General features: G+C 35.2%; 8 protein-coding genes, 1 non-coding gene and 1 pseudogene across 10 annotated transcripts; 5 read left to right on the forward strand and 5 right to left on the reverse strand.

The window, feature by feature from the left end:
- Positions 1-860: 860 nt before the first annotated feature.
- Positions 861-10,463, reverse strand: LOC147942529 (uncharacterized). Of its 2 annotated transcripts, XM_087452887.1 has the most exons (3): positions 10,408-10,463; positions 10,077-10,303; positions 861-3,889 (listed from the first exon to the last, which is right to left on the reverse strand). In XM_087452887.1, the coding sequence occupies exon 3, from the start codon at positions 2,856-2,858 to the stop codon at positions 1,320-1,322; it is 1,539 nt and encodes a 512-aa protein (XP_087309013.1). In that variant the 5' UTR covers positions 2,859-3,889; positions 10,077-10,303; positions 10,408-10,463; the 3' UTR covers positions 861-1,319. The 2 variants fall into 2 exon arrangements, with proteins under 2 accessions (XP_087309013.1, XP_087309012.1); XM_087452886.1 differs by having other exon boundaries at positions 10,068-10,425.
- LOC147942530 (small nucleolar RNA R71) lies at positions 3,178-3,284 on the forward strand. Its single transcript, XR_015560553.1, has one exon. It is a non-coding gene; the product is annotated as a small nucleolar RNA R71 (small nucleolar RNA).
- Positions 10,464-17,406: 6,943 nt separating the features above from the next.
- On the forward strand, positions 17,407-22,143 carry LOC104790766 (lipoxygenase 2, chloroplastic). Its single transcript, XM_087452974.1, has 7 exons — positions 17,407-18,391; positions 18,714-19,532; positions 19,623-19,708; positions 20,302-20,412; positions 20,493-20,794; positions 20,914-21,180; positions 21,286-22,143. Exons 1-7 carry the CDS (start codon positions 18,040-18,042, stop codon positions 22,043-22,045), a joined length of 2,697 nt encoding a protein of 898 aa, XP_087309100.1. The 5' UTR covers positions 17,407-18,039; the 3' UTR covers positions 22,046-22,143.
- Positions 22,144-26,254: 4,111 nt separating this feature from the next.
- LOC104790767 (lipoxygenase 2, chloroplastic) lies at positions 26,255-30,477 on the forward strand. Its single transcript, XM_010516555.3, has 7 exons — positions 26,255-26,838; positions 26,952-27,779; positions 27,883-27,968; positions 28,399-28,509; positions 28,615-28,916; positions 29,007-29,273; positions 29,373-30,477. The coding sequence occupies exons 1-7, from the start codon at positions 26,445-26,447 to the stop codon at positions 30,130-30,132; spliced, it is 2,748 nt and encodes a 915-aa protein (XP_010514857.2). The 5' UTR covers positions 26,255-26,444; the 3' UTR covers positions 30,133-30,477.
- Positions 30,478-30,593: 116 nt separating this feature from the next.
- LOC147942531 (uncharacterized) lies at positions 30,594-32,091 on the reverse strand. The gene is made up of 2 exons (XM_087456102.1): positions 31,628-32,091; positions 30,594-30,654 (listed from the first exon to the last, which is right to left on the reverse strand). The coding sequence occupies exons 1-2, from the start codon at positions 32,089-32,091 to the stop codon at positions 30,594-30,596; spliced, it is 525 nt and encodes a 174-aa protein (XP_087312228.1).
- A 7,257-nt stretch (positions 32,092-39,348) lies between these two features.
- Positions 39,349-40,083, forward strand: LOC147942532 (uncharacterized; annotated as a pseudogene).
- Positions 40,084-44,880: 4,797 nt separating this feature from the next.
- On the reverse strand, positions 44,881-45,580 carry LOC104790769 (uncharacterized). Its single transcript, XM_019246498.2, has 2 exons — positions 45,474-45,580; positions 44,881-45,398 (listed from the first exon to the last, which is right to left on the reverse strand). Exon 2 carries the CDS (start codon positions 45,377-45,379, stop codon positions 45,116-45,118), a length of 264 nt encoding a protein of 87 aa, XP_019102043.1. The 5' UTR covers positions 45,380-45,398; positions 45,474-45,580; the 3' UTR covers positions 44,881-45,115.
- Positions 45,581-51,748: 6,168 nt separating this feature from the next.
- LOC104790770 (GATA transcription factor 14-like) lies at positions 51,749-52,686 on the forward strand. The gene is made up of 2 exons (XM_010516557.3): positions 51,749-51,966; positions 52,054-52,686. Exons 1-2 carry the CDS (start codon positions 51,802-51,804, stop codon positions 52,501-52,503), a joined length of 615 nt encoding a protein of 204 aa, XP_010514859.1. The 5' UTR covers positions 51,749-51,801; the 3' UTR covers positions 52,504-52,686.
- A 455-nt stretch (positions 52,687-53,141) lies between these two features.
- On the reverse strand, positions 53,142-60,043 carry LOC104790771 (uncharacterized). Its single transcript, XM_087452975.1, has 19 exons — positions 59,664-60,043; positions 59,106-59,209; positions 58,711-58,797; positions 58,514-58,589; positions 58,325-58,399; positions 58,169-58,222; positions 57,791-57,850; positions 57,595-57,711; positions 57,076-57,170; positions 56,788-56,996; positions 56,251-56,348; positions 55,986-56,089; positions 55,709-55,871; positions 55,299-55,421; positions 54,826-54,908; positions 54,493-54,631; positions 54,390-54,419; positions 54,241-54,311; positions 53,142-54,152 (listed from the first exon to the last, which is right to left on the reverse strand). Exons 1-19 carry the CDS (start codon positions 59,700-59,702, stop codon positions 53,501-53,503), a joined length of 2,379 nt encoding a protein of 792 aa, XP_087309101.1. The 5' UTR covers positions 59,703-60,043; the 3' UTR covers positions 53,142-53,500.
- A 2,328-nt stretch (positions 60,044-62,371) lies between these two features.
- On the reverse strand, positions 62,372-63,292 carry LOC104698867 (uncharacterized). Its single transcript, XM_010414254.2, has one exon. The coding sequence runs from the start codon at positions 63,251-63,253 to the stop codon at positions 62,372-62,374; it is 882 nt and encodes a 293-aa protein (XP_010412556.1). The 5' UTR covers positions 63,254-63,292.
- Between the last annotated feature and the right edge of the window lie 8,278 nt (positions 63,293-71,570).

A 71,570-nucleotide genomic window follows, 5' to 3' on the forward strand; every position in this document is an offset into this window, starting at 1 on the left:
TTGATTTTAACTCTCTTTTTTTTACTCCCTAAGGTTTAGACTTTTAAACTTTAAACTTTTAGCTCTCTCTCTCTCTCTCTTTTTTTTTTTCTTTGCTAAACTCCTAATGTAGATATATTATTCTCTTTCTTTCTAGGACACTATAGCAAGAATTCTTTTTTTTTTTTTTTACTTAGAGACTTAGAGCTAATTGATTCTAACCTTAGGGACTTTTTCTTCTTCCTTTTTTTTTTATTCCACAACCCAATCCCAAATAAACATTCTAACCACCTAACCTTCAAAACCGAATCTATTAGTTAGTTCAAATTCTAACTTAGCTAAATCAAGAGGCAGTTCTTTGTCGTTCTCAATACTCTCAAGGTTTCACAACCTATAGCACAATGAAAGAGGCCTCACTCAACAATTCACAACAAGGTTTGAAAGAAAGGTTTGGGTTCATGGGTAGGACAAACGAATCGGGTTAAACGAAAAGATTGGTAAAAAGTGGAGTGCTAACCCGAGTTTGGAGTTACCATGACCAAGTATTCAAATTCCATAAGCAAGACAATTAAAGTTCAAATTAAATCCAATAATATAGAGATGTTCTAATGTTCAAGCAAGTGGATGAAGCATTCAATCGACAGAAAGGGTCTAAGCAAAGATTTTTCATTTTTTTTCAAAGACTGATCTAGCAACAATGAACTGTGACTAAGGGCTATAGCTTCAATCCTAAGGTTTGATTTTAAACAAGGTGGTTTTAATCATTGTCCCCTAAGATGCATATGCGACAATCCTATATGAAACAAACTAGAATCAATCCTAATATGCAAATGCAACTACATGAACACTCTTTTCTTTTCCTTTTCTTAAAATTTTTCAAATTTTTTTTATTTTTTTTTGGGTTTTTTAATGCACATAGATGCAATGCAGACTCAAATGAATAAAACTAGCATGCAAAAATTTGAAATAATAATAATAAGAAAATAAAACACAATGTTAAATACATTCTAGGACCCTCCCCCAAACTTAAATTACACAGTCCCTGTGTAAATAAAAGTTTGAAAAAGAATCCAAGAATCACACAAAATGAATTAAACTAAATGCAATGTTATATACAAAGATCGGATGAAAGTGGTACCTCATGGGTTGGTGAAGAAGGAGGTTGCAACAGCCTCCATACTCGCCAACGTGTAGCCTAGGTCGTCTCCGGCTTCAGCAGGTGCCGGTGTTTGCTCATCAGAGAGCTCAAAAATGCGCACTGACGACTTACTCGGACCAGCATCCGAGGTGTTGATCGAGGGTGGGATCGCGTAGGGCATCGGGTAGGGCATTGGGTAGTACTACGGAAATGGCGGAAAATGTCCAGAATGATCACCCGTGTATCCACTCGCAGGGTGCATCGTGTATGGCGTCGTGAATGGCATCTGGTAAGGTGGAGGGAAGATCCTTGTGTACTCACCCGATTGGGTGCTCGATGGGTGCATCGAATAGTTCATCGTGTATCCCATCGGGTTGGGCGTCGGGTAAGCATCAGAATGGCTTCTCCGTGATGCCTCAGGTCGGGTGATGTTCTCCTCGGCTTGGGGCTCGTATGATGATGCTCTGTAAGGTTCTGGAGGTGGCAGTCCTCGAGTTCCTCCTAGCGGTCCGCTTCTCCCCATCCAAGTTGGTGCTTGTGCCGAGGTAGGAGCTGAGGCACAGCTTGCCTTATCTTGCAACTCATTGATTTGACCTCCCATTGTCTTCACCGAACCAGTAAAATCTTTTACTTTCTTCGCCAAGAACTTGTTCATCCTCTTCAGCCAGCCGATCCTCTTGTGAGCTTCCCTCACTCCAACTGGTTGCTTTTGAGAGCATACATACTCCTCAAAATCGAACTCCTCCGAGCTGTCTCCCTGTCTCTGCCCAGTCTCCTCTCTCTTCTCAGCTTCGGACTCCTCCTCCGGGTTGTACAGCTCCTCCAACGGTGGTACGAAGTCAATGTTATCACCCAGCCAAACCTTGGTGCATATGACATTAGGTAGAACCATTTGAGCAGCTCCGACGGTTGGATGGACAAACTTGAACAGCGTCATGTCGTTAGGCCTCTCATGGGCCAACATCATCCGATCAACACCATCGTGTAGGTCATCGGGTTCCACTTTGGGTTGTTCTTCGGTTTGCAATTCTCGAACCAGTGCTCGATCATCAACTCGATCAGTCTCTTCGGGTGAAGACTCGCGTTCATACTCGGATTTGTAGTACTTGGCCTCATTTCGCATTGGGTGTTCCACCTCCTCCCCATCTTGATCATCACTGTCCCCAGTGAGGTAGTGCTCATAGTCATCATCAAGGAAGATGGCTTGAGCAGTTGCATAATCCTTGGGGTTTTGAACAGCTTTACTTGGGAGTTGGTTGATCTTTAGGGCTGGTTGGTTGTTGTGATGGCCTTCCAGGTATCGAACCTTTGTGTTAAGTGATTTGTACTTGTCATTGAGATCATTGTACCCTGAGTCGATCTTGTTGCTCATCTCTGCGAACCGTTTCGCGATGTCCATAGAAGCGATAGCCTGATTCTGAATCATTTGCTGAATGAGACCGCGTAACTCATCTTCTTGTGATTGGTTTGGTGGACCTTGGTGTTGTTGGAATCCATGTGGTTGGTTGTAGGTTCCTGAATACTGCTGCTTAGATGCATAACCTTGGTTGTATTGGATAAAAGGTTTCAGTTGGATCTGGTTCCCTTGAACTGCAGATGGGTAAGTTTGGTCCTGAGGATTCGCAACATTCAGGTTCCGATAAGACAGATTCGGATTCGGCTTGAAGTTGTTGTACCCTCTGTTGTACCCTCTGTTGTACCCTCCTTGGTTGTTGATGTAGTTAACATCCTCTAGTTGCATAGTCTCCCCATCTTGTTGTTCAAACTGCTCTTCCTCTGATATAACATGAACATGCTTCTACTGGTTGAGGAGCTGATCGAGCTTGTCATTGAGGGCTTTCATGTCCCTCTTGTACTTGGCATCTTCCTCTCATGTAGATCGCACAGAGCGATCATATTCCTCATTGTAGTTGCCATCAGATTGAGCCAAGTTCTCAACTAGGTCCCAACCTTCATCAACATCTGTGTTGAGGAAGTTACCATAGCTTGCGGTGTCCAGCAACATCCGTATCTTGGGGACCACGCCTCGGTAAAGTGTGCTCAGCAATGAAGCATTACTGAAGCCGTGATGTGGACATCGAGTAGTGTATCCCTTGAAACGTTCCCAAGCTTCACTGAACGTTTCGTTGTTCCTCTGAACAAAGCCGGAAATGTCATTTCGCAGCCTTGCGGTTCTGGAGTTGGAGAAGAATTTGTCCAAGAATGCCTTCTTGCACGCTTCCCAAGTGGTGATGGACTCCTTAGGGAGCGATTTCTCCCAGATTCGTGCTTTGTCTCCCAAAGAGAATGGGAAAAGCCGGAGCTTGAATCCATCTTCACTGACTCCATTGATCTTAGTGAGGCTACAAAGCCTATCAAATTCATCCAGATGATCCAATGGGTCCTCCATTGGGAATCCATGAAACTTATTGCTCTGTATCATCTGGATGAGACTACTCTTGATCTCAAAATTATTGTTCTGCACAGCTGGTGGCACAATGCCATTCATTTGAGTGTGAGTAGATGGAGCATATCCTGCTCCTATATTGGTCCTTGCTTGAGGAGCTGGTGGACCGTTCTGATTATTCATCGTCTCCTCAATGATTGAGGGTTCTTGTTGAACTTGTTGTTGTCTGAGTAGCCGAGGTCTGTCGATGTTGTCAATGAAAGGACTCAGGTTCTGGCTACCTCTGGATCGTGTTTGCATGCACAGATATGTGTCCGAGTGTGTACAGGAGGATCAACTCGATCCAGGTGATCGGGTGAAGGGTCGGGTGGGTGCTCGAGTTGTACCTGAGATTCAAAACAAACAATGAGAAAGCAAACAAGTCAGTATCCAAACCAAATATAAACAAACGAACTTGATCTAGCAAGCGCTGAAATCCGAAACGTAGCAAAAGTAAAACAACCAAATGGCAACGGCGCCAAATTGATAGACAGGTTTTCACCCAGGGTATCAATTCCCTATGCAGTTGTAGTACAAAGGGTTATCAATCCAAATGGTTGTGTATTGCTAGTGGGAAGGATATTATCAGAACAATGCAAGTCAAGCCAAGCAATTAGGGTTTTGGTTCTAACGATTCCTAAAATAAACAAAGTAAAAGAATATAAACAAGTAAACCACACGACCTAAGCACTCGATGCAAGCAATCGAGTACAGGATCGAGTGGGGTGATCGAGTATGCAAGTGAGATATGAACAGCTCGAGGTATTACTCGATACAGGTTATCGTGTACCTGATCGGATAAGTAGTCGAGTAAGTGAAAGAAATGCAAATAAATAGAATACGAAAGTTCCTAAGGATGGGGGTAATCGAATTCTAAGTGTTCTAGACCAGTACGGATGCCTTACATGCCTCAAGCAATTATTTCCTAGACAATAAACCTCTAAGACCTTGTCACCACACTTTCGCACTAGCAACAATCAACCTTGAACACATTACCACACTGTCGCACTAGCAATATGAACAAGCAGGCATTAAGAACGATTCATTATTGTCAGTAGACTTAAACTCATCTAATTTTGTTACTCAGATTTAAGTAAACTTCTAGCATTGGCTAAATCAAGCATTTTATATACTCCTTTCGGCCTGTAGCATTTGTAAACGCCCTAGATCTAATCTCAACCTTTCGGTCTGTTGACAGCATTAAGAGCACCAATCTAGAAGGAAATCTATCAATCATTTACAATCAACTAAAGCATCCTAACCAATCAAGAACACAAAATCATCTATCCCATCCCTAGAAACTTTACTACACTACTCGGACATAGAAGCGAATAACAAAGCAATCAAAATGAATGAAAATGACATTGTATTAAAAGATAGAGTAGAGTAGAGAAAGTAAATGATAGAAATCTAAGAAAACTACAAAATAAAAATGCAAAACAAGAAGAAAAATGTTGAGTCGCCCAGTTCTCTCACAGAAGCTCTCGCTTTCTGGTTTAAGGGTCTGCGGCGTGCTACTTTGCAAGCTAGGGTAATAGGGGGTTTATATATGGAAACTCATTTGACCTAGCTTCCCAGACCTGCCCGATGATCTACTCGATGGGGTACACGAGGGTGAAGTCGGGTTACTCCTCGGATGGATCTTCGGGTTTCTCTTCATGCTCTTGGATCCTCCTCGATCGTGTTGGGGTTCAGACTTGTTCTTGCAGCTCGATGGCTCCTTTGGGTACATGCCCGAGTTGTCTTTGTTTTTCCCCATTTTTGGCTCTTTAGCACCTGTTTTCATCCAAAATATGCAAATGCAGAAATGCAACACCCTAAATGCTCTAAAAGTGAATTCCTAGAGTAAATAACCTAAAAATGCTAAGTTGGAGGTATGAACAATGCAAAATATGGACAAAAAAGGATGCTAAAAACATGTAAATTAGAGAGTTATCAGTTATCTTGAGGTACACTTTATCTCCAACCTGAAACTCAAGATCTCTCCTCCTCCTATCGACATAACTCCTCTGCCGATCCTGAGCTTCCTTCATGTTCAACTTGAGAACCCGAATCTTCTCTGAGGTCTCCTGAACAAAATCTGCCCCGTACATGCTCCTCTACCCCACCTGAGTCCAGCATAACGGTGTACGACACGACCTCCCATACAAAGCCTCATAAGGAACCATCCCAATACTCGCTTGGTAACTGTTGTTGTAAGCAAACTCTACCAAGCTCAAGTGATCTGCCCAATGGCCACCCCAGTCCTGCACACACATCCTCTGCAAATCCTCTGACGTCTGGATCGTCCTCTCTGACTGTCCATCTGTCTGGGGATGATAAGTTGTACTCATGTGCACCTTAGTGCCCACCTCTGCCTTAAATTCCCTCCAGAACACCGAAGTGAACTTGGAATCCCTATCAGACACAATGCTCGCTGGCACCCCATGCAACCTGACTATCTCCTTCACATATTTCTTAGCCAAGACCGCTGCTCCATCAGTCTTCTTAATGGCCAGAAGATGTGTCGACTTCGTCAACTGGTTCACAATGACCCAAATCGCATCAAACGTCCTGGACACTAGCAAATCCACCACGAAGTCTATAGTAATCATATTACACTTCCACTCTAGAATGGGAAGACTCTTCAACAATCCACCTAGTACCTGATGCTCAGCCTTCACCACCTCACACACATTGCACCTCGTAACCCAACTAGCCACGTCCTTCTTCATTCTGACCCAGTGATAGTACCTCTTGAGATCACGGTACATCTTAGTCGCTCCTGGATGAATAGAGAACATGCTCGCATGAGCCTCTCTCAGGATCTCCTGCCTCAACTCCTCATCCTTAGGCACACAAATACGCCCATGCACCAATAATTGTCCTCATGCTTCCGCAACTGCCGCGAAGCATAGGCAATCACCTTCCCATGCTGCATCAACACACACCCCAAAACAACTCTGGATGCATCTGTGTATACCACATAGGGTTCTCCCTGCTCAGGCAAAGCCAAAACTGGATCAATAGTTAACATCTCCTTCAGGCTTGCAAAGCCCTCCTCGCACTCCTGTTACCAAACGAAAGGAACATCCTTCCTTGTCAACTTAGTCATAGGACGTGCTCTGCTCGCAAAACCCTGCACAAACCTCTTGTAGTAACATGCCAACCCAGGAAAACTCCTGATCTCAGTGGCACTTTGCAGTCTAGGCCAATCCTTGATAGCCAGAATCTTCTCCGGATCTGCAGAAACCCGATCTGCAGACACAATATGACCCAGAAAACCCATCTCACGCTGCAAGAAACTACACTTGCTCAGCTTAGAAAACAACTTCTGCTCACGCAGCTTCTCCAGAACTGCCCTCAAATGCACTGCATGCTCCTTAGGACTCTTAGAATAAACCAGGATGTCGTCGATGAAAATGATGACAGACACGTCCAAAAAATCCTGAAACACGCTGTTCATCAATCTCATAAACGCTGCTGGTGCGTTAGTCAACCCAAACGGCATCACCACAAACTCATAATGCCCATACCTCGTCCTGAAAGCAGTCTTCCTCACATCTGCCTCATCTATCGGAATCTGACGATAACCCGACGCCAGATCTATCTTGGAGAACCAAGCAGCACCTCTCAACTGATCCAACAACTCATCGATCCTCGGAAGAGGGTACTTGTTCTTCATAGTGACCCGGTTGAGACCTCCGTAATCGATACACAAGCGGAAACTCCCATCCTTCTTCTTAACGAATAACACCGGCGCTCCCCACAGTAAAACACTAGGACAGGTGAATCCCTTGCTCAACAAATCCTCTAACTGCTTCTTCACCCCTGCCATCTCTACTGGAGCCATCCTGTAAGGAGCCTTGGATAACGGTGTCGTCCCTGGTTCTAGTTCAATCGTAAAAGGATCAGACCGAGATGGTTGTAATCCCTGCAATGACTGGAACACATCCTCAAACTCCTCCACGACCTGAATACCGCTAACCATAGACTTCCCCACTGATTTTGGCATAGATATGGTAACCAGATAAGCCTCACAACCCTTCTTGATCATCTTCCCAGCCTGAATGGCCGAGATCATGAGACTCCCCGAAGTCGGTCTAATCCTTTGAAAAAGCAACTTCCCTCCTGAACGCTCAAACTCCACTCTACCTCGATGTCAATCCAGATGAACCATATGCCGATTCAACCAGTCCATCCCCAAGATAACGTCATACAGCTCCACTGGGCTGATAAGCAAATCTGCAGGCCAAGACTCTCCCACGATCTGAATATTGATATCCCTCGCTCGATCAATGACTCTCAGAAACTTGCCTCCAGCAACTCTGACAACTCTCGCACGCTCTCTGGGATCTCCCATGATACCCGCACTCTCTGCACACTCCAGGGTAATGAAGCTATGAGTAGCTCCAGAATCAAACATAACATGAGACTTAAACCCGCCCACCAACAAGGACCCTACACAAACCTCATGTGTTGAGAACCTAACACTTTATCACAGGATAACATAAAATCTGATCTTCCTAAAAATTCACAAAGACAAAGTACCAGAAATTATACATATGATCGCCCCGGCACTGGTTCCACCAGTCTCTGTAGTTGTGTAAACCCGTGCCGCCTGCTCAATCCGTGCCACCTGCTGCCCTCCCGGCTGCACATGCTGCAACGCTGGCACTGCTACCGGCTGCAACTTGGGGCACAAGGGCCTGATGTGCCCTGGCTCCCTGCAATGATAGCATACACGAGTCACTGCCGTTAGAGCACTCCTCTTGAGACAGCTAGCAACCTTGTGATCCTTGCTCCCACAACCGAAGCAACTCGCGCCACTCCATAGCCTCCCATTTCCTCTTGGTTCCCTGCGCAGGCTTGCCACCCTTGCTAGAACCTCCCTGATGCTGAGCCTTACTAGGCTGAACTGCTAGGCTAGCCGCCACTGACTGTGCCTGGATATCCTCCTTGATTCCTGTTGTAGTCTTAACCAGCTCTGCACGTGTAGCATAACTCCGCCCTCTACAGTGAACCCTCAAATCATCACGTAAGGCCCTCAGAAACCTCCTGATCTGAGCCTTCTCTCCTGATCTGAGCCTCCTCTCACGTAGGGCCCTCAGAAACCATATTGGTGTCGACCGACACCACTGCCGAGTAGAGATCTCCTTCAAACAGAACCTCCGAATCTCGCCTCCAAACTTCTCCTTTTCGTCCCACACGATCCCAGGAGCGAATCCAAGCCTCAGGAGCTACGAAAAACTCACAAACAACCAACAGAAACAACCAAACAACACACAATATCACAGAAAAAGAGATCTTAGCTTAGATAAGCCATGTTCATGCACTCACCTCTTTGCAGGAAGTTTCTGAATCACAGAAACGAATCCAACCCTCCTAGCAAGCCTCTAACTCCTTCCTAGCCTTGGATCTCTCAAGAAACAACAAAGAATCTCACAAATCTCTCTCAAAAGCTCAAGAACAAGGTTTCTCCCTTTTCTCTCAAAACAACAAACAGCGACACAAAAACACTTCCAAAACCCTTATGTCGTCGAAATTCCACTTATGTAATCCGGTTCAATGGTTTCCTGAAACCAAACCGAACCAAATCGACGATTGAAACAATCTGGCCGAACCAGAATAACTGGTGTCGACCGACACCACCTGGGTGTCGATCGACACCCAACCCCAAAACGTAGAGTTTTGTTCGCGGGTGTTACATTTACTTACATCCCTTATTATCAATTCGGAAGTATATTTGGTAAAGTAATATTTATTTACAAAATTTACGTAATTAAACTTTTACCATTAAATGATATCAATATTTAAAGTTGTTATTTATAATATCCAAAAAACATATTTATAATAATTTTGTTAAAATAAATACTCATGATTTAAATATTCTAAATATTCTTAACTCTCTAAAAAATGTTACTTCTTGTAGAACATATTATAAAGCGAGTTATAGTTTACATAAATATAATTATATAATTTTTTACAGATGATCTACTAAAATACATAAAATATTGTATTCTGATATTAAATGAGTTAACGAGAAAGGTGTTATGCCAATCTTAATCGAGACCAAACACAAAAATAAAATCCATCCAAAATTATAGAATCTAAATATTAATTAAATAATATTATAGAACTAAATACAACATATATATATTTTTCTTAATAATTATTAAAAAGACTGTCCTGCCGTATAATGCAGCTATGTAAACTCTAGTCTAATTTATTGTTTTTGTCTCTTTGTAGTAACTTACTATTATGAAAATCTTCTTTAATGGAGCTATGTATTTTACCATAACTATCTATTTTGTAATATTGTCTTTTCTTAATCGCTTTATTTTCCACACTTTTTCAAGATATCATTTTACCACGCGTAAATTGTGTATGTGTGTTTTTTAGTTACACCTTTCGATTATTGTAATAGTGTTAAAAAGTTTTAGAGAACTAAATCTTTAATATTTCTCCTTATCATAATATTTCGGGTTGCTTATTTTCACATAACTTTCCATATCAAACTAGAGTTGCGTTTTTTAGTTGTAGTACTTGGAGCACCTTGAATCCAGTTGTTGGTTCCGTTCCTTGGTCCAAGACAGTGTGGTTTGCTCAAAAACCTTTAACATGCCTTTCTTTTGCGGGTGGTGCTTCGGGACAGATTTATTACTCGCGACAAGTTGAGTGGTTGGGAACTCCTGGTTCTGACTGCTTGTCTTCTCTGCGACTCGGGTATTAAGAACAAATATCTGAGGATCCTCTTGTTGTTGTAGATACTAGATACTCTCCTGGACGCCAAACATGAGACTGAAGATTTTCAAAACCAGAAAGTTCCAAATAAGGCAAATGTAGAATCCGCCAGTTTAGAAAATCAATAATGTGGAACACATACTTTTTATGAAACCGGTCTGGGGATGATTCCACTCTGATTCGTGCTTTTGATGAGTCAAGAATGTGGAAAAGTCATGGCTGAACTCCTTATGGGTTCTCAATCATCACTACAGAAAAGGTTGTTTTACATCAATTAAATAACATCAAAAATATAAATGATACTAGTTTAAATTACTTATTAGCAAAAATAATACAAAATAAATAATTTAACATCAGTTGTAATATATGATGTGTTATTTTATTTTATTTTAGCGTCAGTTCAATAGTTTGCATCACTTATAAGAACTGCTATAAAATTTGCATTTACATCAATTAAAGTAACCGATGTATTCATTTAATTTTATTGACATCACTTTTGAAAATAATACAAAATTTACATCAATTAAATGTGGTGCTAATTTTAAATATTTTAATTATCAAAAACACTAATTGAAATTTATTACTCCCACTGTTTCATAAAAAGTGTCATTTCAGATAAATTATTTTGTTTCACAAAAAGTGTCATTTTACATTTTTAATCATTATTTTAATGCTAATATTTCTTTTTTACCTCTAAACTTAAAGCTATTTTCATTAAATTTAGATCATTAACCACTTATTAAATAGGGACAAACATGTATAATTCTAACTTTTCTTAATTTGTGTGAAATGTATCAAAATGATATTCTTTATGAACAAGAACGAGTATTATAGTTGAAGCTAAATTGATATTGTTATCATAAATAAATAATCATTTATTATTAATTCCGATTTTCGTCAAAATTCTGATTACAAATGGTTATTTTGATTCTGATCAAAACATTCTATAAAGATTTCAAAATAATTAATCTCTTTTTTATTTTAAACCAAAATTTTATAGAGCAAAACTTCAAGTGTGATGATGATTGCATGTCTGGTCCGTGAACTAGGCCATTAATATGGTGGCATTACATATTGATAATTAGCATATATGCAGACAAAAACAAGAATGGTCAACTAATCAGATCAATCATGCATCAGCTGGACCACTACATTTAATAAATGAGTTAACACACTGCCCCAACCCCCAAGGGTACATTATTAGTTTGAATTGGGCAGCAACAACAACAAAAACGTGTCCTTTCCATACACTCCCTAGAAGGCAACAAATATAATAACAATAATTTTTTTGTCCTTTTCAAACTAGATTTTTGTATTCGTCAAAATACATCATCATCTTGCAAGTCTCATATCAACCGTTTAAATTTACTACAGAAACAACCGGATTTTTTTAATAATAATATAACTAAATACTCTATAATAATATAACTAAACCAACCAATTCACAAATCATCATTAAACCAACAATAATCAATATGCACAATAGATATTAAGAAAAGAATATTATCATACCATATATGATTACTCAAATCCCATATATTAACTCTAATTAGATTAGGATCCACAATACACCGCAGAGCTAGTCTTTTTTTTTATTTTTTTATTAATATATTATTTTAATACTAATTTTGCTAATTTAGTATATAATTTGTGGTATACCACATAACAATTTTTGTTTAATACAATCTTAACTAAATCAGTTTGATTCAAGATATTTTGTATTGGTGTTGTTAAAATAGTAAAATAAAAATTTAACCCCTATTGAAGTATCATATTAATGATATTTTATTTTTAGTATTATCAATTCAGTCATGTAATGTAATATAACTTGTTTGTGTTATTTTGAAAATTTAATATGTTTAAAAATTCATAATTTTAAACTTTTTATTAAGTTTAGATATATCTGTTATAAATTAGAAACTTTTTAAAATTCTGTAATTTACTATATACAGTTAATTTACTATTTATGTATGTTGAACACATACTTTTTAGATTAATTGAATAATATATGTTCGCTTTAAAAATTCAAATATGCAGGAAAAAAATATACATTTTATTAACTTTATGCATTATATGACGATTCACAATATTTAAAGTTTAAAATAAAATAAAAAGATGATAGGAGAATAATTTTTTTAATATGGAATAAATCTTCTAAATATATATATATATATATATATATTAATTATAGAATATTAAATATATATATATATATATTTAAAATATATTAATTCTGTTTGGTTATAAGGATAGTAGAGAGAATTAACTAACATTGTTTGAATATGAATATAAACATTAAATGACATTAAATGTAAAAACTTTCCAAAAAGTATTTTTGAGCAAAAAATGCTGCAAAAATACTAGTATAGATATATATATTAATTATATTATTCCATGTTAATTATATTATTCTATGTAATCTTTTTAATTATGTCATTTGATTATGGTTTATGCTTATATATAAGTTGTATCATTCTATTTTATAATAAAACCAACAATAATAATACAATCCTATTATCTCTATTCAAATGGTATCAGAGCTATCACGGGACCTTAAAGTCTTGCTAGGTGATGGAGATGGATAGTCTTCACTCACATTTCTCAAAGTCTTCAATGGTTTATCATCTTTTTTAGCACTATTAGATGGAATTGAAGAAACTCCACGAAGTTGAGCTAACTTAGCTTTTGAATTCTGCAAACTCTTCTCTGCTTCAATAAGCTTGGTTGGGTAATTAGATATGTGATGGTCGATACGCTCGATTTCATTTGAACAATGCTCTACTCAAGCGACAAGGACTTCTTCTAGCTCTTCTCTGCAAGAGACAACAACTTCTTCTTCTCATATCACATATGATTACTCAAGTCCCATATATTTACTCTGATATACGTTAATTATATTATTCTATGTAATTCTTTTAATTATGTCAGTCGATTATGGTTTGTGCTTATATATAAGTTGTATTATTCCATTTAATAATATAACAACAATAATAATACAATCCTATTATCTCTATTTACATAGTATTAGAGCACAATGATCTAACGATCGGCTCCGTTCATATTTCTAAGCTATGTGTTTCTTCTGTTTATTTTTGTTTTAAGCCAAGTGTTTCAACATTCAAGTTCATCATGAACCTCTGAATCTAAGCCATCAAGCTTCTTTTTATTCAAGTCTACCATCTTAGACTTTTGAATCTAAGATAAGTGCTTCTTCTTTTATAATTTTTTTTTAAGCCAAAAGTGCTTCTATCATTCAAGCTTATATATATCATAAGCCTTTGAATCTAAGTCGAATTTCGTTTGAATATTTTTTTAAAAATAAAAGAAAAAAAAATCAGATCTCCTTTTCAACACTTGGACATGTCAATCTCAAGCCGTTATTTCTGCTTCGCTACATCACCCCTTGCGATTGAGGGGCGTATTAAGGAAAGAGTATCATCATATCACATATGATCACTCAAATCCCATATATTACTCTATAATACATTAATTATATTGTTCTATGTAATTCTTTAAATTATGTCATTTGATTATGGTTTTTGCTTATATATAAGTTGTAACATTCCATTTGATAATATAACAACAATAATAATAATACAATCCTATTATCTCTATTCACAGTGGAAAGATACCAACAACATAACCATCTCCAGCATATTATCAATAACAAAAATATTCCTAACCATTTTATCCAACAACTTAGCATATTTCTATTTAAGATTCCAACAACATACAAGACATAACCATCAACACACCATCAAGACCCTAAATAATCCTTCTTCCCATTGACATGATTCCACGTTACATACCTGCACCACAAAACAATTGAGATACGTAAGTATTATCACAAATACTTAGTGAGGTGATCCTCCCATCTACTTCACTATACACCCAAATGAAAAGACAAACACAAACAATACACAAAAGCAAGCAAACCAGACAACTCAGCACACGTATCGAACGACACTCCTTGTCTTCACGATCGACATTGCGTCGACCGACACACTTCTTGCGTAAATCGATGCATCACCTTCGAGTCGACCAAAACACTCCTTGCGTCGATCAACGCAACCACGCGTCTCCACCAAATCCCTTACCGCGTCGACCAACACACTCCGTGCGTCGAACACGATCTCTCTTGCCATCTCTCGGCTCTAATCATCCTCACAGCGTCGATGACTCCAAATCCAAACTCAACAGGCCACAACCACCACGACAACCAAGCACAAACAAGCACACAAGCAATCAATCACCCAAAATCACACAAAACACACATCTAATCGCTTTTGGTAAGTCATGATCCCGCACTCACCTTGATTTAGAAAGAAAAAGATGAAGAACACCAAGATCCAAGCCTTCTAGAAACCTCCACGCGTCACTCCACGTTCAGATCTCCCTTCCAACGCTCAGAACACACAAAAAAAAAGCTCCTTCGCTCATAGAACGATCTCTCAAGGGATTCTCTTTCTCTCTTCTCTCTAGGACAAAAACGGCTAACTAAAACTTCTAGGTGTCGAGTTCTCCCTTTTATACACGAATGCTAGGGTTTTTTTCTTAAAACGTACTAAACTGGAGAAATCAGAACTAACATGAACACTAACCAATCAGTGGTGTCGATCGATGCCCTTCCTTGGCACTGATCGATGCTCGAACCAAAAATCCAGTTCACGGGTGTTACAACTACTCTTCTAACTTCTAAGTCAAGCTTTTTCTTTTGTGAAAACAATAGTTCAACTACCTATTAACCTATCAACAGTTAAAAGATTCTAAATTTATAAAATTAACTATATGAACAAATAAAAAATGCATTGATCAGATTATATGTACCTATATCACATTGCGCAAGAAAATCATTGAGAAGCGATCTCTACCCTCTGTGAATGCTCAAAACTTTTCATCTCTTCTTGCATACTATTATGGTTGAAACTTAAACCATTGTTTAATTTGAGCTATATATATATATCTTGTCTATGGTTTCATTACATAGGAATTGGTTTCATTAATGTCTTTTTTTTGTTATTAAAAAGAAACTCATGACAACATTTTATCACATTATCGGCATATCCAAATTGAAGTTAGGCCAAAGCCAGTTAAACGAAATGATTTTTTTTTTTTTTTTGGTTTTTTTTTTGGGTGAATTTGTGTGATAACCAAAACAAAAAAAATACGAAGAAAATAACCAACTATTAAAGAAAATTAGATAAATTACTATTGGTCAATGAAAAATTATCAAAAGACAGTTTTGGTGGTAATGGAGTAGCGACTGGAGGAAGTGGCCGGAGGCCGGCGACCGGAGGAGGTGACCGGTGTAGGTGCTCGGAGGAGGCAGCGGTGGTTGGAGGCTGGAAGTAGTTCGGCGGTGGTCTGGCAGCGGTAATCCGACATTGATGGTCGGAGATGGCGGTGGTTGGAAGTGACGGTGGTCGCATGTGGCGGTGGTCCGGCGGCGGTGGTGGGAGGCGGTGGTGGTATGACAGCTGGAGGTTGTGGTGGTGGTTGATATATAAGAGATTAAGAGGCTGAAGGGGTGTTACTGGTATTAAATAAAAGGTAAAATGGTATACATTGTACATTATATACTGTATATAATATTTATATGGTTAAAATTGTTAGATAGTGAATTATTGTTTTTTTCTTATTTAATTTTGTCAATTTCCCTTTTTTTTATAAGCAGAACCAAAATCTAAATTAAATGGTTCCTCCAAAGATAGTAAGGTTTCTTATAATTTTCACGTGGTCGCCCTCCTTTATGTGTATAGTGTAATGTCGGAAAACATTAAAGTATAGGAAATAATTGAACACATCAGAAGTTGAGATGTAAACATTAACGTACTACAGTACCGTGCTCTTGGAAAATCATCCGAAATCGTATACATTATTAGTTTGAATTGAGCAACGACAACAAAAATGTGCTTCATTTAATATATTTTATCATATCGACACAAGAAGTATAAATAACGTAACGGTTTTTGATTAGTTTTTCAGTAATTGATCAAGATAATGGATTTTGATAGATTGATAAAAAGTAAAAACACAAATGTGTTAGTACACTCTCATAAAATATAGATCGATTTATATAGAGATATGATTAAACGTAATTATCTAAATTAAGATAAATAATATTATTCACATGAAGATAAATTATGATAATCAAAAACTCTGTTATTCCAATTTTCAAATCTGGAGTTTGGCTTGAATCAATCTCATTGATCTACCGACACTTCCCTACAAGCTTATACCCAATTGTCAGATATCTTTATGGCTTTTATACCCAGCTATTTGGTCATCAACATCATTTATATCCGGTCGTAGAGTCATCAACGACATATCTATCAAAATTGGAACCTTTCGGTAAGTTGATAACCACAACACCGTTTTTTTTTTAATTGTCGAATCACACTTAAAAGAAGCTTAAATCTTCGAGTCGATTTGAACCTGTTGTTCCAGAAAAAAACATATCTTAAGTTTTGTGGTCCTCATCAGCTCCAATATATATATCCATTGGAGTTGATCCAGACATGATCTTCATGGCCTTTGCCTTATTTGTTGTTAAACTAAAGCCACCTGAAGATTTTATCTATGGTAAGCGAGAGAAGGATCTCAAAATATAATAAAAACAAACTTTTTTGTAAGTTAATGCTTTGACAAGAAGAAATTAATCGTAGCACCTTCAAGATTCTTCTTGTCCAACGAACAAAGATGTTTGCTGATCATTAATCAAATCTACAATTAACCAACTCTCCTATTTTTTTCATTTTTTTTTCGTGTTCAGTTTTTTTTCTATCTCGATTTGGTTTGGGTTGATTATCCCCAAATGACTGTTAAAGAAAATTGTATTTGTGAAAGAAGATCATTGTAATCTCATAAACTTATAAATGTGCATAAGTGTAATAAACTTTATTTTGCGCACCCATACATGTTATCTTGCGCCCATACATGAATTAATATGCATAATTTTGCACTCCCATACATGAATTATTTTCCGTACCCATACATGAATTAATATGCACAAGTGTAACCATTTATTAGTTATCTTGGATTCTCTATAAACATTATGCAGATTGGAGATAATTTTCAACATTTATATATAAACATATATACGGTGTTAATATATACTTAATCTTCTCTAAGTAAATCTGCCACTTTGCTTAAGTTAGAAGATTATTGATAATCATTGGCTCTATCCTCTGCGACTCTACCTACACTTTTTTTTTTTTTGGTTTTATTTATAGCAGACCCGAAACCTAAATGGTTTCTCAAAAAAAAAAAGATAGGTTTCTTCTTATGATTGCAAATTCATAAAGATGGTAAAGAGCTGCATTCTTGGCAATGAGTACTGGTTTTTTTTTTTTTTTGGTCTGTATATGAATGTAAAATTATATTCACAAAAAAAAAAAAAAAAAACTGTTTTACAACAAGCTTAACAGCATAAGTTTTAGAGATATTTGCTGATCTTGTTTTAGATACTGTTTAAGATTGCAATAGAAGTCCATAATTTTCACCCGGTGGACCTCTGTGTCACATGCGTGTATAGTCATGAACATTAATGTAGTACAGTACCATTCTCTTTGGAGATTTTGAAACGTTTGTCTATTCATTTATCAAAATATTTACTCGTGTATGTTCTATCAAATACAGCTGTATTCATTTATCAAAACATTTATCAAAACATTATAAGTTTATATTTTTTTAGAAAATATAATATTCAAACTTGTATAAATAGATGCAGTGTAGAGACAATGGTATGTAAGCAATATAGAAGAGATAAAAAAAGATGTTTTGTAGAGAGTCGTCCTCGAGTCTTCTGCCCTTGAACATAGCAAAGAGTCTCAGTCCTCTGTTCCCTAAACCACCAGCACTCATCAACCCCATCTCCCCAGGACGTCGGGACAAGCTGCCTCGTCCGAACCTCAGAGGACCATGTAAGGTCACTGCCTCACGGTTTAATATTGAAAAGATAGGTGATATAATGAAAAAGTCCGTTAAGAAAATCAAAGTAAAGGGATTTATAACGGCCAAAGAATCGTTGCTGGATGGCGTAACTTTGCCGAGACTTGACGATCATTTAGCTGATCTCGGTGGCAGATCACTTCTTGTCGAGCTTATTAGCACCGAGATGGACCCGCGTGAGTACATAGTTTTTTTTCTTCCGTTAACTGGTTTTATTTTAAGTTTAAATTTAAAGTAAATGGATATAAGCATTTGTGACAGAACTAGAGGCCTAACAAAAAAACTTGGACTATGCATGTGCTTCTCAACCAGTACTAGAGACATGAATTTTTTTTGTTAGTAAAATTACAATATGCGTTACTACATGATTTATCATACATAAATTTTTGAAAATAAGTAGCTAGCTAGCACATCTAGAGAATATACATGAAGTGAACTAAGAGTAGGTTAATTAATATATATATAATTAATAATGTTATCCATGTATACATATGTCAGTGACAGGGATGGAGAAGGATCCGGTAAAAGACTACGCACAACGTGTATGGTCCGAAGTCCCTCATGAGAAGTACGAGTGCGTGTTTGAGGTGCCTGAAGACTTTGGAACCGTGGGGGCTATCAGAGTTCAAAACCGATACCATAAAGAGATATTCCTCAAGGAGATGGAGCTTGAGTTACCGAACGGGTCCGTTACGTTTACATGTGACTCATGGATCGCCCCGAAGTCCGTTGACCCAGCCATGCGGATATTCTTCTCCAACAAGTCCTACTTGCCTTCCCAAACCCCGGAGCCTCTTAAACAGTTTCGGAAGGAGGAGCTAGAGACCTTACAAGGCAAGAATCGCGAGCAAGATGGTGAATTTGCCATGCATGAGCGTGTTTATGACTATGACATGTACAACGATTTGGGAAACCCTGAAACTGATCCTCGTCCGGTAATTGGAGGCCCCTCACATCCGTATCCAAGGCGTTGCAAAACTGGTCGCGAACCTTGTGATTCTGACCCTTCCTCAGAGCAACGCTACGGGCTTAATTTCTATGTCCCGAGAGACGAGGAGTTCTCTTCAGCTAAGGGCACTTCATTCACAGCCAAGGCCATCTTGGCTGCGCTTCCCTCCGTGATCCCACAAATAGAGTCTATTCTGATGGATCCCCATTTGCCTTTTCCACACTTCAAGGCCATTGAAAATCTCTTTGAAGAAGGCATCGATCTTCCTAAGGATGCTGGCCTTTTACCTTTGCTCCCGAGACTCGTCAGAGCTGGTGTTGAAGCTAGCGATGATATTCTCCAGTTTGAAGCCCCAGTTCTCATTAACAGTACATACCCTTTTTAGTCATCTATTTTATTATTCCAACTATATATACTCTCTAGCCTACAACGTAACTCAGTTTCTAGTATTGATTCAGATGATAGGTTTTCATGGTTACGAGACGATGAGTTTGCTCGCCAGACACTTGCAGGCCTTAATCCCTATAGCATTCAGCTAGTTCAAGTAAGCTACATACGCCCTTTAAATGATTAGTTTTGTTCCGCTTGTTCCAATAAAGCAATATTCATATCTAAAATAATGTGAAATAGCACTATTAATTCATTTTTCTATTTTTATTGTATAACATTTAATATTTTTTTTTCTTTTTTCCACTTTTATAAAATGATATGATTAAATTTTATACAGAAATAAAGGACAAAATTGATCATTTAATCATTTGTGGAATAATAGTTACCAAAAAAAATCATTTGTGGGATAACATATTAATGATGATGAAGTACTAGTTATTCACTTTTCTATTCATATGTGTTCTAATGAAGTTTATTTCTATTCCATCAATTTACCAATATATATAGTAATTTTATTGAATAATTTTAAATTGAGAACAAAAAAACATAAAAAGAAATGAACAATTTTTTCAATTTTAAAATTTTTAAAGTACACAGTTATTTAAAAATTAATGCTATATATATTATATGACTAAATAAATTTGGAATGAAAAAATAGAGAAATTCATTAGCACAACTGCAATCTATTTAGAGTAATACTATAATAGAATAGATCTAACCATTAGAGATGATCTTTGTTAATTCCAGGAGTGGCCGTTGAAAAGCAAACTAGACCCAGCTATTTATGGTGATCCCACCTCACTCATTACTTGGGAAATTGTGGAAAGAGAAGTTAAAGGAAACATGTCAGTTGATGAGGTAAGATTACTGACATGTTACTGTGTCTATGGAAAATTTCCTGAATGAATGATCAGATTTATCATGTTATATGCATACAGGCTCTAAAGAATAAGAGATTGTTTGTGCTTGATTATCACGATTTGCTTCTACCATATGTGAACAAAGTGAGAGAGTTGGATAATACCACCTTATATGCTTCTCGAACACTATTCTTCCTCAGTGATGACAGCACATTGAGGCCTGTTGCCATTGAGTTGACATGTCCCCCAAATATCAACAAGCCTCAATGGAAGGAAGTCTTCACTCCAGGCTATGATGCTACCTCATGCTGGCTATGGAGTCTTGCCAAGACTCATGTTATTTCTCATGACGCTGGTTATCATCAGCTTATTTCCCATTGGTATTGAAAACACTGTTTATTTCAAAATAAATGATCCTCTCATATACTTTTTATCTAATTCTATTACATTACATGCATTTGATATTTAGTAACTAGTAAAGATATGGTTAAACATACAGGTTGAGGACTCACTGTTGTATGGAGCCGTACATAATAGCTGCAAACAGACAGCTAAGTGCCATGCATCCCATCTACAGGCTTTTGCATCCTCACTTCCGCTACACCATGGAGATCAACGCTCGTGCACGCCAAAGTCTTATCAATGCAGGTGGAATCATTGAGACTTGTTTTTGGCCTGGGAAGTATTCAATAGAGCTAAGTTCAGACGTCTATGATAAACTATGGAGGTTTGACATGGAAGGCTTACCTGCCGATCTCATCAGAAGGTTTTTTCAAAAATATGTTTTAGTTTTTTAAATATCACCACGCCAAAAAATAATAATTTACAAAGCTAGTTAAAATCTTTTTACATAAAAAATTTGCAATACAAGGGGGCTGGCTGAGGAAGATGAGACCGCAAAACATGGACTACGCCTGACGATACCAGACTACCCATTTGCGAATGACGGTCTAATATTGTGGGATGCAATTAAGGAATGGGTGACAGACTATGTGAAACACTATTATCCCGATGCAGAACTGATCAAGTTGGACGAGGAACTCCAAGGATGGTGGAGTGAAGTGCGGAACGTAGGGCACGGTGACAAGAAAGACGAACCTTGGTGGCCTGTCCTCGAAACACAAGATGACTTGATTGGTGTGTTAACAACGATTGCGTGGGTCGCCTCAGGTCACCATGCAGCTGTGAACTTTGGACAGTATGGATATGGAGGATACTTTCCCAACCGACCAACCACAACAAGGATAAGAATGCCAGTGGAAGAACCGACAGATGAAGAGCTAAAAGAGTTCTATGAGACTCCAGAAAAAGTGATGCTTAATACATACCCATCTCAGAAACAAGCGACGTTAGTGATGGTCACATTGGATCTTTTATCAACTCATTCACCTGATGAAGAGTACATCGGAGAATACCCAGAAGCATCTTGGGCCAACGAACCTATCATCTATGCTGCTTATGAACGTCTCAAAGGCAGACTCCAATATCTAGAAGGAGCGATAGATGAGAGAAACGTGACTCTTTCTCTAAAGAATAGAGCGGGAGCTGGTGTAGTTAAGTATGAGCTTTTGAAGCCCACCTCTAAGCATGGTGTTACCGGAATGGGGGTTCCCTACAGTATTTCTATTTAATCTATGCATTTTCTTTCTCTCAATTGCCTTCCTTTTCTACCAATGTGGTCAAGAATAAATTGTCTTTCTAGATAAATAAATTGTCTTTCTAGAATAAACCAATGCGTTTTCACTTGGGTTTTATTAAAATAAAAAGAAATACAAGCATACAATAGTACAAGATTTAATCTTAGTTTTAGTTTTTAGTTTATTTTTGATATATCTAATTTTATATTTGAAAAATCTAAATATCAAAATTTTAGTTCAAAGAGTTTTCCTATCTTATCGGAGAACTAACAAGTTAATTTAAAATAATTAATCAACATGTAATTAAACAAAAATATTTCTAAAATCCTGGAAAAAAAAAATTATTTTCTTAAACTAATGCGAGAACTAATGCGAGAGGAGATAAGTTTCCCAGGAACATAATTAAACATGGTCAGTTGTACATTTGTCATATAATAAGTTTTTGTTTGTTCAAATAAAATAAACTAATAAGTGAGTTACTGAGAGTGCAAATGGGTATGCACAATCAAGTATAACAAGACGAATTGCTCCGGCGGCAAACCACAATCCAGTTCTTCCTACTATTGTTTCTGGAAAGAGTTGGGACCTAAATCTTAAAACCCGAACCGTACGTAATAAATTTGATCTGGAATCGACCCGAATACTCGAACATACAATATTCTTTGTACAATTTGGTGGTTCTCTTGTGTCGTGGAATCAAAGAAGCAATATATTATGTTTGATGCGTTGAGGGAGTTGAAGTGGATTAAGAGCGTGTTGGGAAGTGGGAACAATAGGCATATATCACATCCACAAACGATGGATATTTATTATGATAGCAAATCCACGTTTCATACGACGGCTAAATCTGGTGTTTCATAAACGTAAAACTAGTTTTTCATTTTATCTGAGATGATATTCGTCGTAAGATTGTTTAAACTAAGCATGTTTCAACAGTCAAACTGGCATATATATATGTCTTCACTAAAGCACTTGATGGTCATTCATTTAATTTTAGTTGTACATTCTAGATCTATATGCTCTAACCAAAACGAGGGCGGGAAAGTACTGGGCAAGATTATGTGTATATATATATATATATATATATATATTGGACGCCCTACTAAAATTTCAGTAATTTCTAGTATTAGATTATATAGAGCTGTTATTGCAGAAATTTCAAGAGCATCTCCATCAATAAATTTAAAGAAAGCTATTTAAAAATTATTTTATTATAAAGTTTGAATAAAAGTTAGACTAAAAACTTCTTAATAAACTGTAAAATTTTAAAAGTCCATTGATAGTTCTAAACATCAAAATCAACAAGATGTGGAAGAGGAAGAGAAAAAGGAAGAGGAAGAAGAAGAAAAACTGAAAAAGAGAAACAAATCATAAACTGACACATATGGTTGCTTAACAATTTCTAAAAAAACTAAGATTAGGATCGAATCTTAAATTTATTATGTATTTTGATTTAATTATAATTGTGTTTATGTTAAGACATTCTTAAGCACCATCAATAGAGATGGTCTAATACTAGAAATTACAGGAACTTCTAAGGTTTAGAAAAAAGGTCAAAATCTTTTTTAGTTCAAGAAAATAAAATGTATTAACCTAACTACAAGTCTACAAATATATGTCATTTTGGTTACCTTTATATATTTATTTAAGCAATGCTGTTAGAACTTTTAACCAACAGCTATATGGCATATTATGAAAAATGTCATTGCATTTAAATTAATTTAAAAAATAACAAAAAAAACTTATATAATATATTTGAAATTATTTAATAAAACTATAACATATTTCATTTATTTTTTTCAGAAATCTTAGGAAACAATAACAAACTATTTAGAACAATTATAAAACTTAATTTTATTTATAAAACTAAAATTAAATATTTGCATCCCTAAATCGTTTATAATGATAGATATATTTTAAAACTAAGATACAACATTGTTTATATTTTTAAATTTATTAGTTTTTTTGTACTGCATATCGACGCACTGACATCTTACTAACTAAGAAATCACAAATATTATATTTTATTAAATATAGTATATACACTTAAAAAAATAAAATAAAAAAATAAATCGAGATTTATAAACACAACTGCTTCAATAAAGCTTTTGTTTTCTTTTCTGGATTTTACTATATTTATATAATTCACAGATTTCAACATTGTACTATGTACCGAAAACGGGTTAAAATCAGAATATAAAACTATGTAAATTATATATAAAAGATTATAAAATACATAGAGTAAATCAAATAAATTTTTATCTACTATTTTATAACTAACAAATTACAGTTTACTTAAATATTTTTTCATGGTGTAGAGCAAGGATAACTATCTAGTTAGCAATTACAAGACATGAATAGTCAATTATGATCAAATCAATCAGGCGTATTCAACTGATCATATCAATTAGGGGGCATATGTAATTCAGCTGGACCCACTACCAAAACCGAGTGAGATTGACATATGGTGTGAATTGCTGGATGCGTCCATTATTAGTTTGAATTTGGCAACAACAAAAAAAAATCGTGCGTCCTTTCATACACTCACTGGATTTTTGCATCCGTCAAAATACATCGTCATCAACCTCTTTTTAGTGTTTTTTTTCGTCCATTAACCCTTTAAAATTTGATTCTCTTGTAAATCAGTTTTGGATTTATATGTTATTGCAAGAAATAAAATATGAAATTTTTCATACTTTTAAGCTTAAATCTGTTTTATAATATAGTATGTTGTTTAACTTATTTAGTCTACAAGTGTATTATATATAAAAATTATGTGAAGTTTCTTATTATTTGGCCGATGTGGGATTAAGAAAGAAAAAAAAATTGATTACAAGCCAAACCACGAAAATTCGTTACAAACTGAGTTTCTTATTTGAAGATAAAAAACTGAGTTTCTTATTATTCGTTACAAAATCTATGATATTTCCATTTATAATTTCTATTCGGTTCAGAAATATCAATAGATCTCAACCCGGTTCGAGTGAATCTCAACTCATTCATACGGGATAAAAACGTATGTAAAATTAGACATATTTTCAAAATAGCGATATAATATCAGGCCTTTGGATCATCTTTGTGGCGATTATACCAAATTGTGGGGTTACAATAACGTTTATACCCGGTCATAGGTTCACTCTCATATCAAAATCAGAATCTTTTGGTAAGTTGATATCCACAAGACCACAACTTTGTATTTCGTTTAGATTTTCGAACCGCCCTTTAGTGAAGTTAAAATTATCAAGTCGTGTTGAACGTATGTTACAATTCTTCGTAGCTTCGTTGTTCATGGAAAAAAAAATTGTATCTTAAGCTTGGTGGTCGCCATTGCCTTCAGATCACTATATATTCAAATTATCCATCGGAATCATCACTAAGACAGTATCTTTATGTCCCTCATCTTTTTCCTAGTTAAACGAAAACCACATGAAGATTGGACCTCTGATAAACGAGAAGCGAATCTCAGTTAAAAAAAAAAATTATAGGTTATTGCTCTCCCGAGAAGAAATCAACAGCACCTTTAACATTCTTCTTCTCCAAAGAAATAGCAAGTTTACTAATCATTATGATTTATGAAACCATGCATATTCGTGGTTTGGCTTGTAATCAATTTTAATTTGCGCACCCATACATTAGTTATCTTAGATTCTCATATTGTTATGAACAAGTAGCAAACTTGGAATAATTACTATATATATAAAACATGCAAAACAAGTGCTAGCATCTATGTTATTTTGGCGTGAAAGGAATGCACGAATCTTCTCCAAGTATCTTCACGTACTTCTCAAAGTAATTCTCCCACAGTCCCACTTTGCTCAAGAATATAATTAATATATCTACCTATGCGATGTCTTGAATACTATTTTAGTTGCATAAAAAGGAAGAGTATTTTTTGTATCACTTTTAGTATTATTTCTGTGATTAATTATAATCAAAACAGTTTTATTTTCTGGTTTTATTATAAGCAGAACCAACAATTAAATGGTTCCCTACAATTGCAAATTCATAAAGATGGAAAAGAACTACATTTTAAGACGCGTCTGCTATCCACCTTGTTAGCGATATAATTTTAGATACTATTTTCGCTTCCTATACATGTCCATAATTTTCACATGGTGGTCCTCTTATCCGTCACATGGTAGCAATTGTTGAATTGTCCACACATACACACTAAAAGTTAAGATGTCACTCGTGAACATATTTGTGGAGGTTATGGACTGATAGATAAAACAAGTTAATATTTGTCATTCTTTCAGACTTTAAAACGTTGTATATTCCTTTCTTACAATATACACTAGTCCTTAACCAATCAACACATCTGTATGCAACAATAAAATTTATATTTTTCGAAAGTAAATAAAATGTGAATAAAAATTTAAACTTGTATAAATAGATGAAGGTTGGAGAAGCAGAGGAATGTGTAAGTCAGAGAAAAATAAATAAAAATATGTTTTGTAGAGAGTCATCGTCGAGTCTCCAGACTGTGAACATAGCAAAGAGTCTCAGCTCTTTGTTCCCTAAGCCATCAGCGCTCATAAACCCCATCTTTGTAGGACGTAGAGACAAGCTGCCTCGTGGAGGACGATGTAAGGTCACCGCCTCACGGGCTAATACTGAACATGGAGGTAATGTAGTGAGAAAAAACGCTCCGAAAATTAAAGTAAAGGGATTTATAACAGCCCAAGAAGAGTCTCGGGGCATACCCTTTTCTAGACCTCTCGATCAAATAGCTGATATCCGCGGCAAATCACTGCTTGTGGAGCTTATCAGCGCCGAGACTGACCCACGTGAGTTTATATATATATATATATATATATATATATATTTTTGGTTACATTGTTGTTTTTTGTTTGATAAATATAAAATAATGTTAAATGTTAACCAAGTACACATATGTCAGGGACGGGGACAGAGAAGGATCCCGTAGAAGACTACGCACAACGTATATGGTGTGAAGCCCCTGATGAGAAATATGAGTGCGAGTTTGAGATGCCTGAAGATTTTGGAACCATTGGGGCCATCAGGGTTCAAAACCAGTACCATAGAGAGTTGTTCCTCAAGAAGATGGAGATTAAGTTACCTGACGGGTCCGTTACATTTACATGTGACTCATGGATCGCCCCTAAGTCCGAGGACCCAGCCATGCGGATATTCTTCTCTAGCAACTCGTACTTGCCTTCCCAAACACCGGAGCCTCTTAAACAGTTTCGAAAGAAGGAGCTAGACACCTTAAAAGGCAATAACCGCGAAAAACTTGGTGAATTTACCAAGTACGAGCGTGTTTACGACTATGATGTGTACAACGATCTTGGTGACCCTGACAATGATCCTGAACTTGCTCGTCCAGTAATTGGAGGCCTTTCACATCCTTATCCAAGGCGTTGCAAGACTGGTCGCAAACCTTGTGAGTCTGACCCCTCCTCAGAGCAACGCTACGGTGGAGAATTTTATGTCCCTAGAGACGAGGAGTTCTCTACAGCCAAGGGAACTTCATTCACAGGCAAGACTATCTTGGCAGCTATTCCTGCGGTGTTCCCTCAGATTGAGTCTGTTCTGTTGGATCCCCATTTGCCTTTTCCACACTTCAAGGCCATACAAAATCTCTTTGAAGAAGGCATTGAGCTTCCTAAGGATGCTGGCCTTTTACCTTTGCTCCCAAGACTCATCAAAGCTGCTACTGAAGCTCGCGATGATATTCTCCAGTTTGAAGCCCCAGTCCTCATTAACAGTACTTACCTCTCTCCTTTTGAATCTTCCATTGCATTATTCCAATTCTGTACTGTCTAGGTTGTAACTAAACTCACTTTCTAATATCATTCACGTTGATTCAGGGGATGGGTTTTCATGGTTACGAGACCACGAGTTTGCTCGCCAGACACTTGCGGGCCTTAATCCTTATTGCATTGAACTAGTTAAAGTAAGCTACACATAACACATGCCTTTGACTCTAAACATGGTGCTAGAAAAATTAATCAGTAAATCATTCGTACTCAAACTCTATATTTAGATTCATCTCCAATGATAAATTATTTGTTTAACCCTTTTAGAGGAGGACTTCCATTTTATTTGCATAGTAAACACTAAATTTTAATAATTTTTTTTATTTTCTACCTTGAAAAAATTATTTTCTTCCATTTACCAAATATATGTAAGGTTTTTTTGGTCCATATATAATATTTCTTTGGAATAACTTTAATAATAACAGAGGATATTTTAGTTTGACAAAAAAAAAAAAAAAAAAAAAAGACAGAGGACATTTCCATTCAAAAGAAGAAAAAAAAACAGAACTATAAAATAACATATACATATAGGATGTTAATATAAATTTCTCGTGTTGGTGATTCCAGGAGTGGCCGTTGAAAAGCAAACTAGACCCGGCCATTTATGGTGATCCCACCTCACTCATTACTTGGGATATTGTGGAAAAAGAAGTTAAAGGAAACATGTCAGTTGATGAGGTAAGACTATTGACATGTTTTAGATAGAAAATGCATGTTTGTGTATAAAGAGGATTATTTTCATAATGAATGATCAATCATCAATGTATCATGTAATGCATACAGGCTCTAAAGAGTAAGAGATTGTTCGTGCTGGACTATCACGATTTGCTTCTACCGTATGTGAACAAAGTGAGAGAGTTGGATAATACCACCTTATATGCTTCTCGAACACTATTCTTCCTCAGTGATGACAGCACATTGAGGCCTGTTGCCATTGAGTTGACATGTCCCCCAAATATCAACAAGCCTCAATGGAAGCAAGTCTTCACCCCAGGCTATGATGCTACCTCATGCTGGCTGTGGAGCCTTGCTAAGACTCATGCTATATGTCATGACGCCGGTTATCACCAGCTTATTTCTCATTGGTATTGAAAACACTCTTTAATTCAAAACAGATATGATCCTCTCATGCATGTGATATATCATTAACTAGTAAGAGATGGATAAATTTACAGGTTGAGGACTCATTGTTGTATGGAGCCATACATAATAGCGGCGAACAGACAACTAAGTGCCATGCATCCCATCTACAGGCTTTTGCATCCTCACTTCCGCTACACCATGGAGATCAACGCTCGTGCACGCCAAAGTCTTATCAATGGAGGTGGAATCATTGAGACTTGTTTTTGGCCCGGGAAGTATTCAGTAGAGCTAAGTTCAGACGTCTATGATAAATTATGGAGGTTTGACATGGAAGGCTTACCTGCCGATCTCATCAGAAGGTGTGTTTTGCTTATTTTAAGAAAATATATTACCACCATGATTTAGTTATACAAAGCGAAAGAAATATTTTAATTACATATAAAAATTTGCAATACAAGGGGGCTGGCTGAGGAAGATGAGACCGCAAAACATGGACTACGCCTGACGATACCAGACTACCCATTTGCGAATGACGGTCTAATATTGTGGGATGCAATTAAGGAATGGGTGACAGACTATGTGAAACACTATTATCCCGATGCAGAACTGATCAAGTTGGACGAGGAACTCCAAGGATGGTGGAGTGAAGTGCGGAACGTAGGGCACGGTGACAAGAAAGACGAACCTTGGTGGCCTGTCCTCGAAACACAAGATGACTTGATTGGTGTGTTAACAACGATTGCGTGGGTCGCCTCAGGTCACCATGCAGCTGTGAACTTTGGACAGTATGGATATGGAGGATACTTTCCCAACCGACCAACCACAACAAGGATAAGAATGCCAGTGGAAGAACCGACAGATGAAGAGCTAAAGGAGTTTTTTGAGACGCCAGAGAAAGTGATGCTTAAGACATACCCATCTCAAAAGCAAGCGACCCTAGTGATGGTCACTTTGGATCTTTTATCAACTCATTCACCTGACGAAGAGTACATCGGAGAATACCCAGAAGCATCTTGGGCGAACGACCCTATTATATTTGCTGCTTATGAACGTTTTAAAGGCAGGCTCCAATATCTAGAAGGAGTGATAGATGAGAGAAACGTGACCCTTTCTCTAAAGAATAGAGCGGGAGCTGGTGTAGTTAAGTATGAGCTTTTGAAGCCCATATCTGAGGCTGGCGTTACCGGAATGGGTGTTCCCTACAGTATTTCTATTTGATCTATACATTTTCTTTCTCAAAATTTCTTTCTTCTTCTTTATGTCTTCAAAAAAAAAAAAAACTAAATGATTCATTGTCTTTTCAATATAAATATCTCAAGTCTACATTGCTAGAGAATAATAATACCAAATGTTTTTAGAGTTGATTGGCTTTTTTCTTAGGTATCCGAACATCTTGTATAATAAGATTTTCTCAACATGAGATTGAAGAAACCAACATGCCATTTCTTTTTTTTGACATGTGACATAAACTTGTATCAATGAACCAAGACAGAAAAAAAAGAAAAAAAGAAAAAGAAAAGCGAACTAGCTAAATGACTTCAGTAATCATATAGCCTTTGATTATGTATCTTGTGCCAATCGTGCTCTTGTGGGAAAAAATGTGATTTTGGTGAGCCTAAGATTGCATATCTTTTTGTTTGTTATTGCAAACCTTTAACGCAATACACGCATGACGCATTTCATTTTGACGTCATTTCTCTACCAGTTGGCTCTCGTATTATACACACAGGAACAATAAAACTGCAAAAGAAACAAGAAAAAGCATGATTAAACCCTAAAGTAAATCTCTAGAATTTGAAGAAATGAGAGCTTAATATTTTATTTGTATATGAAATTCTTGTTTTATCTTCCATAGGAGATGAAAGAATTTGTAAGTAATAATGTATCACATGAATTCACATCAAAATAGTATTTTCATTGATATATGAGGCCGTCCTTTCAATATCTCGTCTGTTACTACATCAAGATGATTTTCAAGAAGCTGCAGTAAACCATTTAAGATCCGCATAACCACACTCATATTCGGTTGGGAAGCCAATATATATACATCATCTCCAAAACAATATTGTGAGAGATATCGCGGTTTACTGACAAAAGCGGTTTCAGGGGAGGAACAAAGAAATCAGCATGACATAAGGTAACATAGCGACACGTTTGTCGGGATATAACTATAACAATCGAAAGACGTATCAACTTTTACTGATTAAAGGAGGGACTTGAATAATTTAGTGTAGACTTCAAATTACTTATAAAAAGAGTTAATTAAAATTTAGGCATCAAACCATCCTTACCCCTCCAAATTAAGCATCCAGATGGTCCTCACTTTCATGTATTAACAATTATCGAAATTACTCTTCAGTCCTTCGTTTATGACGTCACTCTTAAAATATCAACACCACCACAAGCTTCAAAATTAACTCCTGAAAGGGTTTGCTGTGCGAGAGAACTAACGTCTTAACTCTCCTCTTTCGATCTCCATTCTCACAGCCTCCACACTTTCTCACATACCCTTTCTTCATCTACTTACTTCCAAAGCATGGTAAAAACCAAGAATATGCGTCGACAGACTACGCCTGTACTGATCCTGCTACCGACAGAGGAACCGATTCTATCAATTTCGCCCACATTTAAACAAAATTTTCCCTCTTCATACCGGCGCCATTCGTTTAGGAAAAAATAAATCTGAATTGAACCATCCACTTGTGAGTCAGACCTCCCGCCTACGTCTTGGGGGAAAACGTTTGGCAAAGCCTGGTAAGGAATAGTTATATGAAAACGATGATCTAAAGTTTCAAGACGTGCTTTATCCAGATTGTCAGCAAGGATGTTTGATTCTCGTGAGGTCCATTTGAATTCAACCGAATCAAATCGTGTTGCCCATCCTTTGATCTCTTGTATCCAGTTGTAGATGTCAAATCTTGGACTATTATCACTGAGTATGTTAACCAGAACTTGACTATCACCTTCACAAATCACTATTTTAAACCCACTAAGCCACGTTTGTTTCTTAGCAAAACAGAGGCTTTGGCATTCTTCTTCAAGCGCTGTTAATACAACTATCCCTGTTACATATCCTGCTTCTCTAAATTGACTGTGATCATAGCGGATTAGCCAGGCTGCACTGGCTCTTCTGTCTCTATTTATAAAACATCTGTCATAAACATTTAATCCAGCCATTGGCAGTTGTCGCCAAGAGTGGTTTGGTGATCTGGGGAACCTGCTACTGTTATGATCATTGGAATGAGCTTGAGCATGTCTGGCTCATTGGAATGAGCCTGATCTTATTGTTAACCATTCATCCGTTTCTTGTTTGGCTTCTCTGAGATCATGTTGCCAGCTGTTGTTCTGGTTCTAAGAAATAAGCTTGTTACAGCTTTTCCGTATCTTCTATAAGATCCAGAATGTTAGGAGAGAGAGTCATAAATTCCCCGATGTTTATGATAATCAAAGATCGCTTTAATCTTGGATTCGACTGTAACTACAATATCAAGCAGGCATCTGATGGGGGTATTTGAGCCACGCCAGACTTGTTGGGCGTGAAGGCAAGTGAATAAAAGGTGTTCTATCTTCTCAATCTCTGTACTACAACGTTTGCAGTAGGCATTTGCGTAGATATGTCTTCTATATAGTTCAACTCCTGTTTCTAAAGCATTTGGTAGTAAGCGCCATAAAAAGTGTTCAAATTTTGAAGGGGTTCTTGCTTTCCATATCTCAATCTTGAGGAGTGGATCTCCATCTGGGGGTCTAGCATGGAAGATCTGGTCCGGATGATGAGTTGCAAGCCAATATCCTGATTTCACAGTGTATAAACCATTCTTGGTATAATGCCACCAAAGGTAATTATGGTGCTGCCATATGCTGATATTGATGGAGAGGACAAAAGCTACATCATCTGTATGGACTCTCTCACGTACTGAAAGTTCATTCCAAGCGCTTTTGTCCGGGAGTAGTAGGTTGTCTACAGTAGGAATATCATCTGACTGGTAAGTAGGGGCTTTTCGTGGTGGTCGAGGAGGGTGTGTGATTAACCAAGGGTCTGTCCAAGTATGGACTTGATGCCCATCCCCAATGTATAATGAAGACCTTTTCGTTATAAATCTCTACCAATGAGGATCGATTGCCATCCAAATGATGGTTGTGTGCCACTGGCATCAAGAATACACAAACCTGAGAAATACCTCCCCCGTACAGTACGCAACATTAGGCAGTTGGGGTTTTGAAGGATTTGCCAAGCCTGTTTTGCGAACAACGTTTCATTGAATTTTTCAATATCTCTGAATCCAAGATCTCCTTCCTTCTTCATGTATTTCATACGATCCCATGCTACCCAGTGAGTCGCTGCTCCTTGTTGTTGAGATTTCCACCAATAATGTGCAATTATCCTTTTTATATCCTCATAAATTCTTTTTGGCAGTTTAAAATAGTTCATGGTATAGACTAGCATAGCCATAGCTATTGCTTTTAATAAAATCTATTTTCATCCTTTCTTGAGAGAGGAATTTGTTAAAATTGTTAATTACAAAAGAAATATATTATGAAATTAAATAAATTGATCCATATCAAAAAATATAATTTTTTAGTTATCAGTAAACTTCATTAAGGTAAATTAAAGTTATAAATATTATGAAAATCTATACTAAATAAAAGTAGGAGCTATAAGCTCCTTAAGACGTCCACATATGATTTTAAACAACCTATCGGGATTTGCCATGTCACTCATTAACATTTTCTAAATTTTCAGAATTTTCTATATTAAGAATTATTTTAAAATTGACATGTCATTCATTAACATTTTCTAAATTTCCAGAATTTTAAATTTATGTAAATAAAAGAACTATGTACAACGACGTCCCACATCGACTAGAAATTTTTTGGACAATGGTTCAGAACCAGTATAAATAATATTAATATGCTTCCAACAACGAATGAGGGGGAAAGCTTGGTTTATCAGACATCCAAGTTTAAAAGTTTATTCGGTTTGATCAAGTTTGTTATTTGATCAAATTAAGACTTTAAAAAGTTTCAAAAAAATATTATAATATTTAAAATTTTTAGAATTTTAAACATTATAAATATTAAAAGTTCTTAACTTTTATAAAGGTTTTAAAATATTATAAATACCTCCATAAAAAATTTTAAAATATTTTAACTATTTAAAATCTAAAAAGAAATGTTACAAATATTTAAACTACATCTAAAATTTAAAATATTTTAAATATTTAATCTCTATTAAAAAATTAAGTTTAAGAATTATTAAATAATCTATATCAAATTTTTTCTATCTTGAAAATATCTTACTTATCTCGGTTTGTGCTTTATATCTCTTATGAGCTGTAAAACATGTTTTTTGGGCATAACTTTATAGATGATTTAATATTCTTGCAGTAAAATTTTTATTTTTTAGTTTCTAAGAAAGAAAGATTGACGTCGGAGGACCTTGATTTGATGTTAATTATGTTTAAAGAAGAAGGATCGACGAAAAGCACAAATATTTTTTTTAACTATACATGTGTTTATATTACTTTTTCTGCAAGTAAAGATTTTAGTTTGAGAAGTTTCAATATGTGTCGATCTAAAACCAAATAATATGGATGAAATTATCAATAATTGGGTGCATGTGTTGACTATGCTGGTTTTCATGAATTGCACAAATTTTATGAAAAAAAATGATTTTGATGTTGGAGTTTGATGGGTTAACAAGTTGTGTGATAGTCTAAAAAAAGATTTTTCAGTGGAAAAATGTGAAGAAGTTGACAAGAAAGAAGAAAAAAAAAGAGTATAACGAAGAACCACACGGTAAAAGTAACAATGATAATTACCATAAAATTTGGCAATGAATATGACAAGAAAGAATATGAAGAATAAGAAAATATTAAATAAAAAACATGAAAACATTGGTGGTAGCGATCAATTAAATATGAAAACGAGATAAATTCATGATTATAAAATTGTTTCGTTATTCTGGTGGTCAAATAAATTGTTTAGGATATGTGAGGTCACCAGTTTGTTCCGCCTCACCTGGACGTCGAATTAAAGTCATGATTTTTTTGATCAAATTTGATTTTATAACACAACCGATTTTTATATTTTTAAAAATTGTGTATTTGAATTTTTTTTTTCCTTAATACTAATTGAAATTTTTATAAGATAATATTTCATCAAAGGTCATCAATCACATATAATTTTCATCAAAATATATCAAATAAACCCACGTGTAGCGTGAATTCAAAACCTAGTAGTTTTCTAATGGATAAGAATATAATATTTCTCAAAACTGTAAACATAAGACCGAGTATTTTCGTAGATATTATGAAAATCAATACAATAAAACTTGGATGTTTTTCACCAGGTGATGACACATCAGCTTTAACATTCAAGCTGGTGTTGACACATTAATTAAAATCAATAGCCAATAAAAACATTTGAATTAATACAACTAAGATTTCTAAACCAATAAAAAAACTATGTGACACTAGACATATCAATTAGGCCCAGAGTTCGAAGGTTGGTCCGGCCCGACCCAGCTTTGAAAAACACTGAGTTCGGACTTAAATATATGTCCAAAAAATTAGGCTTTTTGGACTCAGCCCGTTCGGGCTTAAGAATTTTAGGATTTAGCCCAATGGGACTCGGACCGGCCCAAAAAGCCCCATAGCCTGAAGGATGGTCCGGCCCGACCCGGCTTTGAAAAACACTGAGCTTGGACTTAAATATATGTCCAGAAAATTGGGCTTTTTGGACTCAGCCCGTTCGGGCTTAAGAGTTTTAGGACTTAGTCCAATGGGCTTGGACCGGCACGAAAAGCCATTATACAAATATAATTATACTTTTTTTAACATGATTGTTTGATTGCAATATTTGATTGTAAATAAAGTTTAAAACTGTAACATCCGCGAACCAGAATTTGCATTTTTGGTCTGAGTGTCGATCGACACCATCATTTCCAATTTCGATTGGTTTGTTTTAATTGTTGTTTGGTTCAATTGGAAATCCCTAAACCAAGTATATAAGAGGAGAAGCGACGAATTAAGGGTTTGAGGTTGTCTTGTTTTGTCGCCGTTGAGAGAGAAAAAGAGAGAAAAGGAGAGAAAGTGTTGGAGAGCCTTTGAGAGTGTTCTTGAGAGATTTTTGTCTTGTTCTTGGTGTATTTGGAGAGATCTGTGGCTGTGGAAGGGAGAGCTGTTATTGGGAACGAAGGAGAAGCTTCCTAAGGTGTTGGTTCCACCGTTTCTCATTCAAATCTTGCTGTAAAAGAGGTCAGTGCTTGACCATGGCTGATCTAAGCCTGAGATCTATTTTGTTTGGTTTTTCTTTGTCTATTTGTGGTGTTTGCTTGCTTGGGTTTGTTGTTGTAGTGATTCCCATAGGTTCCTGAGGCGATTGGAAGATTTTGAGACGGTTTCGTAGTGTCGGTCGACACCAGGTTGTGTTAGCTTCGATCGACACCAATCTGGTGTCGGTCGACACCAATCTGGTGTCGGTCGACACCACTTTTAACCGTTTGTGAGTTGCTTGTTTGATGTGTTGATTGTGTTTGTTGGTTAAACTTAACAATAGGGTCTCAGTTGCTTGTGTGTATAGCCCAGTAGATGGGAGGATGGCCTCACTGTGTATTTTTAATAATACTCATGCATCTCAATATGTGTTTGTGGTGCAAGTAAAGGCAAGTGTGATCGTGGAATCAGGGCGATGAGGAGGAGGATGTTCTAGAGGTTTGAATGATTGTGGTCTAGCTATCGTGAGGTTGCTAGTGTTGAGTTGATAGAACATTGTAGGATGTTGGAACTTGGTTATTGCATTATTGGTTTAATGAAATTGTTTTGTTATCCGCTGTTGTGATTGTTGCTAGGTTGTTAGTGGGTATGGGACCACTAGTAAATTAATATTTAAAAAAAAAAAAAAGGGAATGGTTGTTTCAAAATCTCTAATTTTAGTTTTCATATTTACTTAATACCCTTACTTAATATTTTTAAAATCTTTATCTATAATATTTTATATGAATTATATATATTTTTATTTGGTTAACGTATAAAATTTTTTATTTGGTCTTAAGTTATTTATTTGTTTTAGATTAAGTTGGTTTTAGTGAATATAGATGAGTTATTTAAGTTTTGATTGATTTGTTTTATATTGCACCTTTAAACATTGCTTTTTAAGACATGTTATAAACTAACTTATAAGTTTGAATTTTTGATATGTAAGATAACGCCGAAAAACCCGAAAAGTCTTGTAGCTCTGTTAGAGCCGGACCGGACTTTGAAACATACGCTCGGAAATATTTTGGACCAGGCCGAGAAGGGCTCAAATATATGCAGGTTTTGCGGATTTCAAGCCGGACCGGGTTGAGCCAGCCCGATTGACATCCCTATGTGCCACATCACGTTGTCTTTCACTTCATAAACTCTTGCAGACATAATAAAAGAAAAACACCAAGACTCTAATTGTTTGTTCGTCTCCTTCACACTAATTTCTCTTGAATTCAGTTAGAGAGAAGGAACAAAAGAATCGTCACAAAGATTTGCCTTCAATGAAACAATCAAAAAGAGAAGAAAACGCATGACTCATGCGGCAAGAGACATGGAAAAAACTTAGGTCATTGTTAAAGAGGCAAAGCAATCTCACCAAATTCACCTTTGATTAATTCTAACAATAATTTTATCAAAATCTACAGATTATGAAATCAAATTATCTGGTTATCGGGAACTCTTTGGAAGAAGAAGCGAAGTTAAAGATTAGGATAGGGAAGAAATTTGAAGAGAGAGAGAGAGAGAGAGAGAGAGAGAGATCAATTTCTCAGGTAAGCCCCTCCCTAACCACACAATTGTCGTCTGATATACAAAAGACTAATAAAATTCACGAAAGAGCAAGTTAGGCATGAAAAAGTTCATTAATTTCTTTTAGAATCGTAGGTCTAATTGAGATAAAGATGTTGTCTGTGTAAATTGATTCACCTTTTTTTTTTACTCAAGTCTTGAATGAAGATGATATTGAGCAAATTGATGCTTTGGACTAAACGTTTTTTTCTTTCAAGGTTTAGTACAATAAATGTTACTTACTACTACTGCAGAACTCTCTATGTGAAAATTATCATTATTTATTTCCCTTTCGATCTTAGTAAATCTTAGTAAATTTCAAAAGCTTCATCTTTGATTTGTAGCAAATAACAGATGATAGATTGGAATCATGATCGGTTATATAGTTGCAATATCTAAAATCGTTGGAGGCGTGCTTCAATATATGAGTTATGGACAAAACGAAACAACTAACACATGCCATATAGAGAACACCATTAAAAACAGAATCGCCACCTTCATATGAGAAAGTGATTCAAGATGTTTGGTTCAAACCGTTGGTTCTCCTAAGCATTGTCAAGACTTCAAAGCTTTATAAAAGATATCTTGTGGAGAAGTTGACAATGATTTAAACCAAACACTTTATTCTAAAGTCGTCAAGCTAACTAATCAACGTCCACGCTAATAATACTTACAAAGGAAAATCTTATCCCGGTTTATCATGTTGTATTGGAAAATTGAACTAAATTGGATGGCTTCAATTATTGAGCTTGATTGACAAAAATATTGTACTTGGTAGTGATATATATATATATATGTAATGAGTAAGTTTGAATTATAATAAAAAGTCACATTTATATACAATATCATCCAATTTATATATCATTAAAGTAAATTTGAATGTTTATCTATCTAAGTATTTAATTTTTCTAAGAACCATTTATGCGGACTCACGTACCAATGTGTAATAAAAATTACAATAACCACAATTTGTTTAACTCTAATTTTTTCTTTAATTTTTACTTTGAAAACTACAACAAAATATAAAAATACGAATACAAAAAAAATTATTATTAATCACTACAAAAAAACTTTATTAATTATGATATATGTGATTCCAAACAACATAAAAAACAAATAGTATTCCAAAAAATACAAATAAAATTAATAAATAAAAACTAATCTAAAACAACCTGCGGTATAGCGCATATATCAACCTAGTAGCTTTCTAAAATATAAGAAGAGTATTTTTCTCGAAACCTTGAGATAAGACCGTTATCTTCCAAATTTCCTCTTAAAAAAATATCCGAATCTAGGAACACGTACCCAATGGGCCACGCGTATCAGCCCACATATACCACGGCCGAGTGTACTGTATCCGTTATATCGGTTTATATTCTGACCTAGAAGATTAGAGTTTAGAACGAGTCGATTACAGCAGCATCATTGTTCCTCTCTCTCTCTCTCTCTCTCTCACTCCGTGGCTCCATCTATTTCTCTGAATCGTTTCAGATTCGATAATAAGCGAGGTAGGTTCGTGATTTAAATGTCCTCTGAATGATTATCTGTTTTTTGATTGGTGTAGAATTATGTTCTATGATTATCTGATGTTTCCCCAATTGTTGAATCTGTAGGTTGAAAGATGTTGGCGAAGAAGGAAGCTCCAACACGGGTCTATTGGGACATGAGCACCTGTCCCGTTCCCGATGGCTACCCTGCTGGTCGGGTTGGCCCGTGTATTAAACTGGGGTTGAAAAAACTAGGCTTCATTGGTCGTGTCTCCATCACTGGCCTTGGCATACTGAAAAACTTCTCTACCGACGTCCTGAAAGAGCTCTAATCCTCCGGGGTCTCTCTTACTAACCTCGAAACCAGTAAGTTAATAATCCTTAGTGTCTTTCTACATTACTGGATTGGTTTTAAACATTCAATTGGCTGCATGTATTTTCCTTTTGCATGGAGATCAGTCCTTTATTTTTTTTGTGAAACAAAGCAAGTTTTGGTCTTCAAGTTCAAATTTCCTGTTGGATAAATGGTGTTCCACCTTTGGAAAATTTAATGCTCATATCCGGAGAGAGGAACTTCATTCCATATCTTGGCATCTTAGAGTTGATACGAGTCAAAGTTATTCGTAAATTACCATTTGTTGATGAGCCAAATACTCCTGCCTCCAATCCTATTGACTACCCCGTCTGGGAAATTTTTTTATTGGCAGGTATATTTGTCTTCCTTCTCTCATATATATAGTCCAGCAAATTAATTAAGCTGTTGTTGTTTCTCAAACTATGTCGTTTTTTCCACAGATAGCGTGGGTTCAGGGGACCTTGAGGAGGACCTTGACGATAATTGTTGTATTTTGTGTTTAAAAAAAAGATAATTGTTGTATAGTTTGTTTTTTTTGAAATTTTTTTCAACATTGTTACAAATAATATATTCTTTCTATTTTTTAGTTATAACATCTAATATATTTCTTAACGAAATCATACACCATAGAACTTAAAAAAAAATACTGATCAACCCAACTAAAAAATATAAACAAATTAAAACCAAATAAAAATAGAAAATGGTATAATATTTTTAAAGTAAAAACTGAAACTAAATTAATTTATGATAGACTAATTTAAAAATATATATACATATATCACATTATATTCAATAATCATATATAATGTATTAAAGACACAACTCAAATTTGTATTTAATAGTATTCTATAAGTTACAGTTTGACTGTTTTAAAACATATGTACTAAAAAATGGTATCATAACATAATTGTTTTATCTCCCCCATGAAATAACAGAAAACAATAGTTTCAAAATTAATTTATTGTTAATTATACTATTTATTTTAAAATAATTAGAAATAGAGACAATTTATAGAAGAAAAACATATTTATATTAAATTTGACACACTTTTATTTTCATGAATTTTATAAAAAATTAGTTAGACTTAGCTTGGAGTATAAGATATTTGTTTTGTGATATCGTATCAATAAATTATTTTAAAATTGACTTATCATATTATAAAATTATTTGTTCTTAACTATTACTTTTATATATGAAAATAAAATCAATGTATAAGACAACATAATTTATCTATCAAAGTAAGGTCTTACACCTTTTTTTCTTAGAATACTTATCAGTTTTTTTTTTCCAAAAAAAAACAAATTATAAATAAATTAATTTATTTTAATTATTTAACGAACATACAAAATTTAATTAACTTTGCTGTAACTAATTGTCCTATTACTATAAATTGGTTTCATACATTTCAAAGTAAAAACTGAAACCAAATTAATATATGATAGACTAATTTAAAAATATAAAAGATTTTCTAATATATAAAAAAACTCACATTATATTCAATAATCATATATACTGTATTAAAGACACAACTAAAATTTGTATTTAACAATAATTTATAAGTTACAGTTTGATTGTCTTTAAAACACATGGACTAAAAAAACATAATGGCATCATAACATAATTGCTTTATCACCCTATGATATAACAGAAAGTAATAATTTCAAAAATTAATTTATTGTTAATTATACTATTTATATTAAAAAGATTAGAAATAGAGACAAAATATAGAAAATAAAAAAATATATTAAATTTCACACAGTTTTCTTTTCAATGATTTTTTACAAAACTGGTTAAACTTATATTATAAGATATTTGTTTTGTGATATCATTTTAATAAATTATTTTAAAATTGACTTATCATATATAAAAATATTTTTTGTCAACTATTACTTTTAGACGATGGCAATAAAATTAATATATAGGACAACATAAAATTATCTATCAAAATAATTAAGTAAGATCTTTTTTTTTTCTAAACTACTTAGCAGTTTTTTATTTTCCAAAAAAGAAAAAAATATAATTTATCTTAACTATTTAACGAAAATACCATATATAGTTGACTTTGCTATAAGTAATGGTCTTATTACTATAGTAACATACTGTTTAAATAATTTCAACAATATATTGTAATCAAAAATATTTAGTAATATGTACTTTAATTTTCCTTTTTTCGTGACCTTCTATGAAACAATATATAACATATATATATTATAAATTGTAGTTGAACCGAATTATTATGAATATTGTTTTTCAAGACATATATTAACAATTGCATCTGTAAATTTCATATATAATTGAATAGAAACTTTATTTTTTAATTTCAAGTTAATAATGCATACATAAACCACGCGTGGGCTACTTTCTAGTGTTATATACAACCAGGTTAAACCGGAGAATGCTTTATACAACAAGGATTAAACCGGAGTCTACATAACCATAATTTTAAAGTAAATAAAAATAGAACAATATTACACTTGTACAACTGTATTATTAGTTTCTCCAAACTGACAGAATAAAATCTTATTTTCCCTTTTTTAAGTGGACCCATCATTTAAGTTTTCCTATATAACATTTAGATATATTTCTATATACAGCTTTAATATAATTATAAGTTTGTTGCACCATTATTGTTTCCCATACATACATATCAGAAATATTTGACTACATTGTATTTTATTCTGTAAATCTTCTTTATAAACCAATAGAACGAAACATATTTTTTCACTTACACATTCACAAAAGAGAAAATATAGAAAAAAAATGGATTCGAGAAAGGAAATGAACAACATGGAGAAGGCAACTAGGACTCCAAAAGACCGCCATCTGAAAGTTGGAGGTCGTGATCGTCGCATCCGTCTTCCGCCGAGTGTTGCTCCCAAACTATTCAGTTTGACAGATGAACTCGGCTTCCAAAGCGATGGCGAAACCGTCGGTTGGTTCCTTCGAAATGCCGAGCCAGCTATTTTTGCCGCCACGGGCCACGGCGTCAGCACCACCCCAAATGATTTTATCCACTCATCTGATAAGAATTTTCATAATTACTATTTTAACTGTGGTAACTTCAGCAACACCATTAATGGTAACTGCAGCTACACCATCAATGGTAACAACACCATTAATGGTACCATTGATGGTGATAATTGGACGGTTCATCATGAGATGGTCTTTCCGGTCGGTATGTTTGGAGTGAGTAATGATTGGAGACTTCGTTCGGTTATGGTTGATCTTCGTTTGGTTGCTGTTTGCATTATTTTTTCTTTTTCCTTCATGTTTTTCAGTTTGGAGTGATGAACTAAGGTTTGGCTTAGTCCGGTTTTAGTTTGCCTTTTTCCGTTGGTTGTATTCTCATATTTTTCGGTTAAGATGAATCAGAATAATAAGTATTGAACTGTTTCATATATAACATTTCAATTCTACTCAATGAAACTGGGAAAAGCGAACCATCTCGCAAGTGCTATACGGACAGACGACCTCTAGATTTTGAATGACAAGTCTTTACCAATTGAGCTATGAAAACTTTGATACCAACTGATTGTACATTTAACTTCATATTATGTAATTTATTAAATCAAAACTTAAAAAAAATAGCATCTAGTGTCAGATTAAAAAAACTTAAATCTTTCAAATTAACATTTACTAACAAAAGTTTTAATTTGTCAAAATTTTGTGGTCTTTCGAATATCATCTTTCCTAGGGTTGTGAAAACTTGAATAAGGAAAATATCTAAAACTCTTAAACAAAATTCTAGCTCATATTTAGGTGGACAGTAAATCTCCTAAATATACTTTTTTTTTTAAGTTTCATACATCTATTCTAATATCTTTTTACCTATTATATTAAATAAATAATGCAATTATTAAGTGATTTGTGTAAAATTTCTTAATAAAGTTTTAGAAAAGGGACATTCTTAATAAACTTCAAATGCCACTTTTCAAAAATGTCCCTTTTCTAAAACTTTACTAAGAATGTCACTAAAAATCTGATATTTATATAAATATGTGTGTAAATTTATAAAAATTCAGAAATTACTTTTCAATGTGCATTCATATTTTTTTATATAAAAACCTTTTAAAACATTGTTAAAATTTTTAAATCTTTTAAATTTTTTTATACAATAGGCATTGTGGCTGTTGTGTCTAATATTTCATAAGTGTAACATAGGTTGGAAAGAACATAGACACAGTTCATCTTTGGAAGTAAAAAAAAAAAAAAGAGTTATTTCGTGGAAGTTAGAGGGGAAAACACATTCTCGTTTAGAAATAATTTAAAACGATAACATTTATACTCATTTTAAGCTTGTTTTGGGACAAAATGGGTATAAGTTATTTCTAAACACTAGCATTTAGAAAATAATTATACTCATTTTGTTCCAAAAAAAATTAATATTTTAATATAGAACTAATAAAAAGTTGACATATGTAGAATAAGAGTGAGAAACGTTTCTACACACTATGTACTTGGAGCAATGTTTCTTCTCTTTCTCTCTTCTTTTTATATTTTTTATTAACTTTTAATAAAATAATTTTAGAGAAACAACGACGAGTGAAGATGGTGTTAAGCTCCTTAGTTTATGAATAGTCAGAATGTCAGATCATGAGAAAATTAAGGTAATTATAACCCTTATCCAAAATTAATCATGGAAGACTACCAACGATTTGAACTATCAACAACACCCACACAAAAACAGCGGTTGTTACCACTAGGCTACCAAAGATTTAATAAAACTATTATATAACAATTTGAAGGCCAGTCATTGCCGGTCTTGGCCAGCTCTGGTTAGCAGATGTCTATTCTCCGATAACGTTTATATCATGGCTGGCATTATTAACTTTTGGTTCGCGGTGGGATGGTCTGCTAGGAATATTGGTAAGTTATTTCAAGACATCATATATATGCATTTGATATAAATATATCTACAACTACCGTATATGCAGCGTCGCATAAGATGTATACATATTTGTATATATCTGTATACGTAACCCTAATAATTATTTTTATGAAAGAAATACACAATTCTTCCAACCTCGATCTCTCATCAATCTCTACAAAACACACGACCAATTTCATTCACGTCTCATTCTGGTCTTCATTGTCTCCGGTCCTTGAGAAGATGCTGTATGGTTTCGAGTTCTCTTGGTTATACAAAGCCAATTTTATTTCTTATTTCAGAAATTACCAGAAAAACTGAAGCCAATTTTTTTTCTTATTTCGTTGTTTACTTTCCGGTCCTTAAGAAGATGCTGTATGGTGTCGGTTTCAAATTATAAAGCAAGTGATTCTGATAGTCCGATCATCGTAGATAGAAATAAAATGCTAAAAGATTTCTTTTTTTTTTTCATTAGGATTACTTATTTTTCTTCTATACATAGGAAAAAAAAACACAATACAATAATCGAACATCACTTTTAGAGGATGATAATGTGACATGATGATGCTTAATAAAACAGAAACGGATTCATATTAATATAAGTGATTGCATCATATACCATAAGTTTTATTTTATAATATAGATTTATCTGTAACATAACGATATCGTTTTCTTTGAGTTATCCACCACCTCCGTTGTTATCACCTCCAGGTCCATAGTTGTTGAAATCTTGTCTTGGGATATAATGGTGATTCTCCACGCTGCTTCTTGGGTGCTCTATCTTCTCAGCTGACTCTTCTTCTTTTCCTAATATCTCTCGGTATATTATTTCGTTTCCTTGATTATTTTCCAGGGGAAGTATATTCCTTGCAGCCAAACATAAGCTAACCATGAGCATGATCGCTATGATAAAAACCACTTTATGCTTAGGTTTTATCCCCATCACGGTTTTATATTATGAGCTGCAAAAGAAAGAAAGACTAAACTTTACATGTGCAAGAGATTTTAGTATTGACATCAAATGTGAAAAAACTTACCTTTGCAACTAATCAAGACAAGAGTTGATGGGTTTAGTTTAATACCCTTAAGAGAAAGAAGATGGAGAGTTTAAGACATTGATATATATACATGCATGAGAGAATAGGGTTTTTGTTGTGGTGGGTTGACTATTTGAGATATATTTTAAAATCATACTATTTGGGTGTGATGTGATGGCGTTGGTGGTGACAAAAATGATGGAGAATTAATTTTTCTTAAGGAAAGAATTGTGATGACAAAAATGATGAAGTTGGTTGGAAAATGGTTGTCTAGTATTAGCACTACGAATAGGGAAAACCCACGTTACTATTATAGATTAGCAAATATACCAAGTGGTGCATTTTAAAAAGTAATTAACTTTTTTCTTCTAAATCACCTGAGTAATTAAATTTTGTGCATAGGATACTCTTCGGATTTAACTTTTGAGATCCGTCTCATGGTTGGATAGTGGTGGTGGTCGTCTTCCAAAATGTCTAACTTTTTTAGGATCTTAGAGTGAACCAAATAGAGTAGAAAAGAAACGGGGAAATGTTATCGTCTGATGATTGGAAACATATCTCTTAAGGCAATCTGTTCTTGGGAGGTGGCATATGGGAAGTGCCGACTAGAAACGAGGTGAGCAAAGGTCCTTAAACAATAACAGTGTCAAGATGCTTTCTAAGCCAACAATTGTGGGTTATTCTCCAAAGATCTCTTATGCTGAAGACAAAATTAATAAACCATATGACTCGTAAAAAATTCAGAAGGTTGGAGATGAATCTAAGTTTTTTTATTACTTTTGTTTTTCATGAGAGTTTTAAGAATGAAAAATAGTCTTTCCATAGACAGATTACGCGTTTTTAGGCACAAGCGAGCATCTTTGATAAGTAACGTTTGAACATCTTTGTTTGGGTATATTTTTGCTGGTAGAATTTGTATTACCCTTATAGTTACAAGAAAGTAAATTGATAAAGTCGTTATTGTTTCATTGATATAATAACATCGGACTTAGAAATTCTTATTGATTTTAAACTCAGAAATATGGATTTAAATAACATGATTTACCAACAAATTTGAAATAACATGTAAATTCTGAAATCCAACACTGAACCTTTAGACTAATAACGCATAATTTTAATTAGTTGAAGGAAATCAAATTAATGAGTAATATATGATTTCAACAAATATTTTAGAATCAGTGACCCTTATAGTAAGATAAAATTTGACTAAATATTCGTTTGTGGAAGTTTACTTTGTTTTGATGCAAAGGGAAAAATGAAAAGTTGGCACTGTGAACTTTCTTCCACTACTAAAAGTTGGAATCCAATTAATTCATTCATTAGTAACCCGTAAGGACTAAACTATAAAATCCTTCCTTTTCAAAATATAGGATGTTTTAAGTAAAACACGCGGATTAAGAAGTTTTTACTTTTAACAAGTTCAACCAATCAGAAACAATACTGCATAATATAAAATATTAAACTAATCTAAAAATTGCATAGAAACTTGAAAACATCCTATATTATGAAACAATAATCTTCTCTAAAACATCTTATATTTTAAAATAGAGGGAGTATAACAACTTACTGAATTAGTTACAGTTTTCTGGCTTTTAGCTATTATCAATGGGTGGCAACTGGCAACTTACAATAAATTAGCTTATATCCCTAGGACAGTAACTAATCCGACCATGCTGTAAAGATGTCACCCTTTTCCATCATTTCAGGGTTCTATTTAACATTGGCAATAACAAAGTGGATTCGTTTTTGTAGAATGAATCATCCAACTTCATAATGCTTTTGCCACCATCGGCTAAAATTATTAAATACGAAAAAAAATCCAAATCACCTGAATTCAAGATATGCATCTAAAAAGAAAAAATTATTCACCCTCCATTTCGCCAAGTGTGACGTTTATTGACTTCTAATTGGTTACAGAAATTCATTCAAAATTATTATTATTATGTTTTTTTTTTTTCATTTTTGATCAACGAAGAAGTTTTGGGCCAATGTCCCTAGGGTCCCTGGACCGAAGACTAATACAGAATATAAACATTTCTCAATAATTCAGGCAACTTTGCCTACTAGTAGACAAATAACCATCTTGTTAACTTTAGCAGTTCATGCGTGCAGTCTATCAGTAAGTACTGAACTTGAATTAGTATATAATACAGTGGCTACACATGAGAAAAATTTATGAATTTATGAATGAAAATTTATGGTCTGAATGCAATCTATAGATGTTCTCGGTTTTTTTTTTTTTTGTTGGGGAAACAACACACAGTAGGGCAGTTTCACCCTAACTTATGTGAACCTACTAGGAAAATATAATAAATTTGGTAGAGTGTAAAATAAACGAGACACAGAATTATATGTGGAAAACCTCCCCAATGTGAGGAGTAAAAACCACGGGACTGTAGTCCACTCAAAATTCTACTATCACCAATGTATTTGAGTACAACCACGTCCTCTCCAGAAACTAAGGCTACAAGTAGCAATCTCAATAAGAAAACAACACAAGAGAGAGAACACAAAAGGCTAAAAATATGCAGTTCCAAACAACCCTAGATTTACTAAGATTCCGGCAACCTATTCAGATCTCCACCGTACAAATCATAGATAAACAGGTCAGGAACAACTCTGCAAAATTTCAGCTCAAACCGATAAGATCTCCCGTTAGATCTTACAAACACTCACGACAGATGCTGCAGAAAAATCTAAAAATTCTAGACACGATCAGCCACACTAAAACTCAGATTTCTCACAAACCAACCGTTGAAACAAGATCTCCACCGTCAAATATGTAGAACACTGAGTCACAAAGCTACCCTCCAAATATCAGCCAGATCGGAGCTCGTTTGAATGTCCAAACGTGCAAAATATCAAACCCTAAAGGTTCTGTTTTTCTCTTCTCCTCTAGATCCGAAAATCAACTCTCTTCTCTCTATTTTTTTCTTATGCCAAAAATTAGGTTAAGAGTGTTTATATAGTGTCTCATAACTTAAAACCCAATATTAATCTCATGAACTAATATAATGGTCCAAATCCAGGTTTGGTTAACCAAACCCAATTGGTTTCCCCACTAGGAGGAAAACCCAACAAACTCCCCCTCCGACTAGGTGGAGGAAACAGCCATCCCGGCTATCCCTCGGCAAACTTCAAGCTTCCCCCTCGGCAATGACTTTTTCATCATATCAGCTACATTATCATCCGTATCAATCTTTTCAAGTTCTACTTCTTTAGAAGCAACCACATCACGTATCCAATGATACCTCCTATTAATGTGTTTTGAACGCGAATGAAATGTAGAGTTCTTTCCGAGACAAATTGCGCTTTGACTATCACAAAACAGCAAATACTTATTCTGCTTGAAGCCGATATCTTCACAAAAACCCTTCATCCACAACAACTCCTTACAAGCTTCAGTTGCAGCTATGAACTCAGCTTCAGTGGTAGAAAGTGCAACACACTTTTGCAATCTTGACTGCCATGCAACAGCTCCACCCGCAAATGTTACCAAGTAACCCGAAGTAGACTTACTAGAATCAACATCTCCTGACAAATCAGAATCAGTATAACTCACAAGCAATGCATTGTCACCTCCAAAAGTAAGCTTCAAATCAGAAGTCCCTCGAAGATATTTCAAAATCCACTTCACAGTATTCCAGTATTTTTTTCCAGGATTGGAAACAAAACAACTAACAACACCAACAGCGTGAGCTATATCTGGTCTTGTACAGACCATGTCATACATCAAACTACCAAATGCAGAAGCATATGGAACCCTTGCCATATCTTCCTTCTCCAACTTTGTTTTTGGACTATGTTGTTTGCTCAATCTAAAGTCTGCAGGAAGAGGAGTAACAACAGCTTTATACTTGTCCATGTGAAACATTTTAAGTACTTTCTCAATGTACTTCTCCTGAGACAAGTGAATCAGCTTCTCACCTCTGTCTCTAACAATTCTCATACCAAGAATCTGTTTTGTTGGACCCAAATCTTTCCTGGAAAAGAACTTGCTAAGTTGCTTCTTCAGCTCCTCAATTCTGCTCAAGTTATTACCCACAATCAACATGTCATCAACATACAACAGCAAGATGATAAAATCATCATCACCAAACCTCTGCACAAACACACACTAATCAGAAGTAGTCTCTTTATAACCATGCTCCCCCATAACAGACTTAAACTTCATGTACCACTGTCTCGGTGCCTGCTTCAATCCATAAAGACTTTTCTTCAAGCGGCAAACTAAATCCTCTTCACCCTTTTTCACAAAGCCTTCCGGTTGTACCATGTAAATCTCTTCCTCCAAATCACCATGAAGAAAAACAGTTTTTACATCCATTTGCTCAACCTCTAGATCAAGACTCGCTGCCAGTCCAAGTACAACCCGAATGGATGACATCTTCACAACAGGATAAAATATTTCATCAAAATCAACTCCTTTCTTTTGGTCGTATCCTTTCACAACCAACCAAGACTTGTATCGAGGTGACAAACTGGTCTCATCATGCTTAATCTTATACACCGATTTATTAAGCAACGCCTTTTTACCCTTAGGCAACTTCACCAACTCAAGAGTATGGTTCTCTTCAAAAGAATTCATCTCGTTACCCATGGCATCATGCCATTTATCCTTGTGTTCATCCTCCAAATCTTCACTATAGCTTTCAGGTTCTCCCCCATCAGTAAGTAACACATACTCACCAGGATTATACCTAGTCGACGGTATAAGATCTCTCTCAGATCTTCTAACAATAGGTGAATTCTTGGTATTTGGTGCCTCACCATGATCGTCACCATGATCACTAGTACCATCATCATGTGTGGGAGCATCTGCACCAGGTGTATCAACATGAACCTCACCCTCAACCTGACCGTGGGCCGATGTAGAAGGAATAACCTCTGAATCAATCAAACTCTTATATTCTGAGTTGGTTTTCCGGACTTGTCAATGTCCTTTATCGTTTGATCTTCCATGAACACAACATCTCTGCTTCTAATGAGCTTCTTCTCAACGGGATCATAAAATATGTACCCAAACTCATCCTGACCATAACCAATGAACACACATTGTCGCAACTTCATCTCAAGCTTTGACCTCTCATCTTTGGGAATATGAACAAATGCCTTACACCCAAAGACCCTCAAATGACCATAAGAAACATCCTTACCAGTCCAAACCCTTTTTGGAATATCACCCTCCAATGGAGCACTCGGTGATAAATTCAATACGTGAACAACTGAGCTTAAAGCCTCACCCCAGAAAGTCTGTGCCAAACCTAATTGTGAAACAGAAAACATCACTTACACGGAAACAATAGCAAAACAGAAAGAACATCAGACGTAGGATTTACTTGTTTGGACAGAAACTGAAAAGCCAATCTAAATGAAGAACATGAGACGTAGGATTCACAGGCACTGAAACAATTGTTTGCGAGAGATTTCGAATTTGATGAAAAAATGTATGAACTCAACATATTATCCTTGACCTTGACTAACGAAAAAGGAAAAGAAAACCCTTCAGCCACAAGAAAATCGCACGCTCCAGACTTTAACCGGGTTCAATCCGGTTCGTAACAAATTGACTCGGTTTGTTTCCTTTTTCCAATAAATATTTTGTTAACCTACTATTAAAGATCTTATGCTTGTTTAGACTAAACTGTATGTGCTTTTCTCATAATTAATCATGATCTCTATTTGGATAGATACTGGAGAGAACCAATAAACGCAAACCATCGTCAAATTATTAGGTATAAATAGGATATTCTTTACAAACATCCACTATTGCAAAATGAAGTCAAGGGAAAGCCACAATATTGCAACGAAATCTTATAGTTTATTCTTTAAAAATATAAATTTCAGATCACTAAATTGTTCCCTTGGGAAGTTCATCTACCATATACTAAAATAATATTATGAGAAAACAATATGTACCAATATATTATTAACTTTTTTGCTGAAAAAAAATATATTATCTCTTTCTTTGCATGTAAGTTTCATTTAAATAACATAAAAGATAATTCTGTTTATATTACATATAGTACATCGAGTCAAATTTCAAATTCGTATCTGTGAGGATTTAGAATCTATTTTTCATATTATTCATTTATTTTTATAATTTTTTTCTTCTTTAACTCGGTTTGGTAAAATATGTTCTGGAACATTCTAGTCTATCTTCAAAAGATTGAATTCCTTATACACAATTTTTTCTTCTTTAACTTATCCAAAAGATTGTGGCATATATATACACACATAATAGAATTATATATCTATAAGGTTGAATTCCTTATCAAACAACAAATCTTTTTTTTTTTTGTTTTTGACAAACATCAAACAACAAATCATGTCTCGAAAAGATGTCGTTGTACACGAAGAAGAAGAGGAAGATCTTGGAACAGCCATGCAGAAAATGACGATCCCTTTGGCCGAGCTCAATCAATTACCCAACGATTCTGTTTACAATTTGGTAGATGGGGTACGAAAGATCATAGAAGATCCCAATTTACTAGTGAGTTACTCACAACTCTCCTTAAGACATGTTTTACTTTTGAATGAAATAAAAATAAAATTCATCAATGTTCTTTCTACCATGTAGTTCGAAGATTCTCGAGAGTTTGGCAATCTTCACCAAGACGACAAATCTGTTGAGGATTCAAAAGATTCAAAACAGTTGGAAAATTCAACAAAGCCGCCAACCGCGTCAAGAGGTCGTTTTAGTGTACCGCCAAAACGATCTAGAAACAAGCGAGGAAGACCAAAAGGACAATGCTTAAAGAGTTCAGCAACTGTCGTTGATTCTAATTTCGTCAACATTACAGACAAGAGTTGTACACATTGCGGGACGAGAAATACCCCAATGTGGAGGGAAGGACCAAGAGGACCGAGGACGCTTTGTAACGCCTGCGGGGTGCGATACAGAACAGGTCGGCTATATCCTGAGTACCGCCCTGCTTCAAGTCCCGAATTCAAACCTAACGTTTACTCCAACTTTCATCGAAAAGTCATGGAAATCAGAAGGGAGAGGCACTCACCTCCCGCCGAATAGCATTGAGCTGTCGCATATCATCTTAAAAGGATTTTTGATTACGGCCTTGAACGTTTTGTAGTTTTTTTTGTTTCTCACAAACTCAATTGTCATACTAGATTTTTAGATACGGCCTTGAACGTTTTTGTAGATTTTATTGTCATACCAAATTACCAATATTACGAATTGATTTATTTTTATAATAGTTCAAATAATTTTACTTATTTATGATTCATTATTGAACTTATTCTGTTTTTCAATCTTCACCTCTGAATTCTTTAATTCCTCTATCATTTCCTTTTTATAGATGTAAAAACCTACAATTTCAGCTATAACAATTCACGTGTCGTTACTTTCAATAAAAACAAATACTTATATAACTCAAACAAAACAATATATGAATTCAATTTCAAGTTTATAATATCACTATAAAAAATAATAATAATAATAAGAAATCTTTTATCTTATCCTTAACTCTAAATCACAAGTCACTTACCCAATAAAAACATGCCACATAGGATTTGTCCATGATTAATAAAATAACTAAATAAAAAAAAATAAACTCAACTTCTCTCATAGTCTCATGGATGAGAGACTCTCTACGTGACAAGTAATATTTCTAATGAGTAAGATATAGCTTCATTTAAAACATACCCGTAGACATCAAATTCAGAGTTTTTTATTATCCGAGAAAGTGCAACCCTCACGAAAGTCTTTACAACAAGAGTCCCAATAATCAAATAGTCAAACGTAATACGAAAGCTGAGTAAAATAAATCCTTGATAGGCATATAACAAAAGCATCCAAATTTGTAAAAACCTAAAAGAGCATATCAGTCGCTTGGTAAAATATGCAGAAATAAAAAACAACAAAAGATGACTTAGACTTTAGACTTAGACTTTAGACTTAGTAGTACTGTACATTCACACGTACCTTCCCTTCACGGTCTGTCTGGGAAATCCTTCAGACAATGATTTGTCCCACGTCATCAATTCTTCAAACAACGATTTGTGTCACGTCATTCAACTACAGTCACCTCCTGATCAACCTTCCAGTAGTTAGTGTCGTTGTACTCCTGCATACTATCATCGGGGCTCTCCTTTCCAGGGGAGGCTGTTGCGGTGTTCCTCTTCATTGGCCCTGCTTCTCCCACTATGCCTTCCTTGAGAGCTTGATCCATTGCCCTTTCAGTTCCTTCTGGCTCAACTCCCACAAACTCAACGTCCTTTCCAAACAATGAAGGCACAGGAGGTGATCTCGGGCTGATATCACCTTCTGAAGATGAAGAACCGTTTGGGATTCTCACATCAGGCATCTTCACGTCGTCTTCCGGGAACGGATCTACTGTGTCTGGTGCAGTGGATGAAGAGGAATCACCACGTGTAACCCATTCGGGAGACAATTCATCTGAACTCACATCTTCATCAATCTCAATATCGGCGTCTACAGGGACTGCTTCTGAGGTTGAGGCTGTGGCTGCAGCTGAGTCGACAAAAGGGTTCTTACTTTCTGTAATCAAACAGTCTTCGTCTTCTTCATCTCCACCACCGGAAGTTTCATTCAAGCTTACATCTTCCATTGTTTCCTCAGAAGATATTGCTCCTGTTCCTGTGTTTTCGCCCAATTCATCTCCTTGGAACGTGAACCAGTTCGAGTTTGTAAATAAATTGCTGCATCAAGAATAAACCATTTCATTATTTTAGAACCCATTTATTTCTATCTGATACATGGATGTATAAATCAGATTTGGAAGCTTACTTCGCCTGTTCATCACCAAGCCTTAGAGATGATATAACAACTTCAGCAGATTCGTCATCAAAATAAACATCCTACAGAGAGTATAACAATCAGGCCTATTGTAAAACAAGCAATATTTTCTCTGCATGTAGAACATTATAATGAAATACCTCTTCATCTCTGTCATTGGAACCTTGCTCCTGGAATCATTAACATGGATTTCAGATACAGACAAAATTTTAAGAAATACTAATCAGAGAGATAAACAACTACCTCCGCAGCACCATTGTTCTCTTGCATGTTGTATCTGAACTGGTTTAAGTTATTAGCTAAACCAGCAAGATCATAATCCCTGTCGTGAACTTCATCATCGTCACTGTCCCTAGTCCTATCATGTAATGCAGTTGGGCGTCTGCACGCGAAGGAAGTCAAAACAATGGTTATCATGAGACAAATTCAACACTAGCACGATTAAATACTGTGCCATCTTTCCCTAAACCAATTACTAAGACTATATCGCATGTAAATTCTGGGAAGTATATGCATCACTGATCATTGCATAGATAGTTGTGACAAAAAGCCGTAAAGGTTTGAGAAGAGGCATACCCGCAAACCCAGCGATAGACATTCTCAACTGCATTTCGATCATGCAGCGTATTCGCTTCCCACTCGCCCCATTCGTTATTTTCCTAGCAAAGAAAAACTGTACACATCAAACAGTTGTATCTACCAAACAAAATGCAAATATATGTACACAAGTTTGACGTAAAACAATGTCTTAATACAAAAATAATATATATATATATATATATATATATACGTGGATAATTCATTATGGACACATCTTGATGGATTTTTGAAGAGAGAATCCAAGTAATTTACATTAGTTGACTCCCAAGAGTACGAAATCAGAGTGGGACAGTAGATGCACATAAATAGGTGTTCAGAAACACCAGTTAACGCAGTTATTTAACGATTAAAATTGTTATATATATTTTTGTAGAAAGACGATAAACTGCAGACAACAGTAAAACTGCAATCATTGTAACAAAAAACGTTACTATAGCTGAAACACAAACCTCAAGTATAGTCTTTATCTGGTTACTGTTAGTTGATAGCTGAACAAGCTTGTTTGAAATTCTTGAGATATGACCAACATTTCCCACCCTTGGAGCTTGCTTTCCAGCAGCAGCTAATGTTGGCTGCATGAAATCAGAATCAATTATATAATACAACTCAGTGCATCTTTTTCATTAGAAAAGTGGATCTAACGGGTTTTTAAATCTGAGAATAAATAATTATAACAATAACTAGAATTTCTTGGCAAAACACACAATCTGATGTTCTACATCTTGCCTCACTGAACCAATGGCAAAATTTCCACATTTTGTCTCATAGAACAGTGGACATTGTGTATTCTCTCTATCTCTATATCTATCTCTCTCGACAAACTTTGCTCACCAATATGCATGTGCGAAACAATTCATACCTGCTTATCACCAGAAAGAATTGGCTGTTTCTCTGTTTTGAGAATTTTTCCAATCAAATCACACTCTTGGAGAAGATGGTCAACAATCTCATCGTTTTTGCTTTCCAAACACGATACTATTATACTCTCCACCTGATGGTGCAGTGCATTATTATATGGGTACCTACATAGTTGGAATAAATAGTTATAAAATGATTTCACCAAACAAAACATAAGAGACGTGCAAAATACCGAACAATTTCGAAATTTTGTAATCGACCCAGGGAGAAGTATTTACTCAAAGAACAGATCAATGACTCTTCTAATAGCTCCTGAGCTGGCTAGTTCTTTTCCTGTTGCTTCACTTCGAGTTTTCATCAAGACAGCAATGAACTCCACAATCTAAGACAAATCATCAAGAACGCAAATGAAATCAGAAAAAATATATATATAGAAACACTCGCAGGAGCACATATGTAGTTCCAAGATCTGATCCCAGAAGCATCTTATAACTAAATCATCTTCCAGTTGGCAATAACTAAAATTTCACAATGAAACCTTACCTTCAGACGATGACTGCCAAGAGGAGGCTTTAACTGCCCATAGGTAGTAGGTAAAATTTTTTCATCAGAGGTCACATTCAAAAGTGCAACAAAGTCACCTGCACCAGAAATGAGAGCAGTATAGGAAAATTCAAATAAGTGGTCCAAGCACATAAGAACTGAGTCAAATTTTAAGATATATGTTCAACAAGAATGAGAGCTCAAATATATCCAGCTAGGAAGATCAAGCATATATGCAGAAGCAACTATTAAGAAAGTGGAAGTAGCACGAAATTGCAGCGATAAACAATAAAATAAAAAGTTTTCTCATTGTTTTGCAAGCATTTCTTGTCATTAGGATCATTATGAGATGTAGCAGATGTTAGGATGACCAAAAGAATCAGATCCTAGCAATCAGTAAAAGAGCTAATATAATGTTATGACGAAAGTATTCCACAGGAAAAAAAAAAACCAAAAAAAAAAACGAATATGCACCCACGTGAAGAGCACAATGGGTCCTAGCAATCAGTAAAAGAGCTAATACAATGTTACACTAACCAAGTCTAGGCAGCATGGTGGCAATCGTCTCCGGATTCACAGAAATTGGAGACTCGAAGATTTGTTGGCCCCTGAATGAATACATAAAGGGGGAAGAAACTACAGATCTTCTTGGGCTCAACAACGAAATGCAAACTGAAAGCGTGTGGACAAGGCTAGATTTGGACTGGGGATCTCCGAAAGCATGACCAAATATCCTTGCAACAAAACTGCAAACAAAAAGGCCACTGAGTTAGCTTAACTACTAAATAGGTTTCAACATATTCAAGAGTAAGACATCCTACAAACCTTGAACTAGAGAGTTTGGTAGCTAACGGTGACGGTGCATTTTGAGCGATAGTGCAGAGTGTTTCAGCAGCATTTGCATGAACTTCAAGAGAGTTCTAATCCAACAGAAAATGAAGACAAACTTTCAGAATATTCATGTCTGAACTAATCAAAATTAAAAATATGCAAGTCTTGTTGTTATTTGACCGAAACAATAACCACACGCAAAAAGGCTCTCTATACTGCATTCAGGAGTTAGAAAGTAGGAAATCAACAACCGCACCAATAAGATAAAACAGAGACGTGCAAGTGCAGGAGAGTCTCTCCAACTATTCTATATTGTTTTATAAGCAATCAGCTTTTCAGTAGCTCTACAGTAGCAGTTACATGAAGAACCAACAGATCCCACATTTTATTTAAACAATAATAACGAGAAGAAATCAGACGTAGCTTAAATACGTCCATGGTTCCTATATTTCAATCATTGGAAGCAAAAAGAAGGGGAAGGGATGCATACACGCTTTAACAAATGATACTTACTGTTGGGCTAAGCTTATCCACGATCATTTCAAGCAGATTGCTATCAGCTAACCATTGCATCACATCTAGGTGGTTGGGATACACATGATCATCCGCACCAACCAACCGAATTAGAACCTACGCAAATCAAATATAGATGAGCTTAAAAGTGCCTACCAGAATCAAATTTAAGGATAGGAGAAGAAGGACGGTTTACCTCCATAATGGACGTAATCCCTATCAAATCAACCAGTTGCTGGAAGACATTCTGATGGGCCTGTATATGGTATTTGAAAAGATTATTTGCTACTTTTATATCGAGTGTACACCACATAATTCACACAGTAACAATTTTCAAAGAACAGGTGCATCTCAATGATATGTCAGTCTATTCAAGGAGTTTCTGCCACAATATATGTTTACATCGACTTAGTACAATTATGGTTTAAAAGGAATTATTGAACATAGAAATAAGAAAGACAGAGCACATCCCCTTAGGACGCTTTCTACCACACAATCTCATTTTCAATCAGAAAATAGGATGATTTTCGTGCTATATGCAAAATTTTCAAATAAATATCCAAATAAAACTTACTTTTACATAGTTCATCAGCGGGACTGTCTTCCTCAACATGAGGCATATGACAACCTATACCCGAATGTATAGTAAGTAACAAACTTGTGGAGACATCAAAACCAAAAATCGTTTAAGAACTAGAATTCTAAAATGAACTATTAACAGTGTACAAACCTTGCTGAAATACCCAGCTAGCATCACACTGTGGGAACGGTTTGGTTCCAAAAAGGAGAAAAGTAGGTTCATAAGCTGCAACAGGAAGTACAAACCATTAAATGAGACCAGAGGAATAGAAACATCAAACTCAAACTAACAAGGTTCCGCATTCATCACAATAAAGGAAGAAGAAAATTAGTACACTACCTCCTCCTCGTCCACTAAAGTCTTAAGAATAACATCAATTTCACAGGTCAAAACTTCAGAGGAGATGAAAGGAAACCTAATAGAAAAACATGCTTTAGAGTTAATCAATCTCAGTTCAAGATAGTTCGCAGAAATATTCTAAATCAGGTATAAAGTAAATAAGCAAAAGCAAGGGAAGTTGTCCACAATGCACATACTTGAAAGCACGCTTGCTATCAGCATCTTCAGGAGATTCTTCAACAATAAAACGTAATAACTGTTCCACTTGAGCTCTTTCTCTCAGACTGCAAATGAGCATATAAAATAAGAGCATAAAAGGCCAACATTCCAACTCCTGCTACTACTATGAGAAACTAAAACTTCCATAGTAAACCAGGGTGATCCTGCAAAGAAAACATAAAGAAGTACGCAGTAATTCTATCTAACTTCCGTGCAATATCTGCTAGATAGAATATCCTCTTCAATCTTTTTTAAGAAATGGTTAATATAAACAGAAGAAACATGTCATAGTACAAACTAAAAATATAACAAAATCTACACATAAACAACAACAAGGTTAAAAAAAGAGGGGACGCCTAAAAAATGAATTTACAAATTGATGAGCCGGCTGTTCAATGCTCTGCATTCCTGGATTATGTCTTCCTCATCCAAGAGTTCTTCCAAAGTGAAGTCTTCCTTGTCTAATATGGATTCGACCTGTCAATCGCATGTAATAAATAAGGAAAACAAAAGACTGAAAAATGAATAAGAACTCCACATTCACCGCCGAAACTTTACTGTTCCCTGTTATATTTCTCTCTTCTCTAAACTACATTACCAGCTTCAAAGAACTGTTTCCCTCAGAACCTCAATAGAAATGAATCATAATGAAGCAATAAGCAAACATTTGAAAACCGAAATCAGACATCAACATGACTATGAAAACAACAAATTCGAAGCAGTAAACGTAATCTGAAACCAAAACGGAGTAAGAAGTTACCAAAACAACTAACATCCACATCAAATCAGTTCAGAAAACGAAACGAAATCTCAAAAACAATCTCAGCCAATATTCACTTTGCGTACGAACAAAGCAGATTCAGAAACGAGAGAATCAAAGTCAGAATAACAAATTCCGTATTCATAAGTAGAGAGAACTTGTTGAACTCACCGGAGAAGCAGCAGAGAGAGCAGTCAACTTCCAGAACATGGTGAAAGAGAAAAACAAAGAGGATGATGAAGACGAAGAAGAAGAAAGAACACGGGAGCTGCTAATTAGATCTCTTTCTTCTTAGAGCCAAACTCAATCACTAAAATCTCAGGGCACTCGTGAAAAGAAAAATGAAAACTCGCCTGAAAAAAACCCTAATTTGGTGGTGGTGGTGGTGGTGGTGAAGAAGGAGAGGCACAAATGAGAAATCACATAATTTTAGAAAGCGTCCAAAACCAAAAAAAAAAAAAAAAAACTAATCTCGGAGAGACATGATTCACCAAAAAATAATAATAATAAAACGATTAAGAAAAAAAATATTATTATTTTGGTGTCTCATCGAATTAGATTATGATGACGACTAACTTAAATTAACCGAAACAGTCGGTTTAGTTTGCCTTCATTCTCGGTTTAAAACAGACATTAACCGAAATTTTAAAAATTTTGGTTAAATTCGAATAATTCGGTTCAGTTAAATTCAGGTAATAGTAAAATCGATCTAATTTTTTGATACAAAATGATCAATTTATTTTGATAAAGTCCTATTAGTTTTAAAAACAATAACCAAAAAATTGATCGGTTTGACCCAAACTTAACCAGAAAAATTGAACTTAAACTGAAATATGTCGAATGGTTCAGCCAAGTGAATATAAACCAAACCGACAACCAAATTTTCTTCAATTTAGTTTTGTTCAAAATCGTTGCTCTGTTTAACCGACTATTGACTCTGGAGATATTTGGCAAAATAATACATTTTTCAAAATAATAAAAAATAAGATACATTCACTATTTATAATTAGAAAAAACAACTTTTATCACTGTTTGTCTATTTTTTCAGTTTTTTTTGCCATTAAGCAATTTTCTTAATTACATTTATGCCATTGTATTTCTCTTTTCTCTTCATTTTTTGATTTTTTTCAAATAATTGTTAATGTAATTTTTTTTAGAAAACTTTTAAATACAAAAAAATCTATATTTTTTTCTTTAAAATTTGATATAAATTTTGTTTAATAATTTTTAAATATATTATATATATCTTTTGTATCCGTACACATTATTAAGAGTACAGATGTGTGTACACATTATTAAAAGTACATATGTCTGTACATATTATTAAGTGTACAGATGTAATTTTTACAAAACCATTGCATTACAAACATTTTTACAGACATCTAGAACCCAAAGAATTAAACAAATTACATGTACACTTAATAATATGTACAGATATTTGTACTATTAATAATATGTACACACATTTGTACTCTTAATAATGTGTACAGACATCTGTACACTTAATAAGATGTACATGATACAAAATTTGTAAAACATATTTAACATTTTCAAATAAAATCATCAAACAAACTACATATCAAATTACAAATAAAAAAAAACATAGATTTTTATCTATCTTTAAAAATTTTAAAAATAAATTTTAATTAGCTAGCATTTTTGTTTTAGATTGTTGGGAGAAAATAAGAAAAAAGAATTTTTTTAAATAAAAAATAAAAAATAAAATCAAACCAACTTCTTGTCTCTCCTATTTCTCCGCTTTCTCTCCCTCACTCTCTTCTCTTCTTTTTCCCAAAACTATTGACTAGGATCTTTTAGTAATGTTCTTCCTTCCCCTAGGCCCTACTCAGAATTCTATCTCTACCACCATCTATCTCACAACACCCTCATCTCTCTATTATAAATAGTGTATGTATGTTTTTGACAATTAAATTTCAAAAACGTACTAAAATGCTAACAAACCCTAGTTTGTGTTAGGAGAGATTAGAAGCTTGGTTTACTGTGGTTTAGTGTTAAATCGACTTTCTTTTAGAAGTCTTTTTCTTAATATTAAATTAAAAGATTGTATATGGTGTGTAATCGTAAATAATGGCATTGTGTCGTGAGTACGCATGACCACAGTTACAGTTATCACACTTCCGATTATCATGGTTATGGTTTATTAACTATCAGTTAGAAATTTTGTTTAAATAATAAACGGTTAAAACGATTACGGTTTAATACGGCTCTAGTTTATATGGTTACGACTATCTATAGTTACGGTTATTTGATAATATGATATGATTTATATTATTTGATGATATAATATAAAAGAAAGTCGGTTTAATGTACCTTTTTAGTGTACTCATTTCTATAAATCATATGATTCATATTAAGTAAATAATTATTAATATATTTTATTATGTTTTTAAAACGGTTACGGTTAACAAATTACGATTTAATTATGCGGTTAACCAACAGTTTGATACGGTTACAGTTAATTAACGCGGTTATGGTTAATATAATTTAACCATATATTTACGGTTAACATTATGATTTTTAACCATTTTAATCAGATATGGTCTGGTTACGGTTTAAATACGGTATGATTACGGTCTCAAATACGGTTGAATTTTGGGTATGCCTAGTTATGAGTCCATTAGTATATTAGACTCTAAATCAAATTAAAGTATTGATTTGAAAGAAAAAAATGCCTTTAGATGTATTTTTATTCAAGTATTGAGTTTCAAAACGTTTAAAATAAAATAAAAAAACCAAACGTGGTTGCGTCGTTGCATAGATGATCACTTATTAGACTACAACATAAGATAAAACACTTTTGGCATCACAAAGGTAACACAACAAAAGAGAAAACAAAGATTTTGTTTTGCTTTATTAGATCAATTAGATAGGTTTGTCCTATTCTTATACTTACGAGCCCAAATGTGTTTCCCGTACAACCCAAACCTTCTTTTCAGCTCGCCATTGAGTACGCGATCCACAGTAGCAACCGAATCCAACATAAGCCTCGCGAATAGTGATTGTTCGTGCTGGCAGATGAAAGCGTTTTTGTAGTCGTGTTGCATGATAACGCTCTCAACACAATTTTCTCCGAAGTTCTTAGTGAAGAGTTCATATACCTCTGCATGAGTTACTGGAAACCCACGAGAAAATGTAAGAAACAAGGTGCGGTCATTCTCAGTTGCGATGCAGTTAGCATTCCATCCCCATAGACCATTAGGGATGAAAAACGAGTTGTTGTCAAGCATTACGTTGATGCTCCCAAAAGTCGGATGAGGGAAACCAGGGATGCTAAGAGGTTGGCGAAGTCTTCTGCCGAAGGAAGATGATGATGATGAAGAAGATGGGAGAACTCGTTGAAGGATGTCAGAGAAGATTCTAGAACAAACGGTGTTCAAGAAGTTCTTGATTCCGGTGATAGCGCTATACCGATTCTTGTGGATTAGTTCAATGGATATGTCGTTTTTAAAGTATTGTGTAGTGAGAGGGATTTGACTTAACCCATTTGGAGGATCGGTAGATTCAAGGCACTGAAAGCATGAGACAGCCTCATCAGCAAAAGCCACAAGGAGTGGATCAGCCAGAGCCACGATGATTGAGAAGATGTTTTGAAACCCAAAGTCCTCAAGCCAAAGCCATGTGGCCATGACAAGAAGAGACTCAGCTGGAGGTCTTGAGAATTTCAGGACCAGTTTAGAGAATATCTCTCTATCTTGAGCATGAAAAGCTTTTAGTTGTTCGGTGTTGAGAGGGGACGACATAGTCGAATTTGATTGTAGAAAAAATTTGGAGAACGTGAAAGCAATTGGAATGTATAAAAAAGTATGTTTTCATTTATACAGTATGTACTTATATAGTGGACTATGAAATTTAAAGTTGGTAAATATACTTTTAATAATTTTGAAATATAGACAGAAATATTAAAAGATTATATAATTATTTTATATACTATTTACTACCCTTTTTGGTAGATTTATTACTCTTTTTATAATTTATACTAGATGAATACCTGCGATATGCGCAGGCTTATGGCTTATCGTTTTTAATGTAGAGTTTATCTTGTATGTAGAGTTTATCTTTGTTTTTTATGTAGAGTTTATCTTTGTTTATTTTTTTATTTGTGAAAATCTTGAAAATATAATTTAATGTTGATTATTTTAATACTTCACATACGTTTCTCATTTTGTAATTGAATTATTAAATACATGAACAACTTTTTTATGAGATTTAAAAATTCTACAATTTTTGTCTAAAATTCACAAAAAATATTTTAAATGAAAACTTAATCTAAGGATGCATATTTTGTAACAAAGATTTTTTTGGTTGATTTTACATTCATTCAAAAAAAACATAAGTATTTAGATATATTCGTACTTAAGCTTTTCAACTAAATACTATGAAACACTAATATTTTCTTTTATCAAAGATTGCAGTTTGGCTAACTCTGTAATAGATATAAGTAAGATAGACATCTTCCTTTTATGTTAACTCTTCAATTTTTTGAATCTAACTATAGAATTTGGTTTTTAATAAGAATTTCATTCAGTTTTCTTTTTGACAACTTCAATATATTAGAATATGAAAACCAACAGTCATGAATTTATTCAACTATATTTTTCTTTGTCTCTATATTTTTCTAAACCAACATTTTATAGGTTTATTCAACTATCTTCCATTTGATAGTGAACAAAACTCAAATCTTCTTTATATGTAAAAATTTATTTGTTTAGGGAGAAAATTTCATACATTTCTTTACAATATTAACCAATATCTCTATCTCTGCTGCAACTCTTCAAACTATTGACAAAATTGTAACACCTAAACCATATGCCCCATATATTCATGGTTTACACCAAGAGAATGAAGTGGTTCTTTGTTTCACTTTCGATGCTCTTTTGTTTTTTGGTGATGCATCTATTTTCTTTAAACATGTTGTAAACCTCTCTAAATTTCTTATGTAAATATTGAAACTGTTTATGATATAAATAAATAAATAAAAGACACGAAAGATGTTTCATATTCTTTTTAAGTTTAGATTTGTTTACTTTTAATGAGGATAGACAGGTGACACTCTCTTCACTATTGACGTGTCATTCAAATGGAGAGAGTTGGTTATCTTTCATAGTATAGATTATTGACAATGTCATCCCTAATTATTCAAAAGTACAATACTACCAATTGATATTTTCAAAAGTACAATACTACCTCGTCTTTTGGTACCGCAGGTGACAAGTGTTCTACTTATTCTAGTATTAAGCCTTCGGTAAAAAATCTAGACCTGTTGGTGAGGGCTTTGGGCCATATAATTTTTTTTGATACTTTTTCGACAAATTACATTGTCTAAAATTTTTTTTGGAAGGGCGTCGAGAAATCGCTAACAAAAATACATCGTTTTGAAAAACACGTTAAATTCCAACAATTTTCCAAAAAAAATTCGATTTTTGACAATTTTCAGCGCATTTCGAAAGGACACGTAATAATTTTTGATGATTTTTTGACAATATCATTTTGTACGACACATATATTTTCGGCACGGTTTTAAGTTTGTTTTTGAAGTGGCATTTGTCTTCTCCAAACTCCAATACTTTTAAATCTTCTCCCAAACCATCAGATCCAATTTGATTGGCATGTCCTTGACCTCTATCCATTTTTGCTTCCATTCGTACACATTTTAGGAGCAAGAGGTAAACAACTGTGATTCAAAGTTGTGACGAACACAATTTTCAATTCTAGCTTCTAATGTGTGTGATTTTTTCCACCTCAAGGTTTTATCTTTAGAGATCACAAAATATTTGAACATGAAAATCTAAATCGAACTCGATTCAAAAGATCTGATCTAAACTAGAATCCGAACTTAAAAATATTCGATTGGATGTTTTTAGTAAATGAATCGGCACCCGAACACATAAACAAATACCCGAAATCATCCAAAGTTATATATCTACCTAACGATAGATTGAGTCAATTTACAAGTTTTGTAAGTAATTCTATAATCACTATTACAAGATAAATTAGTTTTCGTTTTCATATATGTTAATTTCATATGTTAGTTTAGATAGATCATATGATTATAACATTGAATATGATGTCATTTGATGTTTTACAAAGTTAAGAACTATCGGCTTGTGAATTTGGTGTTTTGGTATTTAGAATTGTCTTTTTCTTTTCATGAATTCAATTTGGTTGATAACTTAGGTTTTTTCTCTTGATGATTATAATTATTTTAATGAATTTGAATTGATTTTTTTTTGTTTCTTTGAATTTAGATTGATTTTGAAGATTTTACTTTGGTTCGAATAATAAACTACCAAATCTGATCCAAACGTGAAATATATTTAAAGGTTTTGGATATAACACCAAACTATCTATACCCAATGGGTGTTTACCTGAATCCAACCTGAAATTTAAAATTACTTGAATGGAACTTATTTCTATGAACCTGGAAAGCCGAACACTTAACAACTGTGCTCGTTCCATCCTTTTACAAGCATCAATGCCACCTCCATATTGAATCGAGGGCACTTCTGATGCACACCTCTTCAAAATCCTCCAATCTTCCTCTATCAACAATGAAACTCCATACACCAAACTATTTGACAAACCACCAATCTACGATCATCTTCGGATCTTTGGCTACTTATATTACAAAGGATGCCGCTGCCTTGATCTTAACACACACAAGGTAATTATTTCTCGACATGTTACCTTCGATGAGCCAAATTTTCCTTTCACCAACATAGTTCAGAACTCTCTCTCCATCACCCATGAACCATCTGTGCCTTTGCCAAGTTCACCGCTTCTTCGAATCATCAATACACAACCACTGGATACCTTGGAAAATCCACAGCCACCGCCCTCTCCAGAACTGGTACCCCTGCCTGTAACACCCCCATACCGTTTTATAACTAAAACGAAACAAGGGTGTCACTTATGACTCCCGAAATCAGTCGAGAGAGGTTCACGGAACGCATTCGTTTGCCCAAATCAACCGATCTCGAGTATCTTTACCTCTCGATCATAGCCTAAGGCTTTTCAACCCGTACCACGGTCGCGAGTTGTATCAGTCCGGACAGGACTAATATATCATTTTAACGCTTTCAGATTTAGATAAAACCGATTCTTACTTAGTATAATATTGTACTTTAAATCGTTACCAAAACAAGTATACTTTCCCAGGCCTATAAAGAAAACTATACATAAATTTTCGATTTTTTAGCAAAAAGCTGTAAATCATCTAATCTGGCCAGCCTATGATCACCACGACAGCTAGGGGATTACCTAAAAGGGAATAACTGCAAAACAAAAGGTAGCATAATGATATTACTCAGTTAACCCGTCTAACTAACCTCTAAACAATACCCAAATTGGACTCTAACAACAAACAAGAAACTAATGCAACCAACACATGCATTAAGTAAATCAGAGAATCACACAATCAAACAAATGCTTAAAGAAGCTTAAGTACTCAAATAAAGAGTGCCTGCACAACAACTCACACTGCTACTTCTACAATACTAATAAACATCACCTTAAGGTCTTTGATCTTTTGCAATATGGATTTCCCACCAGGCAATGCTTCCCTGACCCTTAGCCACATAGGCTAGAAGGATCACATCCCTTTCCAAAACAGTGTATAAGGGACCTATTTCCTTACAGCAAAATTTACTACTTCGTCAAGTAGTGCTCGTTTGTAGCTAACCAATCTGAGCAATTAGGACAATCATGTTATCGTCTTACCAAATCTTAACAAGACTAATGACTCAACCCAAAAATACAAGTATATCTAATAATACTTGCAACAATAACTAGCAATCAATTAAACAAACATTAGCCATGTGTAAGCAAGACTAACACAAACGACACAAAACAAACTACCATGCTTCCTATCATAACAAATAACAAATAAATCACAACATCAAACAAGTCATCTCAATCACATCAATAGCTACCAATTATTGACTTGCAAATAAACGAGCAGCATAATGGCTATAATGATAGCATAACCGATTATACTAACAACTATACTACTCACAACAAACAAATCACTCAATAATAACCACATCCAACAAAGCACACAACAATGATAATGAGCTATAGAACATTAACCTAACATGCAACATATACCCTAAGAAATTACGATAATAAACACAACAACTAAACAAATCAATCAACTACTGAAACCTAACCTAACACGCAAATCAAACAAATAAATAAAACCTAAACATGTGCTACTTCACATGTGTTTGGTACTCACAAGGTTTAGCTGGAACTTGGCTTGGTTTCACGTCTCCGACTAGCTAGATCCAAGCTAACTCGAAAGCTCTAGATTTCGCATCATCAAAATCCGCTTAGGCTGGGATCTAAAATGAAAAAGCTAGAAAGGAAACTGAAGTAAGACTAAGCTACTTACCTAACAACCTCCTAACTCCTCAAAAACTTCCTTGAGATGCTCGGAGATTTCCGCTATCTTCAAGACCAAACTAAGACTTTTAACTAAGGTTTAAGGTAGATTTTTGGTTTACTTAAGGCCGGGTATTTATACTCCTCTAGGGTCGGTGCTGAGGTGATTAGTCACCTAAACAAGTGACTCACGTTCAGTTCTCAGCCAATCAAAATTCGCCATTCTGTTTTTGGCCATGCTTATCCATTTTTTATGCCAACACATGGCATTACAGCTCACCAAGGTTCTTATCATGTTATCTTGGCTAAGAATAAACCATTTAGTCTCCTCTTGACCAATCAAAACTTTTCTAACAGATTCTAAGCCTAACTCTTACAAACCATAACTCGTTTCTTGTTGGAAATATCCCGTTTTGACCAGTTTTATGTATCATTATTATCATCCATAAAAAATCTGATTTTTGAAGATAAAATTCCATATTTTATCTTCCTTTAGCCTCCCTAAAATTTTCAAGCTCAAATAAAGTTAACCGTATCACTTTTCTTTTCGGTGATCAGCTAAAAGAGTCTCTGGCGACTTAATTTCCTAAAAAAAAAAAAATATTATGAGCTTCAGATTGATTTTCTACTTCTTGTTACAACATCCACAAATTCCTCAAGATCCTCTTAATTTATTTCATGCTTGTACTTAGCAAAGAATTCCAATTCTGCTCGTTAGCACTCTTATGAGTAGCTTCTGGGTAGATTCTCTAAAACTCTGAAAACTGGCTGATTATTCTTGGCTAAAACCTTTCAAGCTTCTTATCTGATTTAATCATATGCCTTAGCCCACTGAGTGCTTCATTTTTTTCCTTCACAACTGAATCTTAGTCGCTGGACTAATTACCGAAAAAATAGCTTCTCTCGCTAAACGGCTATCGGCTCCTATTGAACCTTAGCGTATATCATTAAATTATCTATGCAGAGCTTTTTGATGCTAGACCTCTTAGCTACTGATTGACTCTCGTCTTTCATAAAAATTCTTTTCTTCAACGATTCTTCTCAGCTAGGTCGTTCAGCAATCTTAATGTGTCTTTCGTCTTTGGGTTATTTTTCTGAGTAATAACCTGTCGGGACAAGTGCTCTGGATCTCTTCTACTGAGCTTAGGTCATCTTTTTTCCTTTGGTTTATTTCCCTCGCTGGTCGAATAGTCATGTTTGCGTCCCTCCCGTATATTTGTAGGTTTAGTACGGGTATTACACCGCCGGCTCCGGCTCCACATGTGGCTCCTCCACCTGCGATATTTCATTCTGTGATGACACGCAGTAAATAAGCTATCCAAACCCAAAACACCACTCTCTGTTCATACTACCATCCTTAGAGGATCCAAATTGGAGTCCAGCCATGCATGAGGAGTATAACACTCAAATTAAAAAGAGATCTTGTACCACGGTCTGAAAACTTTAATATTGTTTGTTCAATGTGGCTTTTTAGGCATAAATTTGGTGCAGATGGCAGCCTTTCTAGTTACGAAGCACGCTTATTGGCGAATAGAAAACAACAAGAAGCTGGTATCAATTATGACAAAACTTTCAGTCATGTCGTCAAGCCAAGCACCATCCGCTTGTTCTCAAACTTTTTCTCTCTCGCCAATGGTTGATCCACCAACTCGACGTTAAAAAAGCTTTCCTCAATGGTACCCAATAGGAAACAGTGTACATGCATCAACCACCGGATTTTGGTGATCTAGAAAAACCCGACGACGTCTGCTTACTACGGTGATCCCTCTACGGTCTCAAAGAAGCCCCAAGAGCATGGAACCAACTCTTCACTCAATATGCACATCGCATTGGTTTTGTCCAAAACAAATTCGACTCTCCCCTTTTCATCTACCATCACAACACGTGCACTGCATATCTTCTTCTGAATGTCGAAAATATTTAAAATACACAGTCACTGCCCTCTCTAGAACTGGTACCCCTGCCAACTCCAGCTCCACATGTGGCTCCTCTACCTGCGACATTTAATCCTATGACGACACGCAGTAAACGAGGTATCTTCAGGCCCAAAAACCCACTCTCTATTCATTCATCCTTTCTCCTCTCCTTTCTCTCATCTTGAAGCCTTAGAGGATCGAAACTAGAATCCAGCCATGCATGAAGAGTATAACGCTCAAATTAAATAGAGAACGTGGGATATTGTACCATGGTTCCAAAACACTAATATTGTGCGTTCAATGTGGCTTTTAGGTATAAATTTTGTGTAGATGGCAACATTTCTAGGTACAAAGCAAGCTTTTTGGCAAATAGAAAATCACAAGAAGCGGGTATCGATTATGACAAAACTTTCAATCTCGTCGTCAAGCAAGCCACCATCCACCTTGTTCTCAAACTATCTCTCTCGCAAATGGCCAATCCACCAACTCAACATTAAAACGCTTTCCTCAACGGTACCCACGACGAAACGGTGTACATTCATAAACCACCGGGTTTTGGTGATCCATAAAAACCCGACCACGTCTGCTTACTACGGTGATTCCTCTACGGTATCAAACAAGCCCCAAGAGCATGGAACCAAGCTCAAGATGCACGTTGTATTGGTTTTGTCCAAAACAAATTCGACTCACCCCTTTTCATCTACCATCACAACAAATGCACAACATATCTTCTTCTTTATGTAGACGATATTGGTCTCACTACTTCATCAATGCAACTCCTTAACCATATAATTTCTTCCCTTAGCAAGGAATTTGAGATGACCGACCTTAGGGAAATTCACTAACTTCAAATGAAACTCCTATGGCCTCTTTTTCAATCAACACAACTATGCGGCAGACATAATACATCGTGCCAATATGAAACATTGTAATTCTTGCACAATCTCGGCGGATACTCGCACAAAACTCGAAGGCCGTCATTAGTTTCTCCATTGCTAATCCCACACTCTACCGCAGCCTTCTCGGTGCCCTCCAATTTTTGACCTTCACTAGACCGGACATCTCTTTTGCATCCAACAAGGTTGCTTATTTATGCATAATCCTTGTGAGATTCACATTAGAGCACTAAAATGTATTCTTTGGTATGTTTAAGGCAAACTTGACTTCGGGCTCCACCTATACCCAACATCTTCCACCGGTTTAGTCGCTTACACCGAAGCTGATTGGACGGGCTTTCCAACTACCCGATGTTCCACTTCTAGCCATTGCATCTTCCATGGCGACAATATCACTTTATTGTCCATAAACTCTAGCACATCATCTCCTGTTCCAGTGCTGAAGCCGAGTACAGAGGCATCACCAACGCCGTCACAGAGATAACATGGCTCCATAACGTTCTTCTTGAGCTCCAACATCCCTTGTTAAAAGCCACCTTGGTGTATTAGGACAACGTTAGTGTCGTGTAATTCTCTTCCAGCCTAGTCTAACATCAACGCACGAAGTATGTTGAGATCGACCTCTACTTTGTTCGTGAGCGTATCGTCCTTAGCACTGTTAAGGTTCTACATTTTCCATCTTCACAACAATATGTTTACATCTTTGCTAAGGGACTACCAACAACTCTGTTCAATGAATTTCGTAACAGTCTCAACATCATTCGAAATGACACTAAGACTGAGGGGGAGCGATAGACAAATGTATATTATTTACTTCTCATAGATGTATAGATATTACTTGTACAATAATTTTACTCTCGTTTTTA

The sequence above is a fragment of the Camelina sativa genome, chromosome 6 (genome assembly GCF_030686135.1).
Source record: "Camelina sativa cultivar CO46 ecotype springtype chromosome 6, ASM3068613v1".
NCBI lineage: Eukaryota > Viridiplantae > Streptophyta > Magnoliopsida > Brassicales > Brassicaceae > Camelina > Camelina sativa.

What these genes read in the sequence shown, in the direction of transcription:
- LOC147942529 (XM_087452887.1), bottom strand. Translation starts at nt 2,858, where the DNA reads ATGCAACTAGAGGATGTTAACTACATCAACAACCAAGGAGGGTACAAC.
- LOC104790766 (XM_087452974.1), top strand. Translation starts at nt 18,040, where the DNA reads ATGTTTTGTAGAGAGTCGTCCTCGAGTCTTCTGCCCTTGAACATAGCA. An exon ending in ATAGCATTCAGCTAGTTCAA is followed by an intron (nt 19,709 to 20,301) that starts GTAAGCTACATA and finishes TGTTAATTCCAG; the next exon opens with GAGTGGCCGTTGAAAAGCAA. An exon ending in GAAACATGTCAGTTGATGAG is followed by an intron (nt 20,413 to 20,492) that starts GTAAGATTACTG and finishes ATATGCATACAG; the next exon opens with GCTCTAAAGAATAAGAGATT.
- LOC104790767 (XM_010516555.3), top strand. Translation starts at nt 26,445, where the DNA reads ATGAAGGTTGGAGAAGCAGAGGAATGTGTAAGTCAGAGAAAAATAAAT. An exon ending in CAGCGCCGAGACTGACCCAC is followed by an intron (nt 26,839 to 26,951) that starts GTGAGTTTATAT and finishes CACATATGTCAG; the next exon opens with GGACGGGGACAGAGAAGGAT. An exon ending in ATTGCATTGAACTAGTTAAA is followed by an intron (nt 27,969 to 28,398) that starts GTAAGCTACACA and finishes TGGTGATTCCAG; the next exon opens with GAGTGGCCGTTGAAAAGCAA.
- LOC147942531 (XM_087456102.1), bottom strand. Translation starts at nt 32,091, where the DNA reads ATGGCTGGATTAAATGTTTATGACAGATGTTTTATAAATAGAGACAGA. An exon ending in CCCCAAGACGTAGGCGGGAG is followed by an intron (nt 30,655 to 31,627) that starts GTCTGACTCACA and finishes TTTCTTTTGCAG; the next exon opens with TTTTATTGTTCCTGTGTGTA.
- LOC104790769 (XM_019246498.2), bottom strand. Translation starts at nt 45,379, where the DNA reads ATGGGGATAAAACCTAAGCATAAAGTGGTTTTTATCATAGCGATCATG.
- LOC104790770 (XM_010516557.3), top strand. Translation starts at nt 51,802, where the DNA reads ATGTCTCGAAAAGATGTCGTTGTACACGAAGAAGAAGAGGAAGATCTT. An exon ending in TAGAAGATCCCAATTTACTA is followed by an intron (nt 51,967 to 52,053) that starts GTGAGTTACTCA and finishes TCTACCATGTAG; the next exon opens with TTCGAAGATTCTCGAGAGTT.
- LOC104790771 (XM_087452975.1), bottom strand. Translation starts at nt 59,702, where the DNA reads ATGTTCTGGAAGTTGACTGCTCTCTCTGCTGCTTCTCCG. An exon ending in TTCTTTCTGGTGATAAGCAG is followed by an intron (nt 55,422 to 55,708) that starts GTATGAATTGTT and finishes GATTTCATGCAG; the next exon opens with CCAACATTAGCTGCTGCTGG. An exon ending in AGATAAAGACTATACTTGAG is followed by an intron (nt 54,909 to 55,298) that starts GTTTGTGTTTCA and finishes TTTCTTTGCTAG; the next exon opens with GAAAATAACGAATGGGGCGA.
- LOC104698867 (XM_010414254.2), bottom strand. Translation starts at nt 63,253, where the DNA reads ATGTCGTCCCCTCTCAACACCGAACAACTAAAAGCTTTTCATGCTCAA.